Below are 72,089 nucleotides of genomic sequence, written 5' to 3' on the forward strand. Positions count from 1 at the left end.
GAAAAACATTGTGTTTCTTGTTAATTAGTACGCTGTATTTACTAATATCGCTCGAGTCAAAGCAGACAGATAGATAGATAGATAGATAGATAGATAGATAGATAGATAGATAGATAGATACTTTATTAAGTAAGCTATATGTAGTATTATAACGTTCTGTCACAATGAGAATATCATGGGCCGCCACTTGGTTTTCAAGTTATGGACACGCGCATATATAGAAGCGTGTCATGAGCACGAGGCGGCTATGCAGTGTCCGCAACAGACGTGGCCATCCACCGTGCATAAGATTCCATATTGACATTGGCGGGCGAAGGGGCCACCGATTCTTTCTCTGTCCAGGGCGCCATGAGCCTAGAGCCGCCCCTGGCAGGCTACACTAAAGGCTGGGCTGCGGAGACTGGTCACTGGGCAGAACTGACCATCACGAGTAATAATAGCTCGAATATTTTCATGTTTTTTTGCTCTAGTTTTATGTAATTTTGTGTTAGTATTGTAACGAACAGTTAGTGCAGACTAAAGCTGAAGATCTGAAGTGGACGCGAGAAGTTGGTGAGTTGTTTATTAACACATTTTTGTGATTTTGAGTTTGTAAAATTAGTGTAGGTCAGGGGGCTTTTTGCATGTCGGCTTATTTCACAATATAAACTTTGAAGTAAACTTAGTAAAGTAAAATTAGATTTCTGGAGGATTTGTTTTTCAACTTGAATTACTGAGCAATGAATTCAGTGAGCGTTTTTGTGATTTCAGTTCACACGAACAGGACTTTGCGCTGTTTACGTCACCATACTCTTACAACATTGAGAATGCGCCTGAGAATATCCAAATGGAATTGATTGAACTGCAGTCAGATTCTATTCTGAAGGCAAAATACAACAAACTTGAAGGCTTGTATGTTTACCTGCCACCCTCGTATGTGTAGATCCGTAAGTTGGCATCGAGAGTACTGTCTATGTTCGGAAGCACTTACCTTTATGAGCAATTGTTTTCGTTAATGAAAGCTACCAAAACCCCACATTGCTCAAGACTTACCGTCGAGCACCCTTCATCCCTCATAAAAGTTGCAGCTGCACAAGATTTCAAGCCTGATATTGACGAACTGGTTACTAACAAGAGATGCCAAGTGTCGGGACAAAAGAAATAGATCTCACACTGCAAGACTCCTATATAAGCAATGAATATAATGAATAATATAATAACATAAAGGACCGTGACCCTGTGTTTGGATCAGCGGGTTGGAAAATGGATGGATGGATGGACCTAGCTAAGAGGCTAAGACTCTAATTGTACACTGTTGAACAGAGATTGTATGGAAATAAATTGCTTTTCTTTAAACTTTAAGTGTTACATTTTTTTAAAGTTTTCAGCATTGGAAAGAAAGCTACAGTAACTTTGTATAATAGTATTTGTTACAGTGCGGCCCGCTGACGCACGTATGGCAGTCGAAGCAGCCCACCAATGGTAGTGAGTTTGACATGCCTGGTCTACAGGACGGTAGTGAGACCAGCTATGTTATATGGGTTGGAGACGGTGGCACTGACCAGAAAGCAGGAGACAGAGCTGGAGGTGGCACAGTTAAAGATGCTAAGATTTGCATTGGGTGTGACGAGGATGGACAGGATTAGAAATGAGTACATTAAGGAACTTTGTTAAACAGAACCTGCCCGATTTTCCTCATCTTGCACCCTCGTCCATGCTGGAAAAAATATTGCTCACTTTCAAGGAGTTAGACACCCTCTCTGCAATATATAAAATTATTTTACAGTCCCTCCCTTTCAAAGATCCAAGAGGACATTGGGAAAAAGATCTCTTAATCAATATATCAGAAAGGGAGTGGAAAGTAGCAAAGCAGAGAATTCACTCGAGCTCCATATACGCAAAACATGCAATTATTCAACTCAAAATTATATATCGAAAGAAGTAGTAGTAGTAGTATGGTTACTGGTGGGAGGTGACAGGGAGTAGCTAAACATGCACACATAGGAATGTGACGTGGGACCTGGTGTACGTCCCGATTAATTTTTTTTTCTTTTTTGAGGGTATGCTGGTGCCTTTCTTGCATAAGCAAAATTCTTGTATGAATTCTAAGCAAAGATTTATCCACAAGGCTCCAGGACACCTGGAGTTATTTAGCCACAGTACCAGAAGGCAGTATCTGATCAGAAGAACACGTAACCCAGTTTAAAGCACGATGACGGAAATGTTATAGCTTGAGACTGCTTGGCTGCATCAGGGCCTGGTTAGCACACCATCATAGAATCTACTAAGAATTCTTCATTGTACCAGAGGTTGCTTGAAGACAATGGGACATCACCTGTCAAAAAAACTGAAGCTCAACCGAAAGCAGACCAATGACTCTAAATATGCCAGCTATTCACCAACTGATGGCAGAAAAGAAAGAATTGTGGGATCCTCAAACCTATCAGGATGCTGTGGTGGGATCTGAAAAGGGATGTGCATGCAAGACACCAAGAAAAGACAAAAAAAGACAATCTTCATTATTTGGCTAAAGGGTGGGGTGCACTTGCATGCCAGAGCTTGGCCAATTTTTACATGGCGTATAAATTCACTGGTTTGCAGGTGTGCAGATATCAGCTATGAATGCTCAACAACAAGGCATGAACTTAGAGGAGTGCCACAGTGAATCAGAGGATAACAGCAAAGACAGGAAGGTTTATTTATCTGCTGTTAAGAGGAGCTTTCCGGTAAAACAGGCAACTCTTGCATCAGAAAACATGCAGGGTGAGGCACATACATATGAATAGCATACAGTAACTGCTGCTTGCTGTTTCTCAGTAAAAGCGGCAGTTTGCATAGTGCCCTTCACAATGTGCATCATCAGAAGACACTTCAGAAGGCAACCATCAGTCACTGACAGAAACGTCAGAGTGTCAGCAGGGAGGAAGGTGAAATAAGTTGGAGAGAGCAAGACAAGTTATGTGGCATGGGACAACAACAGGGCAAAAAGACACCTCTCCCAGTTAGGAATGTCTCCAGGCCTCATACAGTAATGATCAAAATCCTGAGACCACCTAGTAAGACACTATTTGATATGATATTAAGGCCCTTTTTTGATGACCACTTGCTGAGGTTTACAGTAAAAACAGAATTGCAACATAAAATATAGCACTTTGAATCAGCCAATCATTCCATACTTTAAACAGAATTTATTAACATTTAGTCTGTCTCAGAGTGCCATCTGCTGGTGAACTTTAAAAAGTACTTATGCACTATATTCTCATTGTGTTCGTTTATATTTCAAGATTTCCATAATCTTAACAAATCTCCTGATTGGCTAGACAGGTGACCTGCTGTGACTAGAAGCAGCAGAGCTCTGATTGGACCTGAGTGAAGACTACATTCCTTCAAAAACAGTGACTATCAGTTAAGGAAACTACTAAGTGAGGCAACTAGGAGCACTGAAAATGATTTAAAAGAATGATGATGGTCTCTATAGCGGATAAGGGAAAAATGTGACTGTTCAACAATTACTTAAAAAAATATCATTTGTGTGGCGGGTGACAAGAAGGATACCATTACCGAGAAAAACTCAAGTGATGCACAAAACAGTCTTTGCAAACAAACAAGGCACACTGCATATAGATGGTGATGAAAATGGGATTCTTCTGGTCTTACAAAATGATAGGTGCAAGGCACATCCTGTTAACACCATTAGTGTGGTGGCAGCATAAGGCTTTTCACTGGGAGGCTGATGGTAAATTTTGTCAAGGAGAAAAACAACAAGGATTCCCTTTTCAGAAGCAGAAAATAAAAGCACTTATAGTCTAAGAAGGGGAAAAGAAAGCAAATGTGCTAGGGCTGCTTTGTCTTGAGACTGGAGTGCAAAAGAAGATCTGGAACTAGAGGGCAGACGAATGGAAAATCAAATGATGAAACACAAAAACAGAAAATTGAGCTAACCCTTTAAAAAGCAAAAAGGCATGCTGGCTGGCTAGTACTTTACACTTAGAGTGGCTCAGATGATGCAGGAGTCATAGCAGATGACATGGGACAGCAAGCAGGGAACAATGCGACTAAAAATAATTACAAAGTTGTGGCTAACGGTGAGGCAAGAATTCCTTGAGGATAGAGACTCCACTTTTCCAGACGTCCAAGACCAACTCAGCAGGAACAGAAGTAGTGAGAGGCAACTCGGCACAGAAAGTATAACTTAAAATATATATTTGTAGTACATCTTGACTAACTTTTGTTGCATAAAGGAAAACATTTTACATCCATTAGCACAGTGGTTCAGAGTCAGGACTTAAGGATTTCTCTATACTTACTCAGTTTTCTTTCATTTACAGAAGTAAATTTAACAGGAGAACACAAAAAACAAAATATTTTGCAAGTAAAATCTTTGAGCTAAGGCAGGTGCAAAGGTTAGAACAATGAGCAAGTTCAGCTACTGAAGAATTTCATTTTTTTTGTACTCACTCTCAGCTATCAGTTACTCTATAATCCTAGAGGGACTGAACCTGCAAGAAACCCCACTATCACTGAAAAGATACTAACTGAACACAACATGCCTTCCATCTCTGGTCCAAACAGTTTCATCTATTGTAAAGGTAGCTCAGGAACATCAAGGAGCTCTTGTGCTGTATCAGTGTCCTTCACTGCAAAGACTGTGATCCCAGATTTGTATGCTGCCGGGATGAGCACATGTAATGCATTGGTTCCCTCGTCTGGAGTAATTTCCTCATAGATCATCTGCCCAACTTGGCCTGTAGAGATGAAAAACATGGAACACAGATCTGCATATCAGCCTCCGTCCAAGAAAAGGCAGGTTGCCCTACCAGTGCACATATTTTGGAAGACTGCATCAGTATTCAGACAAATTGTTTTACAGGGACAGTAGTTTAACTCCAGCATTTGGGGAGAATTTTAAATTTTGTTGGCAAAAGTTTAGACTGCAATCATTCAGAGTCAAAAGGATTTTAAACATCTCTTGAAATTGTGGTTAGGGGGCATTCACAACAGTATTTTAACCACCAAGTGACTTGCATTTTGTAATTTATGATTTGCAGTTTCCTAAAACTTTGCTAATAGTAGGGTAGACCGGTTATTGGCTACACACAAGATGAACAGTCTTTACAGCGTAGGGGAAAGCAACTTACTGATCTTACTGCAAGCAAGTTTAAGGCACCATTCATGAAGTTCAACTTGTTTAGGAATAATTTGCATTGCAATTTTCATAAAAGGTGCCCACATTAAAAAATGTGCTAACTTACTGACTGACCTGTCCTAATTTGGTAACACTAATGAACCGGAATGAATGATTAGTACAATTCATTAGCTTCTGATCAAGAACAAAGACAGAGGAAAACAACAGCAGCAGAACTGGAGACCACTGAAATTATCAAGGTATGCCTGACAATACTGAATTGCATTGTGTCAGTGCCATTTAACTCGTCTTTGGTGGTGTTGTCTCTTTTTTTTTTTTTTGTAGTGTCATAGTTGGACTGTATTTACATGCCGAAGTGGAGGTGGGAACCAAATCTTTAAGAGGAAATGACGGGGAGGACTGACCAATGGGCATGAGCAAAGTGTTACATAGAGAAAGTGTTATCCTTCTGGGAAGCAACTTTCAATTCTTATTTAGCCAAAAAACTGTGCTTCAATCAGTTTATGGATTGACTTTTCATTAAAATGAAAATATTTTAGAATTATTCATTTTTAGTCTGTGTCATTTACTTTGTGCCATGCTGCTGTTGTGTTGGTGTATCGTACATGTGTGTTGATTTTGTATTCCATATTTTTGATATTGTTTCAATACAATTTGGCCTTCTGACAGTCTACTTCAAGTGGGAGGTCTGCTTATCAGGTAGGGGTAGTGGAACAAAGATTAATTATATTAAGAAGTAGCAGCCCACAGTGCCAGCTGACTTGATCTATCCCATTCTTTTTACTCAGTTTAGGAATTGGCATAGTATACCATAGTAAATACAGTCGAGTTAAGGAGTTTCATACTTATGTCTGAGGGCCATAGCAAAACAATAGAGTAATAATGTTCTAGAAATTACCAAAACCAGCCACAGTAATAAATCTTTCGTTATTATCATTAAAATTAAAAAGGGTGTTTTATGTTTTCTGACTCTTAAAGTGTCCTTTAAGGTTTGCTTTAATCAGTGCCACTCCATGTGGTAAATACATTCAGCCTACACCACCTTCCCTTACACTAGTGTTTCTCATCCTTTACCCTCTACCCAGTTTTGTCTTTTTAAGTTCACACTGCAAACTGGTCCTTAGTGAAACAACAGTCCCCTTGGTGAAACAAGCTCACGTAGAAACAGGGAAGTATATAAAACATGTCTGCTGATCACTTAGGCAACCCAGCGACAGCAACCTACAACCCTCTGGCGACATGACAATAGTTGAGAAACACTGCCCTACACAGACCCAGTGTTTGGGCGCTGAAACTCGAGGATCGCTTTGTGCTACTCTGTACCAGCATTTAAAGTATGCCTACAGGTAACCAACACCAGACCCACAGGGCCTAAATTGCACTGACCTGTGCACTTTGTGAATAACATATGGCTAATTTGACACACGGCCCAATGGCCAGTTCCAAGGTCAGCGCATGACTGCATTAGTATTTTTTTGGAAATGCATGAATGAAAGCTGATGTCATCTGTTCATAGTTCAGTGTGACAAAATGCAGAGATGAAATTTAATGTGACTGTATGGTGTTCAAGTCAATACTCCAATTTTTTGATGGGTTCAACAATTTCTCTTTGTTGCTCTCAGCAGAAGCAGTTTGTGAAGAACCAAAGTGAGACTGGTTGGCCATGTCTATGTTTAAAATTCTTTACCCATCATGTAACGCTCCTATTGGCCATCAAGGAATTTCCAAATGCATGTTGAAGATGGGCTTGAATGTTAGCTATGGTGATTTCCTCCTTCATATGAACTTCAATCACTCATTCAACATTTCCTAGTCAGCCATTTCCTCTCACTCAAGTACAAACACTTGGCAAAGGTAAGCAACCTTGCTTTTTTGTTCAGGTTGAGTACATGGGTTTTTACTAGTTACAATACCACATATTTTTATATTTCATATGTACAAACACAAATTAGAAAAAGTTGGGATGATATGGAAAATGCAAATAAAAAAACTGCAGTTATTCTTAAATTTACTTTGACTTTTATTTCATTGCAGACAGTAGAAACCCAAGATATTTCATGTTTTGTCAGGTCAGCTTCTCTTCATTCGTTACAATACACCCATTCCTGCATTCCAGGGGCCTCATGTATAAACGGTGCATACGCACAGAAATGTTGCGTACGAACGTTTCCACACTCAAATTGTGATGTATAAAACTTAACTTGGTGTAAAGCCACGCACATTTCCACGGTACCTCATACCCTGGCGTACGCAATTTCTCCGCTCGGTTTTGCAGACTGGCGGCACCCAGCGTCAAAGCAGTGCTACTGTTCCCGTGTGGTCACCCTTTCTTTCTTAGATCCACATTCCTGACGCGGCTTTATAAATACATTGAAACTAACTGTATATTGTTTATTAGTGTAATGCATCTGATTGTAATTAACCTGCAGCAATATAATGGTCCAGGGAATAGCCATAGTATTCCAAATACCATAACTGCTTTAGCGTTGTTACTCTCAATGCATCTTCTTCTTTCAGCTGCTCCCGTTAAGGGTTGTCACAGCAGATCATCTTTTTCCATATTACTCTCACTGCACCACTCGGAGTATTTATATCACTGTATCTGAGTGGGGAATCACAGCAGCAGCTAATTGGAAAGAGAATTATTGGTATACAGCATGAAGCAGACGCTGCCTGAGCCACGGCAAAACGTTTCAGAGACTTTCCTGTACGGACTTCGCGGTTTAGAAAAAGTTTCATCCCAAGAACTCTAAACGCACTCAATCAGTCCATCAAGTGCTCCTTGTAGAACTGTTTGTACTTATAAGTACAATTACCTCACTGTAAACTTGCACTACACTTATAATATTGCACAACCTGCGTCACTTTATAAAGCGTGTATTTACATATGATGACGATATCATTTTTAAGATAAAATGCAGCAAAATATGTTGGTTATACAGATAAAACTTTAACTTCATTTAAATAATCTGTATTGTTAATAATTAAACATGTGAGGACACGGTGCCGCAGCGCTAGCTAGTTCAGGGATTGTTCTTGCATTGCGTTGTATTCTTGTTGGTGCTGACACGACACTGGAAGGATAGACAGATAACAACAACAACAACAACATTTATTTATATAGCATATTTTCATACAAAAAGTAGCTCAAAGTGCTTTACATAATAAAGAAAAGAAAAATAAAAGACAAAATAAGAAATTAAAATAAGACAACATTAGTTAACATAGAAAAGGAGTAAGGTCTGATGGCCGGGGTGGACAGAAAAAACAAAAAAAAACTAGACTGCTGGAGAAAAAAATAAAATCTGCAGGGGTTCCAGGCCATTCCATTCATTATTCCAGGATAGAATAATTAAACATGTACTACGAAGATATTTCAATGTTCCTTAAAAGTTTTGAAGAATCGACGTTCTAAGCTTACAAATGGCTTCACGTCTATTACAGAGCTGATTGTGTGGCGATTGGGTATTTGGAGAAAGAAAAGTAAGGACAGGAATTGGAGGTTAGTATGTTTGAAAGAGACAGTACTTCTGCAATAAATTATTTCATCAAAAGTCGCGCATGGCGCAGCAAGCCTCTTACGTGAGACATGAACAAGCACTGTGCCACCGTGTTCCCATGTTTAATGACATGCTTTCATTCCTATCATCATGAAAAAGATATCACGTATACATCTCAGTATTTTAATTATTCAGAGAGCTGTAATATCATGAATGTAATGGATTATGTGTCCTGTCGGAGAAAGAGAAAGCCCGTTTAAGAGGCAGGTAGTGATTCACATACATAGAGCACCAAAGAAGATCAAATACAGAACAAAGCATTTAACGTGCTACTTTAGTTACAATGGGATTTGAGAAACTAGTAAATTAAATGATTTTAAGATGAAGTTTATGATGTTCTACTTTAAATGGCAAAATAAACTACGTGATTAAAGTGGAAATTTCAAGATTAAAGTTGACATTTTGTGCTTCCCCAATGTGTGCCTATTTTTTTTTTCAGTACCCTAATAAACTTTCATATGACACTCAGACGATGGGCTATGACTCGCCTTTTCACGGCGACTTTGATATGTGACTTTTTTTATTTCGGACACTGTGCGACTTTGTGAACTTGAGCTTTCGAGTTTCTCCGACACTCTGTCACTCGATCAACTTCCTTTTGTTGATTATACCACTGTTTAAACCAACAAATAGTACATTTTTCCTTTGCCTCCACTTGGTATTCGCTGAAATTCTTATATTTTCCCCCGTGCTTTCCCATTGTCTTTTCACAGAAGGCTATTTATATTGATTTGCATATTCAAAGAGGCGTAATTCTTGGAGGAGTTGGGGCGGGACAGCAGGCGCGTGCACGTGCGTTACTTTTCACGCTGATCTGGATTTATGTAGCAGAAGAACGTGGAAGTTTGCATACGTACAGATTCCTGCATCTGAATTTTTCTGTGCGTACGCACATTCCCGCTTTTGTGCTTACGCCATGTGAGTTCTACGCATGGTGTTATACATGAGGCCGCAGGCCTGTAACGCATTTCAGAAAAAATTGAGACAGTAAAGCATTCACCACTTTGTTATGTCACCATTCCTTCTCATGACACTTAAAACATTTTGGCACTGAGGATGACAAGCAAATTTCATGTTTTCTTGTGTAAACATGACTAAATAAAGAAACCTTAAACCTTAAAGCAGTGTTTCAGGTGTTATTTTGTCCCTTTCTTCTTGCAAACACATGTGCAACAGTAGGGGGCCGTCATTGTCACATTTTTCATTTCAAAATTCTCCCCACATTCTCTATTGACGACAGGTCAGGATGGGCTAGTCCAGTACCCATACCCTGTGCAGAACGTGGTTTTTCATTGTCTTGTTGAAAAATGCATGGACATTCTTGGAAAAGATGTCATCTTGAAGGCAACTTATGATGCTCTAAAATCTTAATGTACTTTTCTGCATTATTGCTTCCATCACAGACGTATAAATTACCTTTGCCAAGGGCACCGAAACAACGCCATACCATGACAGACCCAGGCTTTTGGACTTGTTGCTGATGACAGTCTGGATTGTCCTTTTCATCTTTGCTCTGGAGCACACAACATCCATTTCTTCCAAAAGAGATCTGGAATACTGATTTGTCTGATCACAATACACATTTCCACTGTATGATGGTCCATCCCAGATGCCTCTGAGCCCAGAGAAGTCAACGCTGCTATTGGACATTGTTAACACAAGGCTTTTTTTGCACAGTAAAGGATTATGTGGAATTTGTGAATGTAACTCTGTATTGTGGTGCTATTGTGGTTTGTAAAGTAATCCCCTGCCCTTGTGGTTATATCATCTTTTGATGAATGTCTGTTCTTAATGCAGTGCCTTCTGAGGGATTGCAGATCATGGATGTTCAGCTTAGGCTTGTGCCCTTGTCCTTTACGCACTGAAATTCCTCCAGATTCCTTGAATCGTTTAATGATATTATACACTATAGAGAGAAATATGCAAATGCCTTCCAATCTTTCTTTGAGGAACATTGTTTTTAAACATTGCAATTATTTTCTCACACATTTGTTGACAAGCTGGAAATGCTCTGCCCATCTTTGCTACTCAAAGACAGTCCTTCGTGGATACTGCTTTTGGAACAAATCATGATTAGAATCATCTGTTGATATCAACTGTTTCAAATCACACTATTATTTAATTTTTGCTACCTCATTACTGGCCCTAATTTGTTCCCATCTCAACTCTTTTGGAATGTACTGCAGTCCTGAAATTCAGGAATAGATGTGTATTAACAAATGAAATGAAGTTGACCAGAAAAAAACATTAAATATCTTGGGTTCATACTGTCTGCAATGAAATAAAAGTCAATATAAATTTAAGAATCACTGCGTTTTTGTTTATTTACTTAATTATTTTTGCATTTTACATACCTTCCCCATTTTTTCTGATTTGGGATTGTAGTTTGACAATTTCAGTATATGCATTATGTTTGTTAGACTTGTGTATTTTGCAAAAGCCACCTTCCCAGGTTAGAACCTTGAATTATGAAGGTTACTTATGTATGATAATAAAAATCTTTTTATAACAGAAAACCTGAAGCTGGTGGACTTAGCATTTTCAAAGTAAGAAATGTTTTTGGATTTAAATGCCATTTAAAAGTATACATTTACAAAAGTTTTGAAGCAACACATTTTCAGAGGTATTTATAATTTTAAATATAGATGTTGGTTCATTGGGTACTTTTGGAAACTTAGAATAGCTGGGAAGGTAACCCTTTTTTCCTAATTATTGCTGGTTACTGTTTTAAAGCTGTAGAGCAAAGTCATATATGCTTAATTAAATAGCTCTACAACACCTTGGCCAAGGCAACCCATAGGGTCCCCTGTGAAATTCAGATAAGACAGCAATGCAGGCTATTGGCCATTCCTAATCACAGCAGAACTCACAGCCCAACAATAAATAACTGAACTGAAAGGAATGTGGTAAAAGAAAGTTGTCATAAAAGCTAAACACTCACCAGGTACATCCAGCTGATCCCATCTTGGATCATCCTGCACTTGTGACAGAGCAGACAACTTTGTGTCTTCAGACAGCCTTATCAAGATGTCTTCCTTCCTGATCAGAAGGACGGAGTCACTGCATAGCCTTTGTTTAACCACACTGGTTTTCTCTGTGGGAAAGAAAATAAAGAACACAATACTAGCTTGTGTTACAGCTGGCCTATCACATCACAGCTGGTACACCAGGACAGAGGAGCCATTTACCTGTCACCATGAACTGCTAATAATACTGAGACATGAAAAATGTGGACAATGCGTCTTTTTAAACTTTTTTTTCTACCTTTTTCCAGCACAGCCTTCATATTTCTAGCATCCATGAGCTTTATAATAACATTGTTATTGTAAAGAGTTTCTTCATTAGTGGCTATCTGAAGTTTTCAGGTCTTCTTCTGCATACAGAAATACTTTTAAGGGCATACCATTGTAGACTTCTTCAGCTTTTCCACATTTTGTAAAATGCAAAACTGTATTAATGCTGTGTTGCTGCTGTTTAAGAATCTAGAGCTCAATGTGGAGTTGGCACATTTTCTCTATGTCTGTGTGGACAAACTGTTTTTTCTCCTGCATCCCCAAAGCCATGGAAATTAACTGCCGATTCTAAATTGGCCCCAGTTTGAGAGTGGGTGAGTGTATGGGTGGGCACCATTATGGATTGGTGACCTATCCAGACCTGTTTCATGCATTATACCCAGTGCTGATCAGATATTACTTTTTTACTATGATAAAATAGTAAAATATTTATTTAACATGTTTTATTTACTCAGCACCAAAATACTGTCTCCTTATCTACATATTTGGTCTACTAAGCACAGTATGCTTTTTGAAGCTTAATTTGATAGAAAAAGAATCAAGCAGGTGAGTGCTCTCTAATCAGTGTCATTCTTTTAAACTCTCAAGTTACTTTTTAAGAAAACCAATGTGAATTAATTTCTTCTGTTGTGGTTTTGCCTCTCTACTGGGGCACACTCTTACACAAAGAATTTTTCAACATTTTAAAAACTTTATTTTACTAACACCGTTACCCAAAGTATCGTGTAATAGGATATGTTGCAACTGTTAATCGAGTTGTTATTTTTGGTTTTATTTTTTAATACACAGTTGTAGCATAAATAGGTTAAGTGACTTGCTCAGGGCCTTACAGTGACATAGAGATGGAAACTGAATTGGCAACATTGTAGTTTAAAATGAAGGCACTGCATCCCATACAGTATTTTTTTTTTGCCAATCCATCAATTCATTACTGAATTAATTTATTCCATTTCTAGATTAATGGGGCCAGAGCCCTCTGTAGGAGAAATGGACACAAGTCAGTAAACATGCTAGGACACAGCTACTGATATTATAAATAGCTGCACATTTTCATTTTGTTAACATTTTTTTTATTCATTCACTTTTTCAACTTGCTTTATCGGAGCACAGGTTCAGGCTTTGTCACATTACACGACTTTTCAGATATCTTTTAGTCGCAGCCTTCATTTACACAATGTTAGAAAGTCTGAGGTAGTTTGCGGTGTGCTTCCATGAAGCCCGTCAACATACCAAGCGACTCAGTCCATCTAGTATGTGAGTTTCATTTGATCTTTAGTCCTAGGGGTGGGCTATATGTGCATGAGAGCTACAACCAATCAATGCTCATTCGGAAATACAATTCATATAATGTAGTAACGAACAATATGGAACACAGGGGCTTTGAACAAAAATTAGAGAAGCTTACCTGTTTAATGGCGCAGGTTTACATGCCAAGACAGAATGGAAAAAAAGGTAAAGATTGTGAATAAACTCACCATAGGTATTAACCCTTTGTACAGTACTGACTCAGTCAGCCAGTGCATTATTTGCTGTCACAAAAAGAAAAAAGCATGGCTGCATTGGAAGATTGGCACTCTGTCTGTAAAGAGGACATGGCCAGCGAGTTTAAGTCATTCAAACTGACCTGGTACAGTGACGTGATCAGCAACTGCATTCAGCAAACTCCACATTCTCCATGACTGGAAGTTGCAAAATGGGATATTAACTTTACAAAGCAGGAGCAACCCTGGTCAGACCACTAGTCCATCTCAAGGCACACTGACACGTGTGCCCAAATTCACTCATAATGAGCCAATTAACCTAACAGTTGTGTTTTGGGGTTGTTTTTTAAAAAAAACAAAACAAAACAAAAAAAAAAAAACAGTAGCTTTTGTGGAGAGCATCTATAGTGGAATAGCTGAATGCTCCAAAGACAGCAAAAACAGGACAGAGTTGGCATTGTTTGAAGTATCCCTAACATAAGGGAAGCTTGGTTGTAATCCTATAAGGAGTTTAAGGGAATTAATCTTAGATAGTTGATCAATAGATTTAATTAAATCAACAGACTGTGCCTGAATACATTAACAACGTCTTTAAAGCTTAAATGAAACCACCAAAGACAACAGATTACCATGTTTAACTTTTTGGTACTTTACTACAGATACCTGTATAATATGAGGGAGCACGTTACCTTTGAGTGTCAATACTCACATACTGGAAATGCAGGCAGGTAATCAAACTTCAGTGTGCACTCCAGTGTAAATAACCACATACATTTTAGAAAAGAATGCAGTTCCAGTGCCAAAGACTCTTAGTACCTCTCCGTAATTCACAGCAACTGAGTGAACTACAGAGTATCATACTCACCTACTTCCAAGGGGTTGATCATGCATAAAAAGTCTGGCATCACCCCAAAGATCATTTGATGGTGCCAAGCATCTGGGATTTCCTCCCCCTTGGGTACTGCCAACTGCATGTTCATTGTGGCCACAGGCACAGCCCCAATACTGATCCAGTGAGACAACCATTTGGGCAGGTGTATCTGGCGTTCTGGATACATATGAAAGAAACGACCTACTACCTTCCCATCACTTGCCTTCTCTGCACCTTCTATCAGCTGAGCATGCGTCGCACCTGAGGAGTTGAACACAATGACACACTAAAATCAATCAAGACATTTCACTAACCAACACAGCAGAGTACTAATGTCAAGGAACTGTAATTTAATTCAAGCAATACAAAGTCAACTACCTGACCACTGGTCAATGGTATAATAAACAACCTGGCAAAGTTATGAATTTAAGCCATAAAAATGTTTTATTTCAAATTAAGTGTGGCATCTCATTCAGTGTAGACACTTGCCCTGTGTCAACTGCTGCACGTGATACAATGATAATATAAACTGAATAAGTTAGAAGATGCATAGACATATACATTATGACTGGTGCATGCCTTCAAAATGATCACTCCAAGTGCTCAAAGTTCTAATTATCTCTGGGAAACGTTTTTCAAAGTCTACTTGTGTCGTAGCTCTCAGGATCTCATCCATTGATATTAAAATTAAATAACAAAAATATTAAGGAATCACATATTAGAAGTAAGAAGACATTGAACAGAACCAAGTCATAACAACAGATCACATATATTAAATGAACTATGCACTATACTGCCAGGAACATTATTGTGACCATTGTTTTGTTAACGCCATTCATTCAAAAATGTGTGAAAGAGAACCTGTGGTGCAATGTGCAGTGAAACACTAAAAGTATGCACGATACAGAATACTTGAATACTTTACAGAAAAGTATGCTCTAGAACACAAAATGGATATAAATAAAGACAATTTACTAACACATTATTTTGTACCAGATACGGTATGGTGGTTAGCACTGCTGATTCACAGATCCAGTGCCTTGGGTTTAAATTTTGCAGCTAGTCGATGTTTGTGTGGAAGTTGCTCAGCAAGTAAGCGAAACTGTAGCCTAGCAGGGAATAAGCAAGGGACATATTTTAAAAAAAGGTGGGCATATGAATGCATCTCCCTTTGATAGGGTCAGATCCACAATAAACATTTGAGCAAAATATTTGAAAGGCCTAAACCTACAGCATTACAAAAACACCATTCTACTTGATACTAATTATTGAACCAGCTTTTTTTTTTTTAAATTTTATTGATTTTATTCTACTCATTCCATACAAAGAGATCAATTTTTACAAAACAAAAATAGGATTGAAAACAAATCCACCCCCACCCCTGAGAAAGAGAGCATGGCCAATGGACTAAAACTTAAAAATAGTAAAAATAAACAAACTGAAGAGTTTAATAAGTGGATAAAGATAAATGTTGAAGAAAAAGAAAGAGGGAGAGAATCTACTTCCTAGGTGCTTTAAGAGCTTATTCTAAAATATTAATTAGATCCTGCCAGGTTTTTAAGAAGTTATTCACAGATCCTCTAAGTGAGAATTTGATTTTTTCCAATTTCAAATAATATAAAACATCAATGAACCAGCTTTTCAAGAATCAGCATACTGAGAAACATAATTTTTGCAATATTTGTATGCTGGAGAAAGCAGATTTTTTTGTAAATAATGACAATAAGAGCAACTACTTTTCACTAATTCACTTTTGCCAGTAAAGCAGTTAGTTAATGAAGTAAGTGAAGAAGCATCATTCAGTTTTATTGGTTGTAGGCAGCTGTGAAGTTCAATATTCAGTATGTCACTGTAGCACAAGTATTTAATAAGCTTTGCACTCTTATATGTAACCTGCTTAATAAATTCAGAATGGGCAAAAAGTAGGTATAAAGAATCTATTCATTATTTCTTTTTATTTTACTGGTTTTAAGCAAGTATGCAGCACTGATCAGGTCATGTTTTGTAACTTAGGTGCATGAAACTTTCTCCATCAACGTTGTAAAATTCCTGGAACCTGTCCCTGACACATTGAACATAGTAACACACAAATTCTGGTTAGCATCAATGTTTTTAAATGCTGGCAAGATTAACTCCTTCAATTCATCCTGTGTGGGGCTTTCTCTAAAAAAACCTTAAACTACACTATGCCCCCAAAAAACAAGTCCTTATGTAATAAATACTGTAAACTTACTTTTGGCCCACCCTGTATAGTATTCTTTCATATACAATATACTTTATTTGTAATTATCATTATGTTGAATTACTTGCTATTCTTTTTTATTGCACATTTTGTTTCTTGCTTGGAGAATTATGTTGTAGGAGTCTGTGAAAATGTACAGTATTTCATTGACTCTGCCAGGAAAATCACTGTGAAAGGCCTTTGCTTCCAGAGATGTCTAGCTTCTGACATGTGGGGCTCCAAGTTAAAACACTGTCTGGTTTATTGTACAAAAAAACAACATTATCTTATATTTATAAAAATGCTGACATATACGATCTAACAACTGCTGAACCTTTAACTTGTTCAACTTTGAGACTATTGAATTGTGGCCCACCGGAACCTTCAATTCTCAAAACTACTGCATGCTCTGACAGCACCTGGAGAAGAAAACAACCGATGCAATGAGAGTACCTCAGCTAACTGCGTTCACCTCTGTCAAATTTCCACTGCAGTTTTCTCAGTAAAGCTCAATGTGGATTGTACATCGACTGATTCTTTAATACATTCAAGTAGAACAACATACTTTAGGTCAAAACAATTTTTATTTTTTAAATAAATATTAACTTATTAAAAAATAAGTGTATTAATCAGAAAGGCATTAAAGAAAAAGTCTGTCTTTGATAGAATCACTGAAACTGAGGTGCTAATATTTGACCTAAATGAAACAATTGTAGCTGCGAATGGGGAAAAATTATTCCTGAACAATGTGCAAAACTGGTACATACTCATCCCAAAAGAATTAAGGCTGTAATTGCAGCAAAAGGGTTTTCAACAAAGTATTCATGCGTAGGGCTTGCATACTTATGCAAAAACTAAACTTTTGAGTTTTTCTTCTCCAGTGAAATATCAGCAGAAAATGGATTATTTTGACTTTGAAAATGTATTGTTATAGCATAAGAGTTCACATTAAAAATGCTGAATGGATAAACGTGTAGAATCTTTTGTCAAGTAGGAAATTCCGATAGCTTTCAAGGGGATTGAATACTTTTGCATGCCACTGTATATTGTACATCTGTATATTTTCTATGGTGTTTAATTTTTCTGTTGCATTTAAATTTATACATCTCTGCAAGCACTATGAGCTTGTCTTATGACAGCATTCGACGAGAATAAATTCATTTGAAATTGAATACACACCTTTTTAAGTTCACTATATTAAAAAGAACAGAAGACTGACATCTTAAACTACACTGAACAGAAGTTTACAGACCAGTTTCAAAGAAAACTGCAGACTACAGATGAAAAAATTTATGAATATTTACTGCTGGTCTCTGAATGTCACAATTTTATCAAATCAACCTAGAAATCTGATTTTGCTACAGATTTATAGGCTGCGCTGTAGATGATCCCTTTAAAAGCATTTCAATTAAACTAAGCTAGCAGTAATAGGATTGTGGTGACAGATCCTTACCGTCTGCATTGGCTCTATAGTCATCCAACAAGCTGTATCAGGTCTGTTCTACTTTGCTGTCATAACTCATAAGAGCTTTGCATGAATCAAGTTAAATAAGGCTGCTGTCATTCTAGACAAATGGGAACTGTAACTGGTTCAAGAAATTCAATTTAGAAAAAAGGATTTGTACATGGCAAAATGTAATTACTATACAGAGGGTACAGGAGAGAATTTGACACTCAAGATGTTGGAATAGAAATTAAAAAAGAAGAGGTTAAAATATAAAAGACAATCAATTAAATTAATAGAGAAAGATGAGTAACAAAAAGTTTGAAGACATAAAAAAGAGATGCAACATGGAACAGCACCCTTCTTGTCCATTAACTTTTTGTTTTTATATATTAAAGCACAGACTGTTATTGTAATTTAATAAACATCAAATGTTCGAAAGAGCACCTTACTGCAAACAACCCAGGCACAACTAGATAAGCATTTTATTATCTAAAACATACAAATTACACTGTACTCTGACTTCAGATGCTGCTGCTTTAATAATGGAAGGTTACTAACGATTGTGATAAACTTATGTAAAATGTGCTTCAAAAATGCAGAAAAACAGAAGTGAAAAGGTACATATAGAACAAAACATATCTCCCTACTCCTGTGAAAAGGGAGAATAGCCAGTGTTTATTTCCCATTTGTATTTGGTCTTGATTGGTTTTCTTCTGAAAACATGAATCTAAAACAAGTAAAATGCAATCCCTTAAGATTATAAAGTGTATCTACAGTATCATTTAAATTATATTCTTGCTAATTCTTTAAAATATCTATGCTCTGGGTTTCTGTTGTTTCCCCAGGTAAAATTGTAAATACAGTAATCCCTCGCTATATCGCGCTTCGCGGCTTCACTCCATCGCGGATTTTACATGTAAGCATATTTAAATATATATCGCGGATTTTTTGCTGGTTCGCGGATTTCTGCGGACAATGGGTCTTTTAATTTCTGGTACATGCTTCCTCAGTTGGTTTGCCCAGTTGATTTCATACAAGGGACACTATTGGCAGATGGCTGAGAAGCTACCCAACTTACTTTTCTCCCTCTCTCTCTTGCGCTGACTTTCTCTGATCCTGACGTAGGGGGATTGAGCAGGGGGGCTGTTCGCAAACCTAGACGATACGGACGCTCGTCTAAAAATGCTGAAAGATTATCTTCACGTTGCTACCTTCTGTGCAGCTGCTTCCTGAAGCGACATGCTGCACGGTGCTTCGCATACTTAAAAGCTCGAAGGGCACGTATTGATTTGTGCTTCTTTGTTTTTCTCTGTCTCTCTCTCTCTCTCTCTCTGCTCCTGACGGAGGGGGTGTGAGCTGCCGCCTTCAACAGCTTTGTGCCGCGGTGCTTCGCATACTTAAAAGCCAAACAGCCCTATTGATTTGTTTGCTTTTCTCTATCTCTCTGACATCTGCTCCTGATGCGCACTCCTTTGAAGAGGAAGATATGTTTGCATTCTTTTAATTGTGAGACGGAACTGTCATCTCTGTCTTGTCATGGAGCACAGTTTAAACTTTTGAAAAAGAGACAAATGTTTGTTTGCAGTGTTTGAATAACGTTCCTGTCTCTCTACAACCTCCTGTGTTTCTGCGCAAATCTGTGACCCAAGCATGACAATATAAAAATAACCATATAAACATATGGTTTCTACTTCGCGGATTTTCTTATTTCGCGGGTGGCTCTGGAACGCAACCCCCGCGATGGAGGAGGGATTACTGTAATAACTATGTGCTCACAAAGTGGCCTGTTTAATGAAGTTAAACCATAATATAAAAAACACATGTAATATATAATATAAATTCCACATGTACAGTGGCAAGGAAAAGTATGAGAAACATTCAGAATTTCCTGCTTTTCAGCATTAAATGGTCTTAAAACATAACCCGATATCCATGTCACAGGCATAGATAAACAACATGCTTAAGCTAATAACACACAAACAACTATAACTATCTTTCATCTCATTATTGAACACACCCATCAAACAAACATTAACAGTGTGCTCTGGAAAAGGTAAGTGAACTCTTGGATTTAATACCTGCTTAAACCTTCTTTGGCAGCAATAATCTAATCAGACCTGCACAACATTCAGGAGATATTTTGGACAATTTTTCCTTACAAAACCGCTTCAGTTTAGACATAGTCCTCGGATGTTTGCTGTGAACGGCTTTCTTAAGGTCATTCCACAGCATCTCCATTGGGTTAAGGTCTGTGCTCTGACGGGGTCACTCCAAAAGATGCAGATTTTTTTTTTTTGAAGTCATTCCCTGTAGTAGATTTACTACTTAGAAAAAGCCTATTGTTTACTAAGTGGAAATTTCAAATTCGTCTTTATCTTTTCTTTTTCCAATTAAAAGTGTAAGCAGCTGCATTTTAAACAGAATTGCTGTCCAAACTCAAGCGGTGCCCATTTTAATCTAAAGGACAAAATAAAGGTCTGAATTCCTTAAAGTAGTTTTTCTTGCAGTTTGTCTATTTGCACAGGATGCCATGTATGATTACTTTTTTTTCAGTTTATTACTCCACTTTCTTTAACGTAAAGGTTAATATACCAGTCGCCTTTCATTCACTGGCTGCTCTTTGTTTACACAGCAGGAGGTTTGCTGCTAAAGAAAAAAAAAAAAAAAAAAAAAAAAAAAACACATGCTGGCTCAACTACTGTAATATCTTGCATAAAAATTACTAAATTACTAAGTAATTACTAAGCAACTAAATTACTGTAAAGTATAGAAAGGCAGGGGCTGAAAATACCAGTTTTTGTGATGAACCTTTTTGAGGATCACCAATCAAGGCTTTTTTTTTTTTTTTTTTTTTTTGAAAATCGTCTGATTTTGATTAACAAAACGGATCAATCGGAGCATCTCTGAAATCTCATCTTTGTGAGGAATGCTTCACATTAGCAGAGGAATCTTGTGAATAGCAAACTCAAACTGTTTGAGACATTTTTTTCTGTTGTTATACACATGCACATGGGTGGCAGCTAAAAGGACCAAATGAAGGGAATTCCATGCCTGGCCAGGGGATGACGGTGTGCAGTAAACCTTTCTCTTTTATCTCTGCAGACCAGACATGGGAAACTCTGCCTGATTCCAATGACATCACTTCTGGTCCCGCCTCGACGATGTCACTTCTGGGCCCAAGTATGTCACTTCCAGTTCCTGCACCAGATGACATCACTTCCGCCGACCAGCCAAAAGAGAAACCCAACCACCTCTTTGCAATCAGATCTGTTGTGGACTCAATGTGTACATTTCTGGGCAACCTCATTTTTGCAGCCTGAATCAAGTATACAGGTGGCTGCCCCAAACCTCTTTTGGTGTCAAGGTCTATTTATTTCACACTGTCAAATTACATCTAAGCCACACATCCAATCTTGTTTCATAGTTTGGACTCCTGGTTTCCCAACTCCTAACTCCAATTAGCTATTGCTGAAGTCATGAGTTCACATACTTTTTTCAACCTACACTATGATGTATTAAATTATGTTTTCAATATATATATATATATATAAGAACAATACAACAAACTGTGCTTGTTTGGCCATATTTTAAGACACATTTATGCATAAATATGGTGGTTTCCAAAGGGTTCAACATATTTTTGTCTACCACTGTATGTTGGTTTAAAAAAAGGAATATTTACTATAAAGGAGAACAAATAAAAAGGGTCCCCCATGATGCTGCCAGCTCTGCTTATCATACACCTACATATAAAGGCCCAACATCTGCCCCGCGAAATCCCTTTAAAACAATCTGAACTAGCTTGCTCTACTTTTTATATTTTTTTTTTAGAAAATATTACTTCTGATTCAGGTGCATACTTAATCCCAGTTTTCTTATCTTTCCCATATTTTTTAATTTTGAAGATAAAACTATATATCTGTATTAAAGATTAGCTTCATTTGACATTTTACTAAATTACCATAAAACATTTTAATTTGGGGTGGGATACTATTTTAAAAAAAACTACCAACTTTATTCTGTTTCATTTTCTTTATTGGGTTAACTCACAACAAAACAAACTTCCTTTATCATTTTACATATGATGCAACATATTAAAACACATATGGTCTAATATTTGGTCACACAGATCTGTTCATGCCAAGGGTACAGTATATACCGTATGTAGATGACTTTAAAGAGAGTCAGAGTCAGAGAGAGTCAGAGAGAGAGAGAGAGAGTCAGAGAGAGAGAGAGAGAGAGAGAACAGCCTCAGGGAGAGCAGATCTAAAGATAGATACTGTATTAGTCAAACAAGGCACAGAAAGGATATAATGTGCAGGCACACACAACCTGTGAGTCGTACTGGGAAGTTTCTCTTCAATAACATTATTACAATCAATTCAATGCATCTTGAAGCTCAATTTAAATTAAATTATGTTGGCAATGGATGGGTAATATTTATGGATATCTGGCATTTTCAACAAAAAAATATATGTCAAACAAAATATTGGAAGTGTAGATAGCATCCAAAAATTCACTAGAAATTTCAGGATAAAAATATCAATTATAGGCACTAATGGGTACACTTTAACAGCAATTAATGCCAAAAAGAACAGCACAATTATAAATATCAATAAGCAACAAACAGGTTGGGCATGTGTTCCGTTACAATTAGGTGAGGAAAAAAATTACTTGATTTACAGTAGTGTCTCCTTGCTAGATTGGCTAATTAAGAATGTTTTTGTTTTTTCAGTATCCGAATTTCAAACCACAACCCAATAGTAATTTATGAAAGGTTACATAGCTGAGGTATTCAGTTAAAAGGTAAAACTGCAGGGGCACTTATTAATTTAATTGCAAACAACAGGGAGGTATAACTTAATATGTAACTTAATTGACAACAGAAAAAAAAAATAAGTTGAGTGTTACTATGATCTGTTTTTTTTTTTGGTTATAAAGATTATGTCAAACAAAAATAAGCAATTTGGGCTTTAAGACAAAAAAAAGAAAACAACGATAAACAAATATCAGGAAAGAAAGTGTAAAGTAACGGTGGATATACAGAAGTATAACTTAGCATATTATTATTAATTTTCTCATCAATTGTGAGTATTGCCTTGAGTGTATGCATTAATAAGGAAACTTTCAGGCAGGACAGACATTAAAACTGGAGGGTACGGAAGTTTGGTAACTAAAAGGCATGATCACAAGAAATAGTCTAAAAACAACCAGCATCTAGCAACCCACTGTTTATGGCGTACACTCCCACTAGTTGACAAGTGAAACCCTTGCAGTGAACTGAAGCTCTCACATTGCCATTAGAATTGTAAAAATAAACTGGCAAATGTGAGGAGACGGCAGTTCAAGGAAGTTTCTTATATAATTGGACATCACTTGCATACTGTAAATATAATCAGTCATAGTAGGGGATACCTTTGCTTTCAGTTGAAAGTCAAAGGTTTCTTTGGACAAAGCATGTGCATTCTTCTCTGAGCTTGAAGCCTCAAACTGACAACTTTTTGATGAAACAAAAGTTTAAAATACTAATTATAAAGGGAAAATAACTGAAGACAAAGACCAACCTGCTATACTCCTGGACAGGAGATACTCTGGTAAGGGTGCTTCATTCTTGCGCAAGTTAGTTTTTACACAGCGTTCCACTATTTGTGGGGTTACATTGAATCCCAGAGCTTGGAGAACATCAACAACAGCTGTGGCACCACAGGCGGAGACTCCTATTTGCTGTGTCTGCTTTTGGGCAGCCTCTTCCAGGCTCCAGATCATTGCAGTGGCTGCATCATTATCCCCCTCATCATTTCCAAGAGACCCTCTTTTCAGCACTGCCTCACTATGTTCCTCCATAATGTGTTACTGAAAGTCCAGTGTGCCACTTGTACCAGTTTAGAATGCTGCTCTCCTGATGAGTGGGGCCAAATCAACTTCTTAATATCCTGTAGCAAACAACAAATGAAAACATTAGATTATCAAATTTTCTAATAACTTCAAAGAAGTGATTTGTGATTTATCATCATAATTTTGTTTGTTTATAAAACTGTTTTTGTAACAGTGACAAATTCAGAAATAACAGTAATTATATGTACTGGTTTGTGTGTATGAATATGTTTTTAATACCATTTTACAATATCATGCAACTAAAACTGCTTTCATAAACAACAGATTTCAACTGAATTGATAGAAGATTCATGTGGTACTGTTAATTCTTGGAAGGGTCTGTGGCTAATTGTAATTTCAGAAATTTGAACTACAAGTTTTTAAGATGTACCCAATGCAGATTTAAAACTTGCATTGAAATCTCTAAAATTGTTGGCTGTATCAGAACATGATAGGCAGTGGATCATTGTGGTACTCTGCCAACAAATGATAGTGTCAGAGAAATACTGAAACATTATAATCTTTAGATACTACAGCTTATTATTTTAAGCATAACTGAAGTACTACTGGAGTCCATGCTTAGACACTGCATCATAAAGTGTCACTTAGACATCTTTCTTACGTTTTTAAGTTAGTTAAAGTTGCTTTTATTTTTTACCTTTACAGACATGAACATCAAGTCACTTACTAGCTTCGATTTCAAGAAGCAGAAGAAGTGAGCTGCTATGACTGAGGTTCGCGTAAGTTACCACTCGGCTACAAAGAAAAGCATGGGATGGGGCAGAGGCAGAAGCCAGACTGTTGGCATATAATGAGACCTACCTCTGCATTCTGGTAAATTGATGCACAAGGTAAGAAGCTTCTATTAATAAACAATATCATTACTACTATATTGAATAAATGAAGAACACCATTTTAGCTAAATAAAGATACATCTAACATTGTACCTCTCTTATATGGTTATACTTGGGTCTTCCAGCCACACTGATATCTGACCCTGCCCCATCCCATGTTCAGCAGCAAGGGGTATTTGCTTCAGTGTGCAAGACTGCATCTGTTTCACTATTTTGCAGTCAGCAGCAGCTGCAAAACAAGCACAAGAAAAGAAAAAAAAACATAAAAGAACACACAAGTTGAAGCAACTACACTCAAGTTAAAATGGAAACAGCAAACTAATTCAGAGTTGGATTTGCACAGAATGTTCCTGTTTTAAGACTGACACGCTCTCATCCATCCATTATCTAACCTGCTATATCCTAACTACAGAGTCTAGGGGGTCTGCTGGAGCCAATCCCAATTCACCAATTCTTTTTAATGGGAGATTCCAAAATTTCAAAAAAAAAAATACTGCATGTATTAGAGATATCTCAAAGAAAACTGTACTGTTCTGACAAATTTTCTTAAAGAATATGTGCAGTTGTTTCACACATACAGGTGGAAGGATGGATGGAAAAGTAGACATAGATAGAGATAGATAGATACTTTATTAATCCCAAGGGGAAATTCACATGGCTATTGCTGTGGTTGCTTTTTACATTATGTGCAAACGCACCTAAAAATAGGGGGAAAAAAATCAAAACAATGTCTTGCAAAATATACTGCTCTTCTACTTTATAGCTACCTGTTATCACCATGCACAAATGGACAGAGAGATGCTTCAAAGAGAAACAAAACCACATTAATTTATTGAAAAATATTCCAATTTTTTATTTTACATCTACCTCAACCCATTATATTATAAATAATACACAGAGAAAATATGCTGAATTAATTGGAAAAGCATATTTCCATTGTGTAGCCTCATGTTCAATTTCACTCCCTAAAGATCAAACATAATAGATTCTAGAACAATATCCCATTTCGAATGCTCCTGTAAAACACAAAATTCTGCAATTGGTAAAAAAGTGAAGTAGTACTGGTTCTGTAAACAACAAGTAAGCCCGCGATTCGCTAGCGAATCGGAAATCCAAGAATGGCAATCAGTTTCTGTTCTGTCCGATATCTGGATGGATGACATATCATGGAGGGTGGGTGCGCCTGGGGAAATGTCATTTAATTAAATAAGCATATCTGTACTAAAGCGGTTTCGTTTTGTGGAGACGTGATTCCGTTGCCTTTGCTGACACCGACTGCTGGCAGAGTGGAGCACAGCAAGTTTAGTTTACAGGTTGTGGTGTCCGTGTGACAGCCACGGAGTCTGGGAAGCTGCTGGGTTACAGTCTGTGACCGTTATGTGATCTATATTACTAGCACAGTGGATTAGAGCAAGTGTAGCTCACAGGGGTGTTGTTTGGGCACTTACAGGTTGTGTTGTTTGGGCGCCACCTACTGACTCTGGGAATCTGCCGTGTTTTGGGAAGCCGCTGCGTTTGACTGTACAGGTTGTGTTGTTTGGGCGCTCAGAGGTTGTGTTGTTCAGGCGCCACCTACTGACTCTGGGAAGCCGCCGCGTTTTGGAAAGCCGCTTCGTTTGACTCTGGACTCTGGGGTGGACTCCAAGGCCGCAGTGCGCATGCGCCTCGGTGCATCCACCGTGCATATATACTGTGGTTTAGTAAGATGGATAGACCCAAAACAAGAAATCATTCTTTCTGTGCCCTATTGGTTGTCATCAATATTGTGGATCATATGGAAGTACTGTAAGTCCTCAAGTTGATGTGGCGAATACAGTTAGGTCCATAAATATTTGGACAGAGACAATTTTTTCTAATTTTGGTTCTGTACATTACCACAATGAATTTTAAATGAAACAACTCAGATGCAGTTGAAGTGCACACTTTCAGCTTTAATTCAGTGGGGTGAACAAAACGATTGCATAAAAATGTGAGGCAACTAAAGCATTTTTTTTTAACACAATCCCTTCATTTCTGGGGCTCAAAAGTAATTGGACAAATGAAATAACTGGAAATAAAATGTTCATTTCTAATACTTGGTTGAAAACACTTTGCTGGCAATGACAGCCTGAAGTCTTGAACTCATGGACATCACCAGATGCTGGGTTTCCTCCTTTTTAATAATGCTCTGCCAGGCCTTTACTGCAGCGGCTTTCAGTTGCTGTTTGTTTGTGGGCCTTTCTGTCTGAAGTTTAGTCTTCAACAAGTGAAATGCATGTTCAATTGGGTTAAGATCAGGTGACTGACCACTTCTTTGCTTTCATAAACTCCTGGGTTGCTTTGGCTGTATGTTTTGGGTCATTGTCCATCTGTATCATGAAACACTGCCCAATCAATTTGACTGCATTTAGCTGGATTTGAGCAGACAGTATGTATCTGAACACCTCAGAATTCATTCGGCTGCTTCTGTCCTGTGTCACATCATCAATAAACACTAGTGTCCCAGTGCCACTGGCAGCCATGCACGCCCAAGCCATCATACTGCCTCCACCGTGTTTTACAGATGATGTGGTATGCTTTGGATAATGAGCTGTTCCACGCCTTCTCCATACTTTTTTCTTGCCATCATTCTGGTAGAGGTTGATCTTGGTTTCATCTGTCCAAAGAATGTTTTTCCAGAACTGTGCTGGCTTTTTTAGATGTTCTTTAGCAAAGTCCAATCTAGCCTTTCTATTCTTGAGGCTTATGAGTGGCTTGCACCTCGCAGTGCCATCCATCCATCCATTTTCCAACCCGCTGAATCCGAACATAGGGTCACGGGGGTCTGCTGGAGCCAATCCCAGCCAACACAGGGCACAAGGCAGGAACCAATCCCGGGCAGGGTGCCAACCCACCGCAGGACACACACAAACACACCCACACACCAAGCACACACTAGGGCCAATTTAGAATCACCAATCCACCTAACCAGCATGTCTTTGGACTGTGGGAGGAAACCGGAGTGCCCGGAGGAAACCCACGCAGACACGGGGAGAACATGCAAACTCCACGCAGGGAGGACCCGGGAAGCGAACCCGGGTCCCCAGGTCTCCCAACTGCGAGGCAGCAGCGCTACCCACTGCGCCACCGTGCCGCTCCACCTCGCAGTGCACCCTTTGTATTTACTTTCATGCAGTCTTCCCTTTATAGTAGACTTGGATATCGATACGCCTACGCCCTGGAGAGTGTTGTTCACTTGGCTGGCTGTTGTGAAGGGGTTTCTCTTCACCATGGAAATGATTCTACTATCATCTACCACTGTTGTCTTCTGTGGACGTCCAGGTCATTTTGCATTGCTGAGTTCACCAGTGCTTGCTTTCTTTCTCAGGATGTACCAAACTGTAGATTTTGCCACTCGTAATACTGTAGCAATTTCTCGGATGGGTTTTTTCTGTTTTTGCAGCTTAAGGATGGCTTCTTTCACCTGCATGGAGAGCTCCCTTGACCGCATGTTGTCTGTTCACAGAAAAATCTTCCATATGCAAGCACCACACCTCAAATCAACTCCATGCCTTTTATCTGCTTAATTGACATAACGACGGACTTGCCCACACCTGCCCATGAAATAGCCTTTGAGTCAATTGTCCAATTACTTTTGAGCCTCTGAAATGAAGGGATTGTGTTAAAAAAATGCTTTAGTTGCCTCACATTTTTATGCAATCGTTTTGTTCACCCCACTGAATTAAAGCTGAAAGATGCAGTTGAAGTGCAGACTGAGTTGTTTCATTTAAAATTCATTGTGGTAATGTACAGAACCAAAATTAGAAAAAAAGTTATCTGTCCAAATATTTATGGACCTAACTGTATCATAACAAACAGGCTGACGCCTACTTTCACGAATAAGTGATGGCACATGGATGTTTTCATTGCTGCTACAAGATACCATTTTCAGTACAGCCTTTAAAATGGTCAGAAACATTCTTAAATAACATTCTCTAATAAAAAATTGATACAAACTTTTGAAGTGTAATAACATTCTTTTTTTAAGAAATGTGTTAAATACTTTATTTTTATTCTTTCATTACTAATAGAACTGTTACTGACAATGACACTAAGATCAGACTACATTTTCTGGCAGCACCCTGTATAATATTACATGTTTAACTGGCTATATACAAGGCATTACTATATGATTAGAGGAATCCAAGAGACACACAAGAAACAGATTTGTTACTATTTATCAGACTACCAGACTTTTTTTTTTCTTTTTGAATTACATTAGGAACCGGAATGTGGCGGATAGTGTAGTTTAGCAGTTTTGCAAATACTAACAACAGTAGTAAGGGAGGTGTTCTTGGTATATTGATTACATCAAATGCAAGGGACTGACATGAGCATATTTATTCTCAGGAAAGGTGTAGGTAAAATTATTCACTGCAAATAGCTCTTGTTTAAGAAAAGCGTTTTTTTTTTTTTTACATTTTTCTCTGCAATGTTTTATGTGTGTACAATGCACACTTCTTTTACTTTTCTAATATTCACCAGTATACCTTCATGTTGCTGACCAGACTTTATAAGCTGCTTTGGACATTATCAGAGACTAATACAATAAATGTTAGTACATGGTTTGTGGTCCATTACACTAGTGACTCCTTTTTGGACAGATTTGTTTTGTGCAATAAATATTTTTAGGCAAATACCTAAAGAAAAACTATGTGATGTATGCACTTTTATTGTAAAAAAAGGCCAAAACCAGTCAGTGACCACAATGTCACTTCAACCTTCTTGAAGGAGTTTTCATGGTAATTCCATGAACTTTATCAAACAAGTTAGCTATTACATCTAGTACTGTGCTGGAGCAGGAAAAACAACATATACAGGCAGTAAGGCAGCATATTAAGGTGACAAAACTTCACTTTTTACACATGTGAGTTAAAAAATCTAGGCAGTCTGCAGCTTCAACCGCAAGGCTATAATAAAGACCATATAATTCAAGTTTTCCATAAGATTTACTTAAAGTTTCAAAATATTCACTCAAAGCATTCTATTACAACAACAGCCTATTTAGGGAAATATTTTCATAAGTTGGTGATTACATACATACAATACAGTACATTTTTTGTATTGCCCAAAATCACACAAGAAGTACCGCAACTGGCTTTAACAGGCCCTGCCTTTTTCCATAAGTTGGTGATTACATACATACAATACAGTACATTTTTTGTATTGCCCAAAATCACACAAGAAGTACCGCAACTGGCTTTAACAGGCCCTGCCTTTTGACAGCCACCCAGCCTTGACTCTCTAAGAAGACAAGGAAAAACTCCCAAATAAAACCCTAGTAGGGAAAAATGGAAGAAAACTTGGGAAAGGCTGTTCAAAGAGACACCCCTTTCTGTGTAGGTTGGGCGTGTAGTGGGTGTCAAAAAGAAGGGGGGTAATACAATACAATACAAAGAACAAAAAACACAAGTAATCCTCAATACAGTATAATAGTAAAATAAAAATATTACAGTACTGAGCAGAATTTAACAGTAGATGATATCACATAATATAATTTGGATTTGTTTAGAGTCCTGGAGACCTCAGCCATCAAGCTGCCTCCCCTAATTGGCCATTCCACAGCTAAGACAGCGCTGGGCCAGCCAACCCGATGAAATGACCCCTCTACCCGACGATTCCTGTGATCCTCCATCAGAAGTGACTTTACCTTAGGCAGGCAAAACAACTTGGCAGGTGGGCAGTGGCACCAAGTGCCACATTTGAGTACCAAGAAGAAAAACAGAATAGGCGAGGGTTAGTAACAAATTATAACCATCATATTACTTATATTTTAGTGCTAATGACTAACAGAGATGCAGTCTGTGCTGCATCTTAACCTCCCACTGTTATTTTATTAATCCTTGGAATCATAAGCATACTGGCATCTTGAGATCTTAATGTGCGCTGTGGTTTGGAAGTCTTGCTAAGGTTCAGATAAGTACGTCAGACCTTGGCCATTTTTAAGGCTTTATATGTTAAAAGGAGGATTTTGTAATCCGCTATAAACTTAACTAGGAGCCAGTGTAAGGATTTAAGAACTGGAGTTATGTGTTCATATTTTCTTGTTCTTGTAATAATTCTTGCAGCAACATTTTGTATTAACTGGAGGCTGTATAAAGAACAATTTGAACATCCAATGAACATAGCATTGCATTAGTCAATCCTACTAGAAATAAATGCATGAATTAATTTCTCAGAATCCTGTTTATTTAGAAAGCGCCTTAATTTCCCCAACATTTTTAAGATGGAAGAAACATGATTTGGATAACTTTGTAATGTGTGCTTTAAATGACATGCTAGAGTCAAAGATAACTCCTAGATTGCGGGCTGATTCAGGAAAATTATTGGCAATTCCAATTGAGTTAAATGATGAAATATTGTTGTGATCAGTGTCACTTCCTCTGATAATTATCATCTCTGTTTTATCAGTATTTAAAGATAAGCAGTTCTCATCCATCCACTCCCTTAATTCACTAACACAACTAATTAAAGACAACATTGGAGAAACTTCATTTTATTATAATAATAACACATTTTATTTATATAGCGCCTTTCCCATGCTCAAGGCACTTACATAATATAAGAAGAATGGCAGGGTATACAGTATATAGCATTGTACAAACCAGATACAATAAATAAATAAAGAAGATTACGACAGTGAAATCAGAGAAAAAAAGCCTAACAGACAACATAATTGATGGTCTCGCACACACACAAACAGTTTACATGAGCATCTTGACAGAGAAGTAAAGTGAGAGAAGGGTAATAAAGTCAAGTAGAGCTAAAAGCCTTCCTGAACAGATGAGTTTTGAGTTGTTTTTTAAAAGAATTCATGGAGTCAGCTGACCTGATTCATTTCGGTAGGTCATTCCAGAGTCTGGGCACTATACAGCTGAAGGCCCCGTCACCCATGGAGTGTAGATTAGTGTGGGACACAACAAGATTGCCAGAATCAGAGGACCTTAGTGGGCGGGCAGGCACATAGTGATGGAGAAGGTCACTGATGTAGTTTGGCGCGAGGTTATTTAAAGCTTTGTAGGTTATTAGTAGGATTTTATATTCGATTCTGTAAGACACAGGGAGCCAGTGAAGACGGAGCAGGATTGGTGTGATGTGCTCACTGCTGCTGGTCCGTATAAAGACTCTTGCAGCTGAGTTTTGAATAAGCTGGAGCTGTGATATAAGATTAGAAGGGGCCCCTGCCATTAGGGAGTTACAATAATCGATGCGGGATGTGATAAAAGCATGGACAAGTTTCTCAGCATTAGAGAAGGAGAGGAAGGAGCGAACACGGGATATGTTACGGAGGTGAAAGTAAGAAAGTTTCTTAATGTGATTTATGTGGGCGGAATAAGAGAGGGAGGAATCAAAAATGACACCAATATTCTTTACAGTAGAGGCAGGTCTGATGAGATCACCACCAAGATGGACTGGGAAGGAGCTCATTTTATTAAGTTGCATTTTAGTCCAAATTTGCAAGAGTTCAGTTTTGTTGCAATTTAATTTTAAAGAGTTCTGCTCCATCCAGGTTTAATTTCACTAAGGCAGGTTGTGAGCTGAGAAAGCTCTGATGAAGTTCCACTTTTAACATTGAAGTAGAGTTGAGTATCATCTGCATAAAAATGATAACCCAGACCATAGCTACGTATAATATGGCCAAGGGGAAGCATGTAAATACAGAAGAGAAGAGGGCCGAGGACAGAGCCCTGAGGAACTCCTTGTGTGACTGGCGCTGAGCTGGATCTGCTGTTGCCAAGACTAACAAACTCTTGCCTATCTAAAAGAAAGGTATAACTGGGTGTCATCTGCATACGAGTGAAAATTAAGATGTTTTGTAATGATAAATCCCAATGGTAGCATGTAAAGTGAAAACAGTAAAGGACCCAGTACTGAGCCCTGCGGGACACCATATCTCACTTCTGTGTATAATGATGGAGTACTGTCAGCACATTTCTGTACATATTGGAATCGATTTGATAAATAAGGACTAAACCAGGCGACCACAGTGCCTGTGAGCCCAATGTCACTTTCTAGCCTGTGCTGTAAAATAGAATGGTCAATGGTGTCAAACACTGTGCTTAAGTCTAACATAATTACAGTGGAGTTTCCTTCATCAGAGGATATCAGAATGTTGTTCAAACCCACGTTAGTGCCGTTTCTGTACTATGACCAGTGCAGAAAACAGACTGGAACTTCTCAAATAAATTGTAATGCGTAAGGTGTGACTGAAGCTGATTGGCGACTACTTTTTCTAGTATTTTAGATACATTATCTTATGCACAATCTGTAATGAACACATATACATGTCTTTATATTTTATAAACATTTAGAAACATGTCAAAAAGACAGTACTGATAAGTTAAAAATTACATGCAAGAAATGGCTTGAAAGCAGCTGCATGTCTGAACAGCAGTCAACTATACACCTGAGAACAAATCAGGCACAGAGCAGCGTCAGTCCAGAATTTCACTGTGATCTTTAAGTTACCGAAAACTTGAAAAACAAAGTCATGAAATAAAGGAGATTGGTATTTCTATGTACAGTATATTTCCTTCCATGTACTGTATATTTCAAAGGTATCACCTTTCAGGATGATCTGACCGGTCTGGCAAATGCTACTATTAATAATGGTTACTGATATCATGCAAATAACTCTTCCCAGCTCTTGAATTTTCTCTTATTATTCCTATTAACCATATTGGCATCACAAGAGAGCAATTGGTGCTTCTTCTTCTAAATAATTAAGGCCAAGACATTAAAACAGTTGTGAACCATTCTATCATACAACAAAATACTTATACATTGAATAATACCAGTATAATTAAGAAATTAACAAGTTATAATAAATCTGGCATATTTTAAACAAAAAATGTTTCATTCTCTATTGATAGTCACTTTCTTTTCTCAACTATGTTGTTTAAAGGTTTAGCTTATTCCTTAGAATTAAGCATATTGTGCCATGTTTGTTTTGTAGTAACTCAGCAGTTCTCATGATTTAGATAGTAAACAACACTGCTTGAAATGACAAAACTTCATACCCTATGCACTGTAATGCAATACCATCTGAGGAAGTCGAAAGGGAGTGGATACTGAGCCTTAATAAAAACCAAACAAATCAATGACATGAATGTCCTCATGTATCGGAAAGTCTCCAAATGTCTCAGTAAGACAGGAGTGAAGGAATATGAAAGCAGCAAACATACTGAGAAATTCAGCAAACTAACCTAATATATCTACATCAAAACTACATAACATAAACACAAGCTTAGGAATCAGTTACAAAAAAAAAATGAATCTTGTGAATCAACTGAAAGAAACAACTGAAAAATAAACATTTAATAAATAGTATTATTATTATTTCTATTTACTCTATTTGTCACCAATCATATGAATATACAAAATGTATATTATAAAATATTAATTTAATTGATGAGTATTTCAAGAACATATGTTGAATTACTGGAGTTAAATAAATATAATTCTAATTTTGTAAAAATTATTTGCATTGGTAGTTTCAGAAAAAGAGTAATAATCAGATGAAAACCTTTTCCTTAACATGTATTTGTCTTCATAAAGAGTTGTTACTTTATATATCAGTGATTCATAAAGCCTAACATAACCCCCGACTTAAAGTTTATACTTTTTAAATGATTTTTAAAACCTGCAATGCTGATATGTTTTATGAAAACAAGTAAAACTTGTTTTAATGAAAATACTTAAAAAAACTTGTAAATGAAAATAAAAGCAGAGTTCAACTATTTAACATCCATCCATAAACAAAATTATGCAAAGCCACAAACTATTATAGCACCTTCATCATCATCTACAACACAAAAGTCTCCAAAGAACATTAGTCCTTCACAGGGCACACTCAAACAATTAGCCGATTTAAAGTCCCCAAGTAATCCAAAATGCACATCACTGGGGTGATGAGAGCGAGAATTGGAATACCCAGACAAAATCCACATGGACACAAAAAGCAGGTGTAAACTTGACATAAGACCAGGGGCCTCATGTATAAACGGTGCGTATGCACAGAAATGTTGCGTACGAACGTTTCCACGCTCAAATCGCGATGTATAAAACCTAAACTTGGCGTAAATCCACGCACATTTCCACGATACCTTATACCTTGGCGTACGCAATTTCTCCGCTCGGTTTTGCAGACTGGCAGCACCCAGCGTCAAAGCAATGCTACTGTTCCTGTGTGGTCACCCTTTCTTTCTTAGATCCACATTCCTGACGCGGCTTTATAAATACACTGAAACTAACTGCATATTGTTTATTAGTGTAATGCATCTGATTGTAATTAACCTGCAGCAATACAGTATAATGGTCCAGGGAATAGCCATAGTATTCCAAATACCATAACTGCTTTAGCGTTGTAACTCTCACTGCACCTTTTTTCTTCTTTCAGCTGCTCCCGTTAAGGGTTGTCACAGCAGATCATCTTTTTCCATATTACTCTCACTGCACCACTCGGAGTATTTATATCACTGTATCTGAGTTGGGAATCACAGCAGCAGCTGATCGGAAAGAGAATTATTGGTACACAGCATGAAGCAGACGCTGCCTCAGCCACGGCAAAACACTTTAGAGACTTCCCAGTACGGACTTCGTGGTTTAGAAAAAGTTTCATCCCAAGAACTCTCAAACAGTCCATCAAGTGCTCCTTGTAGAACTGTTTACTTATAAGTACAATTACCTCACTGTAAACTTGCACTACAGTTATAATATTGCACAACCTGCGCCACTTTATAAAGCGCGTATTTTCATATGATGACGGTATTTATTTTTAAGATGAAATGCAGCAAAATATGTTGATTATATTATACAGATAAAACTTTAACTTCATTTAAATAATCTGTATTGTTAATAATTAAACATGTGAGAACACGGTGCCGCAGTGCTAGCTAGTTCAGGGATTGTTCCTGCATTGCGTTGTATTCTTGCGCTGACGCAACACTAGAAAAAGAGACGGATAGAATAATTAAACATGTACTATGAAGATATTTCAATGTTCCTTAAAAAAGTTTTGAAGAATCGGCGTTTTAAGCTTACAAATGGCTTCACGTCTATTACATAGCTGATTGTGTGGAGATTGGATATCTGGAGAAAGAAAAGTAAGGACAGGAATTGGAGGTTAGTACGTTTGAAAGAGACAGTACTGCTGTGATAAATTATTTCACTGAAGGTCGTGCATGGCGCAGCAAGCCTCTTGCGTGAGATACGAACAAGCACTGCGCCACCGTGTTCCCATGTTTAATAACATGCTTTCATTCCTATCATCATGAAAAAGATATCACATTTACATCTCAGTATTTTAATTATTCAGAGAGCTGTAATATCACAAATGTAATGGATTATGTGTCCTGTCGGAGAAAGAGAAAGCCCATTTAAGAAGCAGGTAGTGATTCACACACAGAGCACCAAAGAAGATCAAATACAGAACAAAGCATTTAACATCCTACTTTAGTTACAATGGGATTTGAGAAACTAGTAAATTAAACGATTTTAAGATGAAGTTTATGATGTTCTACTTTAATGGCAAAATAAACTACGTGATTTAAAGTGGAAATTTCGAGATTAAAGTTGATATTTCGTGCTTTTTTTCCCCACTGTGTGCCTATTTTTTTTTGTCTGTACCCTAATAAGCTTTCATATGACACTCAGACGGTGGGCTACGACTTGCCTTTTCACGGCGACTTTGACATGTGATTTCTTTTTTATTTCGGGCACTGTGCGACTTTGTGAACTTGAGCCTTCGAGTTTCTCCGACACTCTGTCACTCGATCAACTTCCTTTTGTTGATTATACCACTGTTTAAACCAACAAATAGTACGTTTTTCCTTTGCCTCCACTTGGTATTCGCTGAAATTCTTATATTTTCCCCCGTGCTTTTCCCATTGTCTTTTCTCAGAAGGCTATTTATATCGATTTGCATATTCAAAGAGGCGTAATTCTGGGAGGAGTTGGGGCGGGACAGAAGGCACGTGCACGTGCGTTACTTTTCACCCTGATCGGGATTTATGTAGTGGAAGAACGTGAAAGTTTGCATACGTACAGATTCCTGCATCTGGATTTTTCTGTGCGTACGCACATTCCCGCTTTTGTGCTTACGCCATGTTATAGTGTGAGTTCTACGCACGGCGTTATACATGAGGCCCCAGGTCAGGATCTCAGGTCTCCAGACCCATGAGACAGCAGCATTAACCAGTGCACCATAGATCCCATTGACATAATGTTTAATTGTTTTTTCTTTTGCATATGAAGCCAAAAAAGACACAAATATTACTTATTAATATTAATTATAATTTTAATACACATTTTAAAAGTTTAATTTATTCATGTTTTCTCATGTAGTTTTGCAACTCTAAAAATGCCAAAAGAAGAAAAGTAGTAAAGACCACTTTAAACTGAGTGCACAGTTGAGCAAACTGCACAATTCACAGTAGGTCACTTTTTGGGTAAATGTAAATTTTACTCCAACAATACAAATCAGTGTGCTAGACTACACAATTTTTCATTTCTTATGGTGGTTTTCTACATTGGTCAGACTGGCCAGGGAGTGTACATTGTACTAGGAAAACAAGGGGGAAATGCTTCAATACACTGTATATGCATATACTCTACTGTCAAAAGAGCTTTGCTTTTGTGGTATTTAAACCTAAAGAGAATTTAGTCATGAGTAACAACCCCATTATGTATCTTATTTCACATCATATTAGATAGTCATGTTTTATTTAGAGCATTACAACTCAACTATATCTGAGTGTGCCCAGGTTAGACACCAATTGACTCTGAATGTGATAGGTTGGTGGAATGGATATTAAATATTTACTGGTGAAATTATACTTTTGATCCTGACCTTTCTTCAGATCATTACACCACACCCATCTTCATAAGAAACTCTCAAAGAAGATCCCACATTTAATCAAAACAGACATGAATAAATTAGACAACCCCCTCTGAAAATATCACATGTAATCAAATGCATTTCAAAACTTGCCTGGCAGAGAGGGGACAAGCAAGGCAATGTTTGAGGAGACAAAATCAACATTGAAGAGGGGAGCATCAATTTACATTTTACTGAGAAAAATCTATGTAACAGGCATTACAGGAAGAAGATTTTCATTGTTGAAACTGATCAAATATAAAATTTATCATCAATAACCTCATTACTAATAACAGAAAATGCAATTCAGTGGAAAAATGATGGCAAAAGAAATATAAATCATTGATCGAAGGGAAAATGATTAAATACAAATTCTTTTCAAAGTTTATTTTGTTACATTTCTATCCTCCAGGCAATGTGTAGAGACAACTTAAAAATACTAATAAACATTAGACTAAATCATAAAAGCTGCTAAATAAAAATCTATGAGCTTTTGAAATACTTTACAAGCTTACCGTTATTTCTGTGTGAGTGGTTGATTCTCTCCAGTTTGTATTCATACACTCCTTGAGATTTCTTGTCCACACATTACTGAATAATTTTATTACAACAGCAGTTGTTCATCTCTTTTCCTTACTTCCTCAATGTAAAGATGCTCATTTAACCATAAGCAGATTGCAACTCCAAGAGATGCAAAAATTCATACACAATTGAATTCATGCATGTACAAGCTTGTCTAAACTTGTAGGAAGTGGGACATTGGGGGTGGGTGGAAGAGTGCAATATGATAGGTTTTCTTCCAGTGTAGGTTGACTGGTGAACTGATAAAATGAACTCTGGTGGACTCTCCCTAAACTCAGTTTTACCAATTGATATATAGCACTGAGCAAAGGCTTAGGTCACGGAATAAAATTATTTTAAAAGCTAATTCTCTGGGCTGTGTTTATTTGTTCATGAGAATGTTATACCACACTTGAATAAATTTAATAAAAACTGAAACAATAAAAGGTTAAAACAAATGTAACAAATCAGCCCAGATGAGCAGAAATGGGCCAATTGCTACCATTCACTTTCCTAACTGTAAGGTGGCTAATAAAAGGATAGGCCAATATCACTCCCTGAAGCGCCCCGTCATATGTTCCATTTGAGATAATCAGCTCTAAACTGTTTAGTAAATATACACAATATATGCAAAAAGACAGTTATAAGGCAATTGCAGTAAGCTGGAAGAAATGTCAACTCCTTCAAGTTGACTGTTTAACTGGTGAATGAATTGTAGGTACTGGGTGACCCAAAGAAGTTGAAGTCTTAAATGTAAATGATTCACAGTCAGTACTGTGGCATTATGAAAGAGTACTTCACAAGCTCACCCAAGTCCACTAGTTGTAACAGAATGCAGGATTCATATTCTTGGAGACAGTCACTGACCTACACCTATCTAAGCAGGTCTTTTGAAGCTGCAGCATCTTTTTTCAATGGCCAATGCAGATGCTGATTACTTTATTCCTGTCTTTTTTCCCCTTTGATGGCTATTTTTCTTCTCTTTTTGAAAAATGGCATGGATTTATACAGATTCCTTCTGAAAACTGGATGCCCCGAATTCAGAGGTGCTGCTGTCCATCACCGGACTACTCTTAACATAGAATGCATGGGCTATATTAGTGCCCGCAAAAGCAGACCAGACAGCAGTGAAAAACACATGACATGAGATCTTTTAAATCTTCCTCGGCATCACTAAACATTGAATGATGGTTGTTTTAATGTATTTGGTGTTTAGGCATGCCCTAATTAGTCTTTAGCTGATAGGCTTACACTCAAACCATTTCTGAACTTTTAACACTTGGTGATGGCCACTCAGATATTATCAAGCTTCCTAATCCTGTCCATCTGCATTCGCCATTTGGTACTGCTCCATCTCCTTAATGACTTGCATGGTCTTTGGGACCTGATATACAGTGCATCCGGAAAGTATTCACAGCGCATTATTTTTCCACATTTTGTTATGTTACAGCCTTATTCCAAAATGGATTAAATTCTTTTTTTTCCTCAGAATTCTACACACAACACCCCATAATGCCAATGTGAAAAAAGTTTGAGGTTTTTGCAAATTTATTAAAAATAAAAAAACTGAGAAAAGAAGGAAAAAGAAAGAGGAGGAGGCGAAGATCGCAAAATTGCCAAAAATAACTGGCTTTTTTACTGTAAACGAGGTCAACAATGCCCAGTCCGAGGCCCAAAGAGACTTATCAGAGACCGAATCGGCTTCAAGTTCGACACACACAAGTTTCCAACCTCGTCAGGCGCCATCACCTTTGCCATCTACGGCATCTGGGTCAATCCCTTCCTCAAGTGAAAATCCGGTAGACGCTGCTGACGACACGGAAATATTTGTGAATGAAAAAGTGGACTTGGCATGTGTTGTACTTGAAGATGAGCACGAAGGTCAGTCAGGTGATTCATCTCCTGCTCACCTACAATACGACAGTGATGACTATTCACTGTCTTCTACCCGGATTCCATCATACTATCACAGACTTCATAGCAGTGGATGCAGTGCAACGCCCGCAGAAAAATACCCGACAGATAAAGGTCACTTTGGAAGAAACTTAACTCTGGACGAAATCAAGTTTATTGTGAAAAATGGATGTTGTAGACCAAAAATAGAATTCCCGGCTTTCCCGCATCAGGAGAAGAGTGGCAGCAATGCAGGTCGACGATTCAATGTGTCTTACTATGAGAAGAAAAACGAAGCCGGCTTGGTGCTTCCCAGATTTTGGCTCTGTTATTCCGAGAAATTAAATGTCTGTTACTGCCAACCATGTTGGTTGTTTTCTGGCAGTTCGAATACTGATCCGTGGGCTCAAGGTTTTAGTGACTGGAAACATTTGACAAGAGCCATTAAACGCCATGAACGAGCGGCAGAATATCATCGAGCTTGCCAAGTATACAGACTGCATGAAACGCAAGCAACAATTGATGAAGTAAGCAGAATAGCTGTGCAGGAAGCAGAAAGTTACTGGAAGAAGGTCATACACCGTATAGTAAACGTTAGGTTTGACCTTAGCTTGCAACAACTTAGCATTTCGTGGTCACCGAGAAGATCGTCATGCGGAGAACGTGACAAACAAGGGCAACTTTCTTGCGGTGATTGGGCTTCTTGCTAAATACGATCCGGTTTTAGAGGAACTCTTAAGGAAGCCAAAAGGCAGCTTCACATACCTGAGCCCTCAGATTCAGAATGAAATAATATGCCTTCTTGGTGATGCGGTTGTTTCCAATATCCGGAAAGATATTCAGCAGTCTCCATTTTTTTCTGTGATTGCTGACACCACTCAAGACGTGGCGAAGGTAGATCAAATTAGCATAATTTTTCGATATATTATTGTGCAGTGCGTTGATGGCGTACCCAAAAAGCTAGAAATCCATGAATCGTTCTTGGGTTTTGACATTTGTGACAGTCAGAAATCTTCAAGCATGGCCGATCAAGTCCTGCAATCGCTTGAAACGCACGGATTAGATCTCGATAAACTACGTGGTCAGGGTTATGACGGGGCTTCAAATATGAGTGGTCAATACAATGGGCTTCAGGCTGTTCTCCAAGAAAAGCAACCTCTTGCTCATTACGTTCATTGTGCAAACCATAATTTGAATCTGGTGTTGAACGATTCTGTCGAAGGCGTTAGAGAAGTGGGAAACTTCTACGATTTGGTGGAAGCTGTCTACGTGTTTTTCGGGCACAGCATCTCCAGATGGGCTCTATTAGAGGGTGACAGAGAAACAATATTTATGAAAACTCTCAAGAAACTTTGTCCAACGAGATGGTCATCTAGAAACGATGCGTTAGTGGCCATTCGATTCAGATATGCGAGTGTACTGAAACTGCTAACACAAATAGTTTTATGTTCCAAAAACAAGAAAGAGCGTGACGATGCAGCAGCAATAAAGGGAAAATTGGAGACATTTGAAACAGTGATTCTTTTGGTTCTTGAAACCAGAGTTGTGACAGCCATAAACGTTGTGTCAACGTTACTGGAAGCAGAACAGCAAGATTTGAGCAAAGCTGTGACCCACTTGGAACGTGTCTACAATGAAATAAACGACCTGAGGAATGATTTTGAAGGGGTCAAAAACGAGGCTGTAAGAATGGCTCAAGGATGGGGTATTAATCCTGAATTTAAGCCGAAAAGATTGCGAGCTGTTAGGAGACATTTTGATGAACTTGCAAGAGATGAAAGAATTGAGGGTGCAGAAAAGAATTTTGAAATTTTAGTTTTTAACAAAACGCTTGATATCATTATTTCTCAACTTCGTTCGAGGTTTCTTGCCCATCAGAAGATTGCAGACTTGTTTAAGTCAGTGACGCCCAAGTTCATGTCTCAAGCTGATGACCAGGAGCTATATGATGCCTCTATAAAGTTAGTGAATATGTATTCAAAGGACATAACTGCAGACTATTGCACCGAAGTATTGTCCTTCAAAAACGCGTTCAAACAAGATTTATGTCGAATGAAAAGTGTCCGTGATTTGGCTGATTTTTTGATTGTGGAAAATTACTTATCATCATCAAGTTTTCCAAACATAGTCACAGTTCTGATCTTGTTTCTGACATTGCCAATCACTGTATGTTCAGCAGAGCGCACATTTTCAAAATTGAAGATTATAAAGAATTATTTGCGGAGTACAATGACAGAGATGAGACTTTCTGCATTCGCTGTGCTATCGATTGAAAGTCGACGAGCCATGAAATTGGACACCAATGAGCTTGTAGCAGAATTTGCAAGAAAGAAAGCAAGAAAACAAAAATTCTGATTTGTGCAAACAGTGCAGTGCCAGGTAACTCACTTGTCAGGTTATCAGTCACGTATTAGTATTACTTGTACTTAATTTATGATATCATAATAATCATAACAATGGTATTCAGTGTATGTAAGTTTGTATAACAATTTTTATTGACGAAATATAAAGAGATGAGAGGTTAAAATTGTCTGATTTTTACATAATCATAGATGTTCCGTACTTCCGTATTGTATGGGATTGGGACAATTTCGTATTTCGGCGCCCCTGTCTGTCCTGTTTGCCGTTGCCGTGAGGCCTGAGCCCCTGACGAATATTGAACGGAATGCTGAAATGCTCGTTATATTCCGTATTGAAAGTTTTATCCGTCGTGATTTTGATATGTAAACATAGATAATCCTTTATTTTTATTGTTCTATAGTACCGGCTGAGACAACAGATGAGTACAGTGTATATACACTATTAGGCAATAATGCCAAGTCGCCAACACACGTCTGTTTTTACGCTTTACAAAACAAAACTATATTTTTCTCCGAACATTGTTTTTAATGGTTTCCTTCTCAATCTATCTTGTCTTCAAGCATTTCAGCAGCGAGAGCCCCCCCCCTCCGGAGCGCGAGCGCACGAAGCGCACAGGTTTGGGGGCCCATTCAATGATGATTGCACCCGGGCCCCTGTGAACCTTGCTACGCCGTTGTTCTGACAGATAACATTTCAAAATCCTCTAATTAAATCAGCGAAATATTTAGTTTACACAGCATCTATAACAGCATGCAACACTATACAGCATTTTAAACATAAAGGGTTTAAGATTACAATAAGTATACAATTTAACAAACAAAGAGTAAAATATAATGAATAAAGACATATACATAGCAGACACAAGCACCACTGGTAGACAACAAGATCTTGGTGTAATAAGATGTATTACAATTATAAAAATGTACACTGCGTCATCCATCACTACAACAGCTGGGACTAAGACTCAATTAACTTTTTCTTTCCAAAACCTATAGTTTAGTTTTACATGACTGCTACTTTGATCAAATATGGGAGGTAATGGCATCATACTTGACAGATCCAAAACTATCCTATGATTTAATCAGAATTATGCCCTGGTGATGGGCAGAGTGACCAGACAGCCTAAATCTGCTAAACTTTGATTTTGCATTTACCCTAAGAGCTTTATTTTTTTCAATTGCATTTGCATTCGCTTGATTAGGAGACGCTTTTACCTAAAGCGACTTACAGAGAAAGTCAACATAATTGAGTAACATTAGTCTAGGGACTGTTTTTGAATATGCATAGTAGGAGAGGTTACAAAAGTTCAAAGTACAAGTGAAGAGCAGTATAAAAAAATTCTAAGCATCGAAAATCATCAATTAACAATTGATATTAAAGCAATAAAAGCTAGCCTAACAAAAAATATAAAACATTTCATAACCATCTGACACATATTCGCAGCACAGTAGTCTTTAATCACTTCTTAAACAGTTCGGATGGAGGTGTGTAACTCATTCTACCAACTAGGAGGTAAATAACTAGGAGATTTGATACTAGTGATTCCACCTCTGTGTGGTATCACTAGTGTCTTCATATACACAGGTGCTGACCCATTGGCTACTCTGTAGGCAAGCATCAAGGATTTGAACTTAATATATGCTGCTATAGGGAGCCAATGATTTTTTCTACCAACTGAGTTTACATATTTCTCCTCATTGCCTATTGAGATTAAATCAGATCAGATTATGTCACTATTTATATTCTTGTCAATATCAAGAGACTTAATGTCTAAAAAAACTATATGATGTTCAAAAAGCTAAAAATGCCAGTAAGTATGAATACTTGCATGATGTATTATCATAACATTTTATATGTGTAGATGTATACAATTAATATGTCTCCAAATATATTTTGAAATATCACAGCTCTAACCCAACTCTTAAGAAAAATAACAAAACGCCACAAACACCAGGTTCACTATGGCATGTGCAGAGTACAGTGCAATTCTTAATAAAACATAGAGATATTCAGAAATGCACACTATGAGGGCATTCTTCATCCCTTTTCTGTATGAAGTCACCTCAAGTAAATATTTTATTATAATAACAGCTTACATAACCCAATAAATGATTAAGCAGGTTTGAAAATTGATGGATGGATTGGTGGGTGGAGGAGTGGATGGATGAAAGAGCATACTTCTTTATGCTTTTATATCACAAAAATAGATTAGACAACTTAAGATAATTTTTAGCTACTGCTCTTCAAAACCCTCTTATTTGGTTGTACTTTGTCTACAATCCTCGAAAGCATACTAAAAATCAAACATCATGCTTTTCAGAATATTTACTCTTCTCACAAGTATAAATAACCCAAATTATACTAAAAGTAATGTAACCATTTATGCTCACAGTAGCAGAGAGAGGGCTGCATATATTATACACAAGGAAAATACCCACGCTTTGCAGTGGAGAAGTAGTGTGTTAAAGAAGTTATGAAAAAGAAAAGGAAACATTTAAAAAAATAACGTAACATGATTGTCAAAGGATTATTTTAGTATTGACAGTGAATTTGATGATTGTAAAGAGTTTAAATTTATGATTGTAAACGTTGTGTATGAGAAATACACATTTTTAGGATGTAAGGATCTCTTTGTAAAAGACGTTTGCAGTTTTGCCCTCGGGCTGTAAAATGACCAAGCTGAATGAAACCGCCAAAAGGAGAGGTCAGTTCCGAAAGTTCCTTACGGCATAATGGTGAGAACCGCCAAAAAGAAGACGTTATTTTTGAAAGTTCGTTACGGTGGCACGGCACGAAATGAAACATAATTAACGTACATCTATATATACACAGTTTAGGGTACACCCGTCCAACCCCCTCCCAGGTGTTGCAAAAGGACATGACACATACCTAACTATTTATGCAGCACATAAGGACAGCATTGCATTGGTGGGGAGGTGGTTCATGCCAAAATATAAGACTTGCATTGGGGACCTGTCCATTAGGCACAAGAACACATGCTTAGACAGTTAAATGAGCAAAACTGAATTCAAGATATCACAAATTAGTTCACTTGCTTGTCTCCATTTTGTACAGGATGCATTATAAAACATGGTTTCCATAAAAAAACCACAGTAACCAAAAAGAAGGCCTTAATTTCTTCATGCCAAATGATATTGAACATATCATCCATTTAAAGAAATAAACCTGACATATGTAACTGACTCAAGCATTTACACCTGAATGCAACTATCCATTTTTCTAAACCTGCTTATCCAGAGAAGAGTCATGGGGAAGTTGGAGCCTGTTCCATAAAGCATCAGGCACAAGATAGGAACAAACTCAGAATAGGTGCCAGCCCATCTCAGGATGAATTCACATATATATTAAAGGTTGTAAGGCAGCATTACCACCACACCATGCGCCTCTTACCTGAATACATTGTACATCAAAGAATATGAACACAGTCACCATGAGTCACAGAAGTTTTTTCTCTGGTAAAAAAAGGCGATTGTATTATGAGTAGGGATGTCACAAGAACCGATACATCTGTACAAATTTGATACCAAAGTTCTGAAAATGCAATGCAAATCATATTTTTTTTACAGTATTGGCAGTACAGAGAAAGTTGGCACTGCACTCATGCGTGGCTACAAGAATATAAATTACTCTGGCAAAGAAAATACTACATGATAAATACGCAAGTAAAAACTAAGCATGAAAATGGCTCACAGAGCTACAGCACCAAATTAACACACCTCAAAATGAAAAACAGCAGAAGTCTTGACTAGAAATACTTTGTGTTCTTGCAGTAGAATGTCTGCACACAAGTGCAGGAATCATACTAGTTATCAAAATAAAAGTTAAAAATGGAAAAACATATACACACATAGGCTTTTATAATTACCACAATTATCTCATTATGGATTTGGTTCAAAAAAGGATTTGTGTGTGCTTCAAGAGCAAAATAATGTTACAGATCAAATGAGGTGTAATCATTTTGTATTGTTACAAATTTGTGAAGAAATGAGGACGAAAAGATAAGTTTAATCACTTTTGAAATAGTGTCCTTCAGTCTAGATAAATGAACAGAGGATTCACATTCATTCTCCGATTGTAATGAGAACACCCATCCATTTTCTAAGCAGTGTTTACTGTTCAGGGTTGCAGAGTGGACATCACACACATCCACAATTTTACACACTGGACTGGGGGATGTGGGAGGTCTGACAGAACTTAAAATAGCTATAGGAAATAAACAAACCAAAAATTCAAACAACATGGCTATTTGGCTTTTCTGCACCAGCAATGACAGGAGCAGCTTCATTTGTTAACATCAAAATAAAATGATGAAGGACAAGGCACATCTCTCTGATAATACAACATGTACTGCGTAATTGGCAAAACACACAGTTAGCAGGACAAGCCAAACTGCATACTTCACTATGAATCTGCAAATACTGAATTTGTGTTATTCATTTTGTTCTTTAGAATAATCCTTAAGTAAAAGCACACGTCATATATTTCAGTGGTGCTTTGAATAATATAATGCTGTCTCACAGTTATATATTTACTGAGTACAGATAATGACAGTCAAAGGAATTTTCTTATTCCGGATTTGTACAAATGCATAAGCAGTAACAAAGTGTGTTTACTCACATAAGAAATCTTAAGACCATCAAAACAAAGACTGTTTTAGAGGAGTTCTCAAATAAAGGATTCATGTAAAACTGTCAAGTTTGATTTCACACAGGAAACTTTAAAGAGGGACAGATTTGGAAAATTAAAGCACCACAAGTTTAACATTTAAAATATAAATTAATTTGACTCAATAATTAAATATTACTCTTTAGTATTTTTTGTAACAAGCTAATGATGCAAATACTGTATAAATCTTACAACAACAAATGTCACAAACCTAACAGATTGATTCATTGACAAACCAGACTTTATAAGGACATTGTTACCAGAAAAGCTTTAAAATGATTGTTTAAATGGAAATATTTGAATTATCTTGGAAATCATTAATTCAACAGTACATATAAAATAATCCTTGAAGTTTTATATTTAGTAGTTTTAAACAGTATTTTTCATTTACTGGACAGAAAATGTCAGATTATAAATTTTGAATGTACATAGGTTATACATAAATTAGGTGGATCATGATGATATAATACTTTAAAAACCATATGCTGAAATTCTCCTAAGATAACATTCTCCCCAATTTGCTGTTTTACAGCTGGAGCAATCACCATGTCTATCACACATCAAATTCAAGACTTGCATTGAAATGTGAGATTTATGAATGTGAATACATTTAAATGTTAGCTGGGCAACTATTTGACCACACTTTTAAATTTGCTGTTATTGTCAGTAATTATATACTTAATATTGCATTACAGAGAAAGGCACAGGCTATTTGCCTGCATTGTGCTACATTTACATGCAGTGTAACATCTTCAAATATAAGTAAATTGTACACACACTTAAGAAAATTGCTGTGCTTTGCATCTATTGATTCTACTGATTTCTTTATCATCAGTCTCACCATCCACATCCATGCACCTTAGGTTTTTTGAGATGTCAGTTTACACATTTGTTATGATTCATTTTTACAATTTGTAGTCATTTTTTATTTGTTATGTTTTTTATGGGGCGGCACGGTGGCGCAGTGGGTAGCGCTGCTGCCTCGCAGTTGGGAGACCTGGGGACCCGGGTTCGCTTCCCGGGTCCTCCCTGCGTGGAGTTTGCATGTTCTCCCCGTGTCTGCGTGGGTTTCCTCCGGGCGCTCCGGTTTCCTCCCACAGTCCAAAGACATGCAGGTTAGGTGGATTGGCGATTCTGAATTGGCCCTAGTGTGTGCTTGGTGTGTGGGTGTGTTTGTGTGTGTCCTGCGGTGGGTTGGCACCCTGCCCTGGATTGGTTCCCTGCCTTGTGCCCTGTGTTGGCTGGGATTGGCTCCAGCAGACCCCCGTGACCCTGTGTTCGGATTCAGCGGGTTGGAAAATGGATGGATGGATGGATGTTTTTTATGTGTTATGGCATTCATAGTCTACAGTATAGTTTCAACTCAATTTTAAGTTTATTATCCCAAGAGAGAAATTGGGTATGCCAGCTGGTTTTTATAAACAGACAAATTACATAGAAGTGTCTGTTATTTACTTAAACAATCACACCTATTTTAAATTGTTTTAATAAAAATTGACTCCAACAGTACATTATCTTACACCATAGATGTACAATCCCCTACCCTCTCATCCTAGACAAAGCCAGTAAAACTTATACTAGATATTTTGCCAGTTATTTGAATAAGATAAACTGCCTGCTGGAACCCATTATATCCCAGCAGTGTCTGATATCAAGCAGAACTAGTACTGGATGGAATGAGAATCTCTCCCATGGCACAGTCATTATTACACCCATACAGTGTTCATTTTGCCTTTATCTTTCAGTCACCAGAATGTTTTATGTTAGCATGTTCATTTTAATTTCATTTAACTGGACCTGTTCCATTTAATAAACTAACATTTGATTTAGGTAGAATAATAGTAATTTAATACAGGTAGTGTGGTATATATCCAGGACTTCACATTTAAACATCAACGTTGTCAGTTCAACCTTTTCTTCTGTCTCATTCTATGATCTTAAGCAACTAACCCAACATGTCTATGCTACTACTAAAAATCCTATGAACTTTTGTACTAAATTGTTTAGGGATATAAACATAAAAGTTGTTTGTAACGTAATTTTTTAATGTGCATAAATCAATAGATACTGTATACAATGCAAAGCTTGACTGACTCACTCACTCATCAACAAAAACACTATTTAGTTTAAAAGCTGAAATATGGCAGAATTTTACATCTAGAGCAGTAGGTATCTGCTAAGAAAGGATATTTCGATATATACTGTATATCAATATTTAGGAGTAAAACTAAAAAACCCTAAAACAGAAAAACTAAATATCCCAAAATCTTTAAAGACGCCAGCATAACTCCACCATATGCCAATAGCATAGATACACAAGTGACTAAGTGAAGGTATAAGGACAAAGACACAGGATGATATGTGGTGTGTTCGCTGAAGTGGAAGAAGAAAGGATCACCAAAGTTGAAATAAGATGTGGTGACACACTTGATGTGCACTTGAATCCAGCTGCCAAGGAGGGAAAGATAAATACAGGAGGATATGGATTTCTCGCACCCCAGGACAGTAACCTACGACCAAAGGTGATAGCACAGATTAGGAGAGAGTGAGGATAAACACTACACACAGTGCCAAAAAACTCATTTGGTGATAAAAGCAAATCCTAAGCACACACGTTAACACCAAGGGTGACTTTGTCCCCTGCCCTTTCTATTTGTTATACCCTTTAGGTGTGGACCCCACCTCTACCGGTCTTGAACTCGCCATCAAAACATCCACATAAGGGCGAGATTTTTACAAAGATACCAAAAATGCTAGCACTTACACTAATTGTACAAAGAGCATCAGACCAAACTGTCTTCTTCCTTTGCTCAATGGTCTAGTTATGATGCTCGAATGGCTATTGTATTGCTTTCTGTGGTAGGTAGGGGTCAGCAGCTACACAATCTCAAAAGCAGCAAGCTGCAATGCATTGCGTATTCGGATATCTTTCTCTCACAGCCAGTATTACACTTTTCTGCAATCTGTGTTACAGTAGCTCTTCTCTAAGATTGGACCAGGCTGGTTGGCCTTCACTCCTCATGTGTGTCAATGAGCCTTGGCCATCCATGGCCCTGTAGCCAGTTCACCAGTTGTCTTTCCTTCGACTGCTTTTGGTTGGTACTAATCACTGCATAATAGGAACACCCCGCAATACCAGCTGTTTTGGTGATGCTCTGACCCAGTCATCTAGCCATTACAATTTGGACCTTGTCAAAGTCGCTCAGCTCCTTATGTTTGCCCTTTTTTCCTGCTTCACCTTCAAGAACTTACTGTTAACTTGCTGCCAAATATTTTCCACCCCTTGACATGTGCCACTCTAATGAAATAATCAAATGTTATTTATTTCACCTGTCAGTGGTTTTAATATTGTGGCTAATTGGTGTATTATTCTCCTCATAACACAGAAAAATACTGCATGTTTATTAGCATTTTGCAGAAATGTTCCATTTCATTGCATTTTTATGTGAAATACCATTCTCAAAATTGTTTAATCCAATTCCTGGCCTCCTGGCTCAACCTAAATTTCAGTATGCCGTGTATGTGTTTAAGTATTTAATATAAGTATTTCAAACATTAAAATTCATTGGATGGGCTGCCTAAATGTGCAGACTGCAAAGGTCATTGCTTTTTATAATAAGTTAAGGTAAAACACAATTCATTGTAACAACTTTAGTGTCTGAACTGAAGCCTGAACATATAACTGACAAACAACACAAAAAGTAATGCCTAAGTGAATGATGTAAACATATGAAAATCGTTAACATACAGTAATAATAGTAATCTATCCACCCATTTTCTAAACCTGCTTTATACTAAGCAGAGTTGCAGGGAAGCCACAGAATGTTCAAGACTAAGCTGCTCTGAAATTTTTTTTTTTTTTTTTAAAACTACAAAATGGGATACACATTTTTCTCAAACCATATAATACTAAGATTAAACTAAATAACATGAGGGAAGTCCAATTATGTGTGTCAGTGGTAAAAAGTAACAAAAATAATTTAAACAGGCATTCACAGAGTATGGAATTATTCACCACCAATCCTTCAAACTTAGCACTTTGCTGTCTTGACTTGAAAAATTTTCTTCTTTAATTGGTTTGTCATTACTCTACAACAAAACATTTAATAATATCAAAGTAAAGGCACTATTCTAAAGATCTTTCTAAATAAATTATAATATGAAAAAAGAGATTAAATTGATAAAATTAAATATTCTTCCCTCTTTGAGCCAATATCTAGTAGATTGTAAATGATGCATGTACATGATAATCACCATTCTCTACCCTCTCAAACCTACATAGTATTTAATGTTTAGAAAGCATCAGGATTAAAACACTTAGAGAACTGTATATAAATTAAGTTTTTTGCATTATATGAACAATTATGCTTCAAATTTAACAACCTATCAACACAATTTTTTCACTACTTTCAAATTAGAAATGTTGCTATAAAGGAACCTGCCCAATTTTCCTCATCTCCCACCCAGTTCTATACCAAAAGAAATATTGATCTTCCAACATCTCAGAAAAGGAGTGGAAGGCAACTGTGCACACTACCACACTACTGGCATGTAGACTTATTTTGCTCAAATGGAAGAATCCCAGCTGACCTGTTATAAGTCAGGGGGTAACTGATGTCCTATACTATTTGAAGTTTGAAAAAATTTAATTTTCACTTAAAGGATCACATACAGTAATTTTGAGTAGTCACATTTTTTTATTAAATACTTTATATTATAAATATTATTATACATCCAAAATTCAAGTTTTGTCTAGTCACAATGTAACTGTATATATTGATTCTAGGAATAAAAAACAACATGACATACTAAAGGCTAAAATGACATACCCATGTAAATTTCTCCTTTACAAATGAAGATCCACTTCAAGAAATTTGTCCATATTTTTTTGAAGTACTGTTTTGTTAGTTCTAAACTCTGCAACAATATGCATAATTAACTATAAAGTATAACTTTTGTTTTCTCTACATTTGTCTATGTTTAACAGAAAGCAACAGTTTTCATTAATAGTAAATTGTTCGCCTGGTTAGCCCTTCAAACAACTGAAGATTCTGTGTTAAATCTGTACAGGATTTAACTCTTTTACCAGTAAAATAAATTTGATCTCTAAAGGCATTCAGCTATTTTATACTATAGGCTGGAATATGTTAATGGTTCTAATTCTAAATATAAAGAGAAAATATTTGACAATTGATAAAATGTTGTTTTCACTTTAAAAATGCAGTTTTTCTTTTGTGGTGAGAAACAGAAAAAAATACTCCAACACATAAATATAAAAAAATTACAAAAAAAATGAAATTTGTATATGTTCAAACAGGCAAATAAATAAATACCTACTTTACTGAGCAAACATTCTGCTTCATAAGAAATTTTTCCCCTTTGACAACTGGATAACTTTACTCTTGAAGGATTAATATTTACAGCCAACTTTAAACTAAACTGCAGATCTTAAATACAATTTGTCTTTGTTCTAATACAGAAAAATGACAACTCAATAAGTCCCACTGAACTTTTTTTAATTTGTACCTCCTGATAAAATAACATACATAAGAAAAAGCATGGCATATTATCAAAGAAAATTTGATTTAACTAGCACAATGATATTACAACATTCTGTTTGTTCCCACAAGATTAAAAACTTATCACATAGTGGTGCTGGCACATGAACCACTAAAATAACCAAACAGAAAACAGAAGGTGAATGACAATTAGATAATTAGTTTACAATTAGGTTGCTGGTTCGAATCTGTAAAGTGGGCCCTAGAGCAAAGCCCTTAACCTGCAATTGCTGAGCGCTTTGAGTAGTGAGAAAAGCGCTAGATAAATGCAAAGAATTATTATTATTAAGCTTTTACAAGGCTTGTTGGTCATGCAACAAAAGTACCATTGTCAACAATCTATTCAATGTCACATCTTTATAGAGAATCACGGATGGTGGGAAATCCCTTAGAATAGTATAGTTTGCATTAACACACAAATGGTAACAGTAACGTAGAATCCATATTTTTAAGAAAATAACTCCTTAATTTGTATAGTCAAATGGCCTTTGATGTCCAGAGTAACCAGACATTAAATAATAATAATACATTTTTAAATATCAGCAAAAAGACTGAACAGTAAATTGTATTAATTCCACGCTGCTTTTTAAGACAAGCACTCAGTGACAGTACCTGAAGGTATTCTGTTTAGCTGTGCAATAATAAATGTACGTATGATGTAGTTTTCCACGTCTTAACCCTGGAATAAAAAAAGACATGTTCCATTGTCTATTACTCTGCTGTGTGATTGCTTTGAGACTTAAATAGGTAATGATCATAAGTTCCTATTTTAGGCTCTGCTCTAAATATAGCAATGTCTACATATACATCTTAACTACTCTGGAAATGTGCTTTTGGAAGATGTTCACCATGATAGACCAAATAAAGTATTTTATTTACAACTATTGATTACAGTCTAAAATCATTTCAAGTTTTTTTTTTTTTTTTTTAATATTTTAGAATGATAATTAAGAACGTTCAATGTTCAGTGGTTTTGGCATTACTAACAAAGTCTCCAAACACTCACAAGTATGGTTTTGGGGTTATTGAGGCAAACAATAACAGAAGCCACTTTATTTATGAACTGGTTCTGAAATGGGCATTTCTAAAATTTAGAACTGAGGAGATGAATAACTGTATGAGGTCTGTGGCACTTCAATAAGTTAATCTCTACTGTAAAATACTCTATTCACAGCCAACACTGTAAATATATCACAATAGCTGACAAATATGAAAAGAATAATTAGTATCCTACTTAAGATCGAAGAGTTATAGGAACTGATTAAAAGGTCCAATGGCTCAGGAAAGTGAGATCCAGTTGTGGCTTGACATGGCAAGGAGGCACAACATCACTAACACAAACTCTGAAACTTAGCACTCTGTGTTATGACTGCATCTCTCATTGCCTTGTGGGTAAAGGCTTAAATTGGGCAAAGGCTAAGTGAAGGTACTCCAAACACAAAACCCACCAGCCGTCTCATAAGTGCTGCATTTTGGGCAAAGACTAGATCCATTGTTTAAAAATGTGGTCGATGGCAGCAATGACATATGACTGTAAAGTCCTAAGCAACAGTTTTATTATGGGTGTATCGAGTATGACTAAAAGTGACCCAATCTATTCTAGGGACTACTCTGAAAACAAGCATACCCCTTGCCCAATCATCATGGAAAATGGACAAGGTACACCATTGCAATGATGGAGATGGCAAAAGAGGGCAGGCTTTAAGAGAAGCACAGAAGGAGCAGCAGCACTGAATGCTGGAAACAAGTCAAAAACTAGTGAAAATGACAGATGAAGAAAAACTAACATTATGTTTACAAGAGATTAAATGGAAACATAGCAAAGTAAATGACGTAGGTAAGGGATATAAATTGTTCTACCATGACTGACATAGTAAAAGAAATGAAACTGGAATATGTTTTATGAAGAACTGAAGGAGGGAACTGTGGAAATGAACAGAAAAATTAATGAATGCCAAAGGTGGACATGAGATAAGAGATGGATAAATGAGGTATGTAGAAATATCCTAGAGTTTGCAAGAAACCAGGAGTTAGGTATTTTTAATAGAGAAGAAAAACACTTGGTAATCTAGTAGTGGAAGAAAGAGAACACAAATAATGTATTATGACTACTGTATATTATGATGAAAAGAAAGTCAAAACTAGAGCCAAGAAATTGTAAAACACCACCTTTCTTAGGAGTAGTAATACAATATTGAATATTAGTGGCGAATCTAAAAGTGGTGAAAGCTAAGAAAGGGAGCAGAAGAGGAAAGAAGAAGAAGGAGATAAACTGACCAAAGAGAATTTGAAGAATTGTTTGAAAAGATAGATAAAATGATCAGGGATGTGGGAGGAGCTAAATACGGAAGAATGTAGGATAAGAAAATGTAAGGAAAAGAAACTTGATGTAAATGGCAAGAAGAAGCTGTAAAAGAAAAGAAGAGCAATTTGAATAAATGGAAGAAAACCAGGAAAATAGAAGACAAAGAAGAATATAAACAGACAAGGAAATGCAAAAAGCTATAGATGCATGGTAAGAAGAATTAAATGCTGATGAGAGAATGAAAATAATCTACAAAACGGCAACAGACAGAGATCAGGAGACAACAGAAGGGATATGAAAACTTCCAAAGATCAAAATGGTGGACATGGGATAAGAAAGAGAAATCAGAAATGTGGGAACATTCTAGAGTTTGTAAGAAATCAGAAGTTGAGCATACAAGAACAGAGAAGAAAAGGTAAAACAAAGATGGACAGAATGTTTTAAACAATTCATGAAAGAAGACAATCCCAGAAACCTAACAAAAAAGTGGGAATGCAGAGAATATCTTGTAGAACAGAGTCAAAACAGTCACACAAAGTATTAAGAAAGCAGCTAGGAAAGATGAAATATCAGTTGAAGTGTGAAACTTGTCGGGTGATGAAGGGAAGACATTGAATGTAATCTTGAAAACTGAAAAGATGCCCATAGAATGGGTAATGCAGCAATTTAATACCAATATATAAGGAAGAGGGAGATACCCTTGTAACTCCAGCAGTCCAGTGCATTAAGCAACCATCTTATACACCAGAGTGTATTTGAAAAGAGACTAACTGAAATACTTGAAAAATCAGTTTTGGTCTCAGATCAGGAAGAGGAACCATGGATGAAATCTTTACATTACATACCCAAATGGAAAAATACAGAGAAGGACTGAAAGATCTAGACTACCAAGAGAAAAGTTGTAGTGGAGCTTGAGAAGGAAAGAGGTACATGAAGAGTACATAAGGCTCACCAAAAAGATGTATGCTGAAGTGAGGATGGCACTCGTGCCTGACACAGAAATAAGAGAAGAGTTTGACATGAGAATGGGATTACATCTGGGTTGACATTGAGCCCATTATTGTTGGTACTGATATTGGATGAGATAAGTAAGGAAGTGAAGAAATGGCTTATGGGGTCAATGCTTTAAGTAGGCCACCTTGACATATGTAAAGATACAAGGGAGGAACTGAAAATGGAACTAGAAAAGTGGTGTGAAATGCTCTACAGTGACAAGGGATGAAGATAAGTAGATAAAAAAAACTCAATATACAGTATGTCCTGCAACTGTAATGTGAGGATAAAAAATGGAAAATGTATGCTGGGAGCAGTTGAGTTAGAAGAGATCATTTAGGCATTTAAAATTAATAATTTAAATGGGGGCGCTAGAGTCAGAAACTGGAAATGGAAAAACCGCAGAAAGAATACTCTAACAAAAATGACAGTGGCTAAGACAAAGGAAAAATATTCAAGAAAGTCGTGAGAACAGCAAGGTTGTATAGTTCAGCTACTTGAAGAATAACTAACAGTACAATGGAGACTGCAAGAATGAGAGTTCAACAGATGAAAATGTTACCAAGAACATAAAGGGTGAACAAAACAGTTCAAGTAAAAAACAAGCAAATTAGGCAAAGACTAAATGTGAAAAATAGTAGAAGATTATGGAGTGAAGACTCCAGTGGTTTGGTCAGTTATGGAGATAAGGGGAAAACAATGTGTTAAGGAGAGTATTAGAGAAGGAGGTTCCAGGAGAAAGGAGGAGAAGGAGCCCAAAAACTAGAAGGAAGGATGTGGCACTGCCAGATATGCAGGAGACTGGGTGTAATAAAAAGATGGTTGGAAATATAAAGTGATGGAAAAAGAGAGATACAACTCCACTGTGGTGAACCCAGAAAAAGGAAAAGACAGAGAAAAGGAAGAAAAGAAAAAGAAGAATCTGTTGTAAAATTGCCAATGGACTAAAAAAAGTTATTGCAAAAAGCTAATTTTTAAAACACAGGGTATCAACAACAACAAAGCATAAATAGTATTAGGAAAAATATGACTACTCCTAAATATTTTTATCATCATTGTACTGGATTTTGAAATACTTGCTCACTTTCTAACTCCATCTGCCCAATTATTAAATGTTGCTACATTTAATCAATACTTGTCCATGATTAAGCAAGTAAGATCTTGCAATCATTTCCAGATATAAAGACTGTACAACTTGAGAGATCAGTTCATAATATAGTAGGATGAACTGATACATTACCTGGAAAAACATTTTACAAACCACATATATAACAGATATGGACATCCTTAAGCTGTCAAGCAATGAAGTACTTGCACACTGAATCCTAATCATGAATACTGTATGCAGCAAATAATACCCTATTTTCATTCACATTCTTCAAACTTTCAAACCAGCATGAAGTAAAATCTGGGTTTATCTATCCTAAAATATATTTAGGTTTTAACACAATTGTGTAATTTTCAACACAAATACTATCTCTGCTTGCTATGCTGTCCTTTTCTCTATGCATTTTAACTGGAGCAATTTTTGCCTTAACGTTACAAAAATTTCAAAGGATTGTGTGTATGAAACTACTTTTAAAATGTGCATTGGACATTAACTTTTTATGCAGATACGATAAAGTCTTAAATGCAATATGCGTTAGTAATTAAGTTTTAATTTTTATTAATCTTTCACTATAAAAGCTACTTTAGAGTATAGTAAACTGTATTCATACATCTAAAAGCAAGATATTTAAATTAATGTTTGGTATAATGTCTGAAAACATCAAGTTTCTAACAACTTTTATCCAAACTGCTTTATGCCACATAAAACACTGTATATTTCTAGTGGCTGTTCGACTTTTTGTATCCTTCTGTGCAGTTCTGAATGAAGTGCTACCTTACGAAGGTGTGCACCAAATCACTTCCAGACAGACATGACAATCAGCCAGGCACTCTACAGTAACAGTCTCCGCCCTCGTCTTCAGTTTACACTTACTGAAAAACAAGCAGCGGCATTGCGAGACGCGCGCCCACCTGCGAGGTCTTCTGACCACCGGCTCGTGAAAAACACAAAGTGACAAGGCACAATTCCGTCAGTCAAAGCATAGGCTACAGCTTAGCAGTAAGTAGTCAGGAATAACAGTTACCCACCTGAGAAGACGCATTCTTTCAAAATTTGTCTTGCGTCTCTGTCTGCTTTACTCAAAGCAGTTTCCTCTAATGTACATCCACTTCATCCTCTCAAATGATCAGCTATAGTGCACGGTTAGTTTTGACAGCACGGTGTGTTACGCCTCTCTTCTGTCATTCGTCAGGTTCTGAGCAGGGCCTGTATTTTACAGGATAACCTCCTTGTCAATCACTTTCCAAGGCTCGTATGTTTCCTCCTTTGCTTACACGGGACAGGCTGCAGCTGTTTGTGAGGGCGGGACTAAGAGGAGGGTCGGAAGTCGCTCATTCTAATTTAATCCTCCACCCATCATGCATCCTTACACCTATTATCTTTATTTAAATGCTGCGTGATTGGAGTCTACGGCGATGCTAACAAAATATCAGTTCAGATATAACGAGTGCTTAATTTAGACAAATCAACACATTCAACTAAGTGTTTAACTAAGTCAAACTTTACTCTCTTGGGGTTGTCGAAAGTGGCCATTCCGCATACTCCGCTTCTCTCATACAGATTGGGCAGCGTTGCCCATTGCCTTACGCCCGCTACTGCTGATGAGTGAGTTAGTGGTACATGGTTAGGTGTATGGCAAGCCAAATTAACATTAAAGTCATTATGATAAGTAGGATAAGTTCCACATTTCAACTGATACTTCATCCTCCCCAGCTTCTGTCTCATTCTTAATACTTTGTATGATAGCAAATAGCGAATTTACATTTAGAAGTACCTTCAAAATGAACTTCAGATATCATAAAATGCAGTTCTCCTTTTAAGATATGTGAAAATCGTGTGCAGATTACCTAAAAAATATATTCCTGCAATTTACAATGCCACTGAGATGAATAAGGAGAAATAAAGGCAAAACAGAAACTTCTGCTGCCAAACCAGCATCAGTAACTAAATATCTAAATTCTGACCTAACTAAAACATTTTAGACTCCCATGTATGTGATAGGGTAACTCACCATTTTTCGTCCCATCTGTTTTATTGTTACTCTCTTTCGACCATGTTTTCACTAGCACCCACCAGATGAGTTTTTGCTCCATTCTCCTCCTAACTCAGCACTCCCCCAGCTGTGAGGCAGCTTTAAAGCCCATTTTGAGGTCAGTTCAAGCCAAGTCAGGTTCAGCAGCAACCTTCTGTTTGCTACAGGGACACCAGAGTAACACACCCTGTAGACTTCAGTTGGCCATAAGTGGCTATGCTTCCAAAGCAGCTTGACTACTGCATGCTCTGTTAGAGGGATAGCATACACCCACATATTATTCCCCTTCTGCCTCTATGTGCTCTCTGGCATCCAGGAGTTGTTGCCACTACTGGCATTTCTTCTCTGTCCTCACTTTCTCCTTATACAGGGGGCCATGCACACTACCTGCTGCTGGGTTGTCTGTCTACTAGTGTTCCAATTGAGTATTGCAAGCTCTTTCTGTGCCCATCTCCCTTCCTCTTTTTGTCATATACAATCATGCTGGTCCACTTCCTAGCAATTATACAGGGCAGCCCACCCCCTATTCACTGCTATGCTGTCTGGTTGTGCCTTTGCTCCTGACATCCTCTGTCCACATAAGCAGTCAATCACCATCTCCCCCTTTACATTGAAGGATCTTGCTGGCAAATTAACATTTGTCCTAAACAATCAAGCCACATGTCTATAACAAGCTTTCCATCTGTCAGAAGTTTAAAATGGGTCAGACAATTTTCTGATACCAATAATACCAAAAATCAAGAAGCCCCAAGGATCAACACTGGTGAACATCCACCTGTTCAAAACCTTCACAGTGTCAGCTAGTGGCTCAAATGCTTTATGATGAATCAGTCTAAAGAATGGTCAGCTGCTTTTACTTAGCTGTTCGTGTTTTCTTTTTTTTCTGTGGCAGCTGATATGTAACAGACTTGGCTGTTTTTTCAAATTTCTACTGCTTTAAACTTAAAAAAATGTAATCTTAAACTGCATATAGTGCCTTTTTTGATTAATACCAATTTTGTGAGCTTTATAGAGACACTTTTGTTTGAGATGATCATTACATTTATGGACTTGCTTATTCTATGATGCTCCATGAACAGTACATTCCTATTTTTCACACATTGCTGCCCTACCACTCTTTATTGGAAAAGGCTACTTCAGGTCATGGAAAGAGAAATCTACTTGCTGCCATTTAGGATTTAGTTACTGAACTCTGGAGTTTAAGTCACTTTAGTCGGAAACTAGCAATACCATGTGGTCATCACAAATCCTACTACAAATATACAAAGTGTTCCACCAAAGCATGGCAGTTAGTTGACTGACAGGGCTTTTGTGAGTAAGGCAGAACTGATTGTGTTAAATCTTGGGGATCACCAAAGGTTTCTGAATTTGTAATTTTTTCATGTATATTTATTTTATTCTTTGTCATGCAGATACAATGTTATAATGTGAATGACTGTGTAATTCGACTCGAGACATGAAAACCTCATCAGTCATTGAACAAAGCAGCCAAAGCAAGGCAGTCTAAATTAAGCCAGCTTGTCTTACCAAATCCAGGAGCAACATTTTTGAATAATAAGAGTATTCAGGAAAATGTATTTCTGCTGAGTTGGCAAGCCCTCATCATTCCTGGGCCCAGCTGTTCAACTCTGAGCCAAGTCAGCCTGCTTTATCTGAGAAAGATGTCAATCTGGGCAGGATTAGATATCTGATATCCGGAGGAAGAAAAACAAGGCTAATGATGGGGTAATCAGCAAGAAAACTGTAAATTAGTCCAGGAAACCTTATAGAGCACATCCAGAGACAAATCAATAAATCAATTGAGAAAAAAAAAAAAAAAAAAAAAATATATATATATATATATATATATATATATATATATATATATATATATATATATATATATATATATATATATATAAACTTCTCAAAAAAAAAAGGAACACTTTGAAAACACATCAGATCTGGATATCTCTACTGATATGGACTGGGTAATGTGTTAGGAACTAAAGGATGCCACATTGTTTGATGGAAATGAAAATTATCAACAGAGGGCTGAATTCAAAGACACCCCAAAAATCAAAGTGAAAAAATGATGTGGCAGGTTAGTCCATTTTGCTGAAATTTCATTGCAGCGACTCAGAATTGTACTCAGTAGTTTCTATGGCCCCCACGTGCTTGTGTGCATGCCTGACAATGTCGGGGAATGCTCCTAATGAGACGACGGATGATCTCCTGGGGGATCTCCTCCTAGATCTGGACCAGGGAATCACTGAGCTTCTAGACAGTCTGCAGTGCAACCTGGCGGTTTCAGATGGACCAAAACATAATGTCCCAGAGGTGTTCTATTGGATTTAGGTCAGGCGAGCGTGGGGGCCAATCAGTGGTATCAATTCCTTTATCCTCCTGGAACTGCCTGCATACTCTCGCCACATGAGGCTTGGCATTGTTGTGCACCAGGAGAAACCCAGGACCCACTGCACCAGTATAGGTTCTGACAGTGGGTCCAAGGATTTCATCCAGATCCCTAATGGCAATAAAGGTGCCATTGTCTAGCCTGTAGAGGTCTGTCTGTCCCTCCATGGATATGCCTTCCCAGACCATCACTGACCCACCACCAAACCGGTCATGCTGAACGATGTTACAGACAGCGTAATGTTCTCCACAGCTTCTCCAGACCTGTTCACGTCTATCACATGTGCTCAGGGTGAACCTGCTCTCATCTGTGAAAGCACAGGGCACCAGTGGTGGACCTGCCAATTCTGGTATTCTATGGCAAATGCCAATTGAGCTCCATGGTGCCGGGCAGTGAGCACAGGGCCCACTAGAGGACGTTAGGCCCTCAGGCCACCCTCACGAAATCTGTTTCTGATTGTTTGGTCAGAGATATTCACACCAGTGGCCTGCTGGAGGTAATTTTGTAGGGCTCTGGCAGTGCTCATCCTGTTCTTCCTTGCCCAAAGGAACAGATACCGGTCCTGCTGATGGGTTCAGGGCCTTCTACGGCCCTCTTCAGTTCTCCTAGAGAAACTGCCTGTCTCCTGGAATCTCCTTCATGCCCTTGAGACTGTGCTGGGAGACACGGAAAATCTTCTGGCAATGGCACATATTGATGAGCCATCCTGGAGAAGTTGGACTACCTGTGCCACCTCTGTAGGGTCCAGGTATACCAGTAGTGACACTGACCATAGCCAAATGCAAAACTAGTTAAAAAAACAGTCAGAAAAGATGAAGAGGGAAAAATGTCAGTGGCCTCCACCTGTTAAACCTTTCCTATTTTGGGGGTCAGCTCATTGTTGTCCCTCTAGTGCACCTGTTAATTTTTTTAACACCAAAGCAGCTGAAACTGATTAACAACCCCTTCTGCTACTTAACTGACCAGATCAATAGCCCACAAGTTTCACTGTCTTGATGCTATACTCTGATTCAAAAATGTTCCTTTAATTTTTTTGAGCAGTATATATATATATATATATGTGTAAGGAACTAATTGCCACTATACTTATGTAAAGATCAAAAAGATTTGCTTTAAAGTGCATTTTTGGGGGCTGACACAAGTCTTACCGGGATGAATTTGAAGGGAATACCAGGAAAAAAGTTGGAGGGTTCATGCAGCTCATGTGTTTGCCTTTTGTTTTAACAGTCTAGAGCACAACAATGCAGCAGAATTCATTAAGCCCTTGACAGCTGCTGATCTTTTACTCGATCTCCCCACTTCTAGGCTCTAGGTTACAATGGACACAAGATCCAGTCAAGGGACATCAGTTGAAACCAACTATTGAAAAAGACCCACCAGAGTAACCAGATCAATGAATACAACCACTGTTGGGTTTTTTACTTTTATTTTTGTATGAGACAGCAACAAGTGTAGAATCAGATGTGGATAACCAAAACATTTCTGTGTTCTTTTTTTATAATATACTAGGGGGCTCCACTCGCCCACCTTCGGGTTTGGTTTACCGGATATACAATTTAAAGAGATTGTTATTTTTATGGGAATTGTCACATATGCATTATTTTCACTTTTACTTAAAAACTTTTGTTAAAACAATACTTGTCCTTTATTTCCGGCCCCGGACGTGGTTAAATCTCTTTCTCGCGGAACGTATAACGCTGCTCGCGTTGTGAAGGGGGGGCTGAATGCACGCTATGGAGTTGCAGTCGGATCATCAGCTGGCTTGTTGCTGTTGGCGAGCTGCATTTTCTGCTTGTCACGCTTTGCGTCGATCATTTCGAAGCCTGTACAGCAGCTGTACTTTTGCCACTTTGCGTCTCTGCCACTCACGTTGTGAACAGGGAGGTGGGGCTGAACGGATGCTAAGGAGAAGCGGATGGATCATCTGTTGGCTTTCTGCTGCTGCTGCTGCTAGCAAGCTATGTGTTCTACTTGTTGCTTTCGTTATTTTAAGAGCTGGGAGCACATGATGTCTGTCTGCCAAAAGCATTCCAACAACTGCTTGGTTAGATGTCCGTGAACTTGTTTTAAATGTTGTCTCACTGCCTTGTCTCGCGTGACGTTAAAGTGTCTCTCGCAGGACGTCAAATTGCAATCTCTTGGCACCAAGTCTCATGTTTAAGGTACCCGTGAGACGCTCCGTGGCCAATCTCTTTCATCTTGCGGGACTTTAAAGTGTCTTCCGAGAAGATCACGTCTCATCTCCCTGGTCTCCCTTCCACCAAGATTTTTTTTATAATAGAGAGACTAGCCATGTTACCACAAGTAACAGGTAATTGAATATATTTTAAAATATTTGATAATCTCTTGCCCTACATGAATCTTCAAGTCCTTTCCTTTCTTGACTGGCATGTTTTCTGTTGGGTACGTTCCCATAAATTCTGCCTCTCAGATTTTGTCATTTTGAGGTGCCTTGCTCAGCTCCTTTCAGCTTTTATACCTCATGTCTTTGAAGGTGACTCTCAGCCTACTATACCAGACTAATGTACCAGAGACGTGCTTGCATAAGAGATTCTAACCAGCCAGGGGCTGAATCTGGGTCCAAATTCCATGACTGTGCAATCATGCCATCATGCCACCTATTTTACCAAAGCCTTCTATTTTCTAATCCTCCTTTTCAACTATAGCATACTGAATCATTTTTGAGCAGCATGGAAAGAACAATCCCTAGATGGGATGCCAATCCATCATAAGATAAACTCATGTATGTACCCATATTCACTCATTTTCCTCTTAACGTGGTGTGCAGATCATTTTGAACAAGCTGCAGTATAAAGAGAAAACTTTATACAAGGCAGACATGGCAAGGAACATGTAAACTTGATGCAGCTAGGCATTGAACCACAGTATAAATGCTGCTTCCACGACTAAAAGATGCTATGTGTTGTTTTTCTCAGAAATCAATTAAAGAAAGTTTAAGAATTTTGGAAGCCATAGTTCATCCCAGTAGTACTTGCAGGAGCCAACTCATGATGGCATGCTGGTAAGTTGCAGGCCATGCTTCCTCATTTAGATGCAATATTTAACTTAAGATGCATATTTCTTTTAACTCACTTGAAGGTGGGAGAAACTTGCAAACTGCACAAACAGGGACAAATCTGGGAGCTCAGCTGAAGTACTTGAATCAGTGATGTTGCTGCACTAGTCATTGTGCCATCACGTTAGTATGTCATAGCTGTTTATTTGGTATTTCAAGTCAAGTCAAGTCAGGTGCTACCATCCATATACAGTTTTGCCACATACAGTGGCACTAAATAACTTTCACCAGGACAGTGGGGCAACATATACATAACCTTAAGACATGTGCAAGACAGGTAAAGAACTATACTATACTATAATAGATAAATAAACAATTCAAAATAAATAATAGGTAAATGAATAGACAGTAATATTTTGAATTTGTAATAAATATATAATTTTTTAACAATTACAGTAAAACTAATAATATAATTTTCAGTAGCAACAAGTGTAACAAATATAACTTATATAAATTTACTGCTAATGGCAGATCTGAGGGCAGGGGGGCAGCACTGAGTTCAGAGTCCTGACAACCAAGGGGTAGAAACTCTTGTAGTCCCTGCCAGAACTTGTTTGGATGCTACAGTACCTCCTGCCAGATGGAAGTGGAACAAATAGACCCTGGGAGGGGTGGGAGTGGTCTTTCACAATGCTGTAAGCTTTGTGAATTCAGCGCTTTACAAAGATGCCTTCTGTTTTAGAACCTTATGATCAGAGACACAGCAGATCCCAAAACCAGACAGTGATGTAGCTGGTTAGAATGCTCTTAATAGTGCCCCTGTAGAATGTGCTGAGAATAGGGGCAGGTAGGCTTGCCTTCTTCAGCCGGCAAAGGAAGTGGGGATACTGCTGTACCTTGTGGGAAATGGAAGTGGTGTTAATTGACCAAGTAAGGTCAGCTGCCAAGTGCACACCAAGGAATTTGTTTTTCTGACCAGTTCCACGACAAAGCCCTTGATGTGCAGTAGGGTGTGGACAGCATGGACCTTCCTAAAGAAAACAATCATTTCTTTTGTCTTCTCCACATTAAGAGACAGATTGAAACACCAATCGTCATATCTCCATTCTGCAAGGTGACTTTATTTCCTCTGCTGATGAGATCCACCACCATTGTGTCATCCGTAGACTTAATGGTAGTTTTACAGCTGGACACAGCCATACAATCATGAGTCAACATAGTGAACAGAAGTGGATATATAGTACATTAAAATTTAAATCACTGAAAATGATTCCTATCTTGCATGCCAGTCTAATCTGAAAGTCCACACTATTTCAAGTCCTGGGGTAAATCTAGAAGCTAAAAACTTCATTGAAGCCAGGTTAAAAAATTTAAGTTTAGGAACAATAGGGATTGAGGGCTGAAAGGAAGACAATGTGCTTGTTAGGCAACAAGTGAGGATGGAGAAGGGGGCTTTCCACCCTGACACAGCCTCCCTTCAGTCTCCTGAAATGGATATGTTATCACTGTGCCGAAAGACTTTGCAAAAAAAAATCCTCTCTGACAAAGAAGTCATTCTTGAGAACTGAAATGTCTTTGTCTGAGAAAAGGGCTTCTCCCTCTCTTTGAAATATTTGAAAACACACCCTTTTTGCCTTTCGGTGAGCTTACTGAAGTGCTGTCTGTTGGGAATACACCTTATGAAAACTGTGTATCCATAATGAGCTGCATTATTCCATGTCCCCGTACTTGTTAGTCATTTTCTCTGTTGTATACTATTAAATACCTTATGTATGTGACATCTTTCCTCTAGTTGTACTCTGGGCTTCCAGCTCTGTTATTGTATAACTTTCCTCAGCATTTTTGGCATGGGATTACTTTTGCTGGGCTACACAAAAATAATGGAATCAGATTCCATTTAAAGCACAGGGGCTATCCGATCCATCACTAGCATCTTTGGGTTCACTGCTTCTTCCTGAGGTCATATGCACTACATAAAATGAAGATAAAGTGATTAATTTTCTAATGGGTGACTCACGGGCACTGCACTCTAGCAATGCCACACAATGTGTAACTGAGCATGTGTAGTTTGCATGTTCTACGCATGTCCAAGTGCATCTCCAGTTTCATCAACAGTCTATATACAGGTGGCTATTAGATAAGTTTGTGGCTTGGTATAACACAGTGTGTCCTATAATAAACTAGATGGTTTCTGGCTTTGTGCTCAGACTGCCGGGATTGGCTTAGATTGGCTACACCTCTAATCAATAAAAAATAATCTGGTACACAAAAATGGATGGATGAGGGATTTTATTGCTCACTGATCATCATGCATAAGATTTATCTAAGATTTGTCTTTATCCGTATTGTCTCATTTACTCTTCTTTAAAAAGTGTAGCCAAAGTAGCTGATTAAGAATAAAACTGCCATGTGCGGAAGCCACCGGAGGCAAAATAGGCAGGTGAGATGTCCATTTTAGAATGAATGCATGAGAAGGCCATGCGGGGGTGCAAAGGGGTTAAAAGGAGCCTGCAAGGGGATTCAGAATGAGGCGGACATAGCAGTGTGATGTAGTTAAAGGGCAGAGACACCGAAGAAGCAATATGTCCTTTGTTTTCATTTATACAATAAAACCTATAGCCTGATTAATAATGTCTCTCATTTACAGTGGATTCAGAAAGTGTTCAGACCCCTTCAGTGTTTTCATATGTTGCAGCCTTGTGCTGAATCCTGTCAATTCATTTTGTAGCTGGGTTTACACAAAATTACCAAAGTTCAGCAGCTCCAGCTTGTTAATGGGATTCAGCAAAAGCCTGATGCGTTGAAATGATTCCACAGATAAAAATATCTTCGTTTTTTAAAAGCTTTAGTAAAAATTCAATGTAAGACAGTTCACACAAACAAGAAAACATTGAAATAGCAAAAATTAGAAAAGTTCTTGTTTAGGAGAAGTTCTGTTCAAAGCTTATAAATCTTGCTTCATTTCCAATCATTACAAAATCACTTCTAAAAATTTCTGAACCATTTAAAAATGGTCAGAAAACTGTATACCTACCCCATTTGTATGCTGTACATGGGTCTTTCAGTACCTGCTAGCACTGGGACCTGTTTTAAACAACTGACTCAATTAACACACTGTATCTTAGTTATAGCAAGAAAGTTCTATCTCATACTAACTTACAGGGGGAAAAGACTATGCCATTGTCTATGACTATGAAAGAAATTTATATTCTATTCAAATTAAGCAAGCACTAACTCAAAGCTTTAACTTTCTAAGATTGGCTCTTACACATTTCTTCTCCATGTCAAGCTAATCTCAATACCCCAGAATGACAAAATGAAAATAGGACTTTAGAAATTTTTGCAAATGTATTAAAAATTAAAAACTGAAATAACACATTGTATTTCGACCCTTTGTTCAGTACTTATTCAAAGCAATACCCACCTGGAGTCTTCTTGGGTTTGACTCAACAGTCTTCACACACCTGGATATGGGGAATTTCTGCCATTTGTATTCGCAGATCCTCTCAAGCTCTGCCACATTGGATGAAGACCGTCAGTGGGCAGCTGTTTTTTAGGTAACTAAAGAGATCGTCAATTGGGTTGAAGTCCAGGCTCTGACTGGGAAATTCAAGGACATTCCCAGAGTTGTACCTACGCCACTCCAGTATTGGCTTTCCTTTGTGCTTAGGGTCATTGTCCTGTTGAAAGGAAAACTTTTGACCCAGTCTGTGCTCTAGAGCAGGTTTTTTTTTAAGTATATCGATATTTTGCTCTGTTCAGCCTTCCCTTGCCACTGTCTAGTCTCCCAGTCCCTGCCTCTGAAAAACAAACCTACAGCACCACCATGCTCCACTATTGGAATGGTATTGTGCAGGCAATGAGCAGTGCCTGAATTCCTCCAGATATGATGCTAGTCTTGGTTTTATCAGACAAGATGTTTCTTACAAACATCCTTTAGGTGCCTTTCTCCAAACTACAAGCAGGCTTTCGTGTGTATCTTTTACTCAGTACAGGCTTCTGTCAAACCACTCTGCTATAAATCCCAGATTGGTGGAGTGTTGCAGTGGTGGTTGTCCTTCTGGAAGCTTCTCCCATCTCCACCCAGAGCTCACCTCTCTTATCCTTCTCTCCAGTTTGCCCAGCTTGACCAGGTGACCAGTTGTGGTGGTTCCAATCTTCTTCCATTTAAGAATTATGAAGGCAACTCTGCTATTGGGAATCTTCAAATTTGTAGCTTTCCCCCAGATCTGCGCCTCAACACAATCCTGTCTCTAAGATCTGGAGGCAGTTCTGTCAACCTTATGGCTTGGTTTTTTTCTCAGCTGTGGGACCTTCTGTAGACAAGGTGTGTACCCTCCCTAATCATGTGGACTCAAAACAAGGTGTAGAAACAGCTCAATGATGATCAACAGAATGGAATGCACCTGAGATAAATGTCAAGTGTCAGAGCAAACAGTGTGAATACAGTATTTCTGTCAATGTGATATTTCAGTTTTTTTAATAACTTGTCAGTATATTTTTTAAATCCTGTTTTCACTTTGTTATTCTGAGTGTTGTTACTGGGCAGCCACCTATGATGTTTGAATGAAGGTGGGTACTATTGCTGTCCAGGAGACCTACTGTGTCAAATCCTCTGGAATGCAATGAGGAATGACTTAAGGATGTTTATGTTAGGTAAAATGCCCAGAGGAGGCTGGGTGGTCTTTTAACCTTGGAACCCCTGCAGATTTAGTTTTTTTCTAAAGCTTAACTGGAGTTTTTGTTTTATTTTTTTTCTGTCTTCCCGGCTATCAGTCCTTATGATTGTACATAGTTTTAGAGACTTACAGTGCGATATTATATATCACTAGCTGTGTAAGCCCGTGCTGTAAAAAGCACAGGTGTCCTAGAAACTATTAGAATCGTCAGGAAAAAATTAAAATGTAGACATGTCAGGTAATTGAAATGAACTACTCTTGGCATCTCTCTCCTAGGATCTTTTGTTTTGCTGAAGTGCTCGCCTCGCTTCTGTATTAGCCATTAAGCGAGTGACTCTTTCTCCGGAGGTTTCACTTTGCCGACGTGCTGGCCTTGCTTGTGTATCCTCAGAGGTGGAGCCCTCACCCCGAATCCACCTCTCACTTCCAGGCTGGACAGACAGACACACTTCCACGCGTAGATGTTTATATATAAGATGCTCTACTTTTCTACAAATTCTATTTCTGTTAAATAAGCTCATTGTGATTTATTTTTTTATTACTTAATCATTATTTATCTTGCCTAATTTCATTTGTTTTTATTTTATTGTAGCTGCTTCTTTGACAGCTTGTAAAGCACTTTGAGATGCATCCTGTGTATAAAAATGCACTGTAGAAATAAATGTTATGTTGTTTCATGATAGTAAAAATGAATTTAAATGATTTTAGCATAAGATTGCAATATAATGACGTGAAAAAAAAAGCAAAGGGTCCTGAATTAATTTCTGAATGCACTGTGGAATAACATCTTAGATGTTTTGGCAATGGAGTCAAAAATAAAGACTGTGTATGGTAAATGTAGTTTGACTTTTTCAGACTCAGTCATGTGCCAACATACCGCTTCTTTTGTGACCCACCATTGGGCCGTATGTTGGGACTTCAGAATATTGAAAGTATCAATGTTGACAGTTTTGGATGACAACTTTAAGATTTTGTGATAATAAACAGGATTGCAGGAGGACCTGGCTGACAGAGGGATGGGAAAGAGCAAAGCAATGCTCTGAATAAAAGAGTGAGACAGATCCTGGCAGGAACGATTTGTGATTTCCTGCTGAACTAGTAGAATAACAAATGCAGATGTGGTAGGTGCTCATGGAGGCCATTCGAGAGGAGCACCAGCATAAAAAAGACAGAAATGACTGGACGCTTGGGGGATAAATGAGCCACAGTTTTTAGGTGTGCCTGACCTGTTTTTAGGTAAAAGGGTGGCGTCAGGGAGGAATGTTAGAAGTGACATCACCTCCCAGCAGAGAGTGCACAGTTCCAGGAGAAAAGACTGTGTTGTCAATCTGATAAGACAAAGGAAAATGAACTTTTTGAGAATTACTGTAGCAGTTAAAGGGTATTGGAATGAGCAGGGCTGCTGGGACCATCGAGAGAGCCCTCATTTGCTAGCCCTGTTGCAAAGTAAGGCTCCCCCAACCGTGAAAGTAATTCCAGAGTATGGCTAGAAGTAACTCAAAATGGGTTTTAACACTGCCTTGAGTCCATAGGCTCCCTGAAAGTAGACTCGGGGAGATAAGTAAGGACAAGTGTTCAACTGAAAGGTGGAAGTTGGAACACAGGGAGAGAGTTGGGTTGAAGGTGACAGCAAAAGCAGTTCAACTGCCTATTGGTAAGTGTGACAGACACCCTACCAAGTACACGGAGATCAATACCTGGGTTTAGTCAAGCCCTGAGAGTGCAAAGGGTTTGGTTTCCTCTTGGACTATTTTGTACTTTGTCCCTCCTTTTGTTACTCCTTTCCCCTGTGTTTTATAGTTTAGCAAAACAGCAACCTTCATGTAGCTTTAGCCTTCTTGGGGTTCATTGTGGGTTTGGGTAAGGCCTGAGAGAGTCCCTATCTTCCATTATGAATAGAACATTATAGGTGTACACACAAATGCTGATGTGAGCAAGAGGCACTCAGAAAAAGGAATGCTCATCCACATGTCCATGCCAACCAAATGTAGGATCTGAATCTCCAATTTTATGTTGCATTTCTCTGATAATCGTACTCTTCGGTTCCTGACTTGATTTTTACCCTCTCATTCTTCTCAGAAGATGCTACCATAGGATTCAAATATTGCCTGCCAATAATGACAATCAAACAGTACTGAAGACTATAAATCAATTATTCTATTAATGAAGTGTAGGCCGAAGTATGTGGATTTTGGTTGTTTCTTCTTGCATGCAGAATTGAATGCTGTATGAAAAAGTAGAACCATCTGTTGAGGCAAAAGTCTCCAAAGAATAAGAAGTCTGTCCAGCTGATGCCTTCAGCACCTTGTCTGTGGCATGCTATGTTGCCCACTACCTAGCTGATGCCTTTTGGCATGTTATCTGGAGCATGCCATATTGCTTAGTTTGTGGAGATTCTGAAGACTGTTCCATCTGTGACGCACTGGCCCATCATGCTCTCCAATATCAGTTCATGATAACCATGGGTTCATGTCTGAATATTGCCTGTTACAACAGTCCAAAATGTGAAATATGGAGTGTACTGTGATGTAACTCCTCAACAAAGCATCTGGCGTAGTTGGTAGTGTTGGTACTGTGAATGGGTCGATTGTAGTGGTGGTATTGCACAGGAGATGCTGACTGAAAAGAGAGAGAACTCAGCTGACGTCAACAGTAAGCGCTCAACCTGCACTACAAAGAAGCAGTCCCTGTTTGCAGTGGCATAGAAATTCTGTGATTGCTCACAGCATAGGAAAAGCAGCTGCGTTTCAGAGCTTTGTAATCTTGATGTTGTAGGTTAGCAGATGAACACTGGCAGTTACAACACTGGAAAATGTGTGACCTGGGATGAATGGTGGTATAATTCCATGACAAAACACTTAGTGTGTAGTTGGCAACATTG

The 72,089-nt window shown here is 37.8% G+C and overlaps 1 protein-coding gene across 2 annotated transcripts; it reads right to left on the reverse strand.

Moving 5' to 3' along the window:
* Nucleotides 1–3,911: 3,911 nt before the first annotated feature.
* LOC114659409 (uncharacterized) lies at nt 3,912–58,250 on the reverse strand. 2 transcript variants are annotated; one of them, XM_028811881.2, is made up of 6 exons: nt 58,115–58,250; nt 24,820–24,955; nt 23,563–23,931; nt 14,325–14,591; nt 11,627–11,779; nt 3,912–4,724 (listed from the first exon to the last, which is right to left on the reverse strand). In XM_028811881.2, exons 3-6 carry the CDS (start codon nt 23,840–23,842, stop codon nt 4,558–4,560), a joined length of 867 nt encoding a protein of 288 aa, XP_028667714.1. In that variant the 5' UTR covers nt 23,843–23,931; nt 24,820–24,955; nt 58,115–58,250; the 3' UTR covers nt 3,912–4,557. The 2 variants fall into 2 exon arrangements, with proteins under 2 accessions (XP_028667714.1, XP_028667717.1); XM_028811884.2 differs by lacking the exon at nt 24,820–24,955 and having other exon boundaries at nt 58,115–58,248.
* Nucleotides 58,251–72,089: the final 13,839 nt, after the last annotated feature.

Source organism: Erpetoichthys calabaricus, chromosome 10 (genome assembly GCF_900747795.2).
Source record: "Erpetoichthys calabaricus chromosome 10, fErpCal1.3, whole genome shotgun sequence".
In the NCBI taxonomy this organism is placed as follows: Eukaryota; Metazoa; Chordata; class Cladistia; order Polypteriformes; family Polypteridae; genus Erpetoichthys; species Erpetoichthys calabaricus.

Coding starts and splice junctions, on each gene's coding strand:
- LOC114659409 (XM_028811881.2), bottom strand. CDS start 23,842: ATGGAGGAACATAGTGAGGCAGTGCTGAAAAGAGGGTCTCTTGGAAAT. Junction 14,592..23,562: donor CCTGTCCAGGAGTATAGCAG/GTTGGTCTTTGT, acceptor TCAACTCCTCAG/GTGCGACGCATGCTCAGCTG. Junction 11,780..14,324: donor GATCAACCCCTTGGAAGTAG/GTGAGTATGATA, acceptor TCTTTCCCACAG/AGAAAACCAGTGTGGTTAAA.